Source organism: Mus caroli, unplaced genomic scaffold (assembly GCF_978045245.1).
Source record: "Mus caroli unplaced genomic scaffold, Mus_caroli_1 scaffold_8, whole genome shotgun sequence".
In the NCBI taxonomy this organism is placed as follows: Eukaryota; Metazoa; Chordata; class Mammalia; order Rodentia; family Muridae; genus Mus; species Mus caroli.
In genome coordinates this window covers 121,944,572-122,016,660 of record NW_028227263.1, presented here as the reverse complement: position 1 = coordinate 122,016,660, position 72,089 = coordinate 121,944,572, and the positions used below count along the sequence as shown (strand labels likewise).

The following is a 72,089-nucleotide window of genomic DNA, read 5'->3' as shown; positions in this document are numbered from 1 at the left end:
AGGCCTCTCTTCTAATACTTTCTGGAGTTAGCACCGAACTGCAATCTTCCCAAGTTCCCACTAAAAGGCTGACTTATCTACTTCAAAGTAACTTTGTTTGGCCAGGGACGGGCCTCCCCTTTTCTTTATAAAGCGTGTTTGCTGACATTAAAATTGAACCTTGAGCAGAACCTTGTCTTGGGTCCGTCCTTAACTCGCGCAGCCTAGCCCCCCTTCTCTTCCAGGTTTCCAAAATGCCTTTCCAGGCTAGAACCCAGACCTGCGATCTGCTGGCCAGACACAACACATGCATGTGCAAATTCATTTGTATGTGTTTGCCTACTTTCCATGGAGCAAGGGGCAAGTGGTTAATTCTTAGGTGCTTGTGTCCATTCTGTTATCAATGAACTCCACTTGAAGTCTGCCTTCCAGCATACACCAGAGTTCCCTCTATAGTTATTTGGTCCTCAGCAAGAAGACATCATTTGAATCCTCCCTTTCTAAAAGGTTATTACATTTTTAGTCATGTTTCATATAATACACGCCCAGTCCTATTTATATCCCCAACTTTTCATACATGCCCTTTCCCCTTGTAACATTCCCCCACAATTTAGAAATTAACAAATAAACAAAACATAAAAAGCATTTCATTGTCCCACAGTATACCCTTTTATCCATACAGTTTTACTTGCAAATATTCAGGCCTATGACTTCTGCCACACCATCAATATTGGATTCTTTCTGGGTTTTCTCTCAGATATCCTTTGTTGTAGAAATCCTGCTGCTTTTGATCTGAAAGACTAGCATCATCATATGCTCTAACAGTCATAGATTAGGTAGATGTTGGGATGGGCCAACTTAGTGCTCTAAATCTGTGCCTGGGTTATAGATACATTGGTCAGTTCAACAGCTCTTCCCCATGCAGAATGAGCTCTGCAGCACTGCCACAGCTAGCTCTGCAAATGCTTCAACTGGTAAGAGGAAGGGCCAGCTCTCCCCTTCTCATGGCCTTGGGGCAAGCTCTCCCAACTGCTACAGGGGATATAATAACTGCTCTAGTAGATATAAGCATTTGCTTTCTTATTGAAGTCCTAAATACTGATCCCAGCACCTGTATAGCACCACATAGCTATCTGTGACTCCAGTTACATAAGATCCAGAAACCTCTTCTGATTGTTCCTGGAACCCACCTTACACATCATAAACACATACATTGTTTGAACAATCATTTCTAAACATAGAATAAAAATAATCCTTTACAAATCATACTGATATAAGTGACTTCCTGGGCTCTAAATATAGACACTTGAAAGTCTATACTGGTATAAACAGATGAAATAAATGGGGTGATCTTCCAAGGTCAATGAGGTCCTATTGGAATGAAGATCATTTCACAAAATGCACTGTATTATTGAAAATCACCTATCCTCTAATTCTGGGAGGTCATGTAGACCCAATAGGATAACCGGTTATCAGTGTTTAATCTAAAAAGATGACATTCAAGATAGAGGAAACTTTTCTTCCATGTTAATCAATAATGCCAGGGACCAACATAGTCTTTGACCTATTCTCACATAGATGGATAATATGGTAGATGAAAAGATAAAGGATGCAGTGGTTCCTGCCATTCCAAGTAACCTTGAGTACAAGATCTTAAAGTGGCTTTGGCCTTAAACAAGTAAAGATTTAAGTTTGTCCACCGTGTGCCTTAATTGCCCAAGAGAAGGGTTGATCGAAAGTCTATCATAGTTGTCTTCTTAACACTAACAAGATTGTTCTGGAGCTTCCACTTGAGTACATTGTTAAATCACATTATTAACAAAACAAAAGACTCCAAAGGGGGAACCCAATTGAAATCTGATAACTATGAACAAACCCAAAGTCAGTCTGGTATAAATGTAACATGTGTTTATACACACAAATACACATCCACACAAACACAACTATATAGGTAAAAATAGTATTTTCAATCTGACAATCAGACAGAGTATACTGAAGACCTCTGAGCTTTGTCCTAAGCTTTGTTCTCACTAACAGATAGTGTTGGACACTGACACTCTGTCATGATAGTGAGTGACAGAGTTTGCTAAACAAGGAATATGGGAAAAAACAAAAAACAAAACAACAACAACAAAACTGCTACAGACATCACATTTTGCTTAACATCTTTCCCTGTTATTCTTTGCTAGTTTAATTGTAGATATTAAGACATAACACATGTATTCAGAGAGCTGCTATCTAGTGGTCCCCTGTTTATTTGCTGTGTATTCTAGAAAACTGTGAATGCCTGGAATCTACCACTATAGAACGTCTTGTAATTGTGCCTTGAGTCAAATTTTCCCATCATTAATCTCAAGAACTCTCTCTGACTGCAGTTTCTTGGCAGACTCTTATCTCTAATGATGTGGCATTTTGTATAAAATGTCTGTAAATAAGTATCAGACACTTAAACTCATGCTTACCAGGTATGGTTGCTTGAAAGGATTAAGAATTATGGCTTTCACAAGTGAGATGGCTTGATACTCACGTAGAAGAGAGAATAAAATAGTCATAAAAAGGAAGATGGATGGATTGAATTGAGTGAAAGAGGGGATGGGGAAAGAAATGGGAAGGTTAAGGATCAGATGTTGGGAAGGATAGGCAAGATGGTCAAATGGTCATGAGAATGAATAAAAAAATCTGCAACTAATGGAGATAGAAAGGCAGAGGCATCTCCAAGACAAGACAGACGTCTGGGATAAAGAATGTACTCAAGAATCAGTGGGGAGGACCTCCACTGTGAAACACAGCATTGGTGATATGGATCCTGACTAGACTACCACCTGTGTCTAGGCAGGAACTACAGTGAAGCAAAATGGACACCAACCCAGTCACAAAATATTCCACACAAAATTTATCATGTCTAAATAAGATTCAGAGACTGTGGATGGAACAGAACTAGGAGAATGGCCAAACAACAAGAGGCCCAACTTGACACCCATTCCATGGGGAATCACCAATCCCTGATAAAATTAATGATACTCTCTTATTCTTGCAGACAGATGTCCAGCATGGCTGTTCTCTGAGAACCTCCACCAAGCAGCTGACTCAAATGGATGCAGACATCCAGAGCCAAACTGTGGATGGATCTTGGGGACTCTTAGGGAAGAGTAGGGGGAAGGATTTTGTACCCCAAAGGAGACAGGAACACCACAGGAAGACCAACAGAGACAACTAACCTGTACCTGTTGGCTTTAAGAATCTGAACCACCAACTAAAGAGCATACATGAACAGGACCTAGGCCTCACTACCCATATGCAACAGATATACAGCTTGGATTTGATGTGGGTCCCCAACAAATGGAATGGAGGCTATCCCAAAAGATGCTGCAGGCATGAGGGGTATGTTTTTCTCAATGGGCTGCATTGTCTGGCCTCAGTGAGAGAGGATGAGCCTATTCCCATAGAGACTTTATGTGCCAGGATGGGAGGATACCCAAGCATGGCTACACCCTCTCAGAGGAGAAGGGGAATGGTGCAGTAGGAAAATTGTAGGAGGGGTTGACCAGGAGGATGGCAGTTATTGGGATGTAAAATGATAGAAGAAAAGAAAGATTTATGGCCTTGTTGCTGGAAATGAATCTTTAAACCGAGGGTTAAAATTTAAATGCCTTCCACTATCTCTAGTTCTCCTGTTTCTGCTTGGGGATAAAGATGTGAGCTCTAAACTCATTCTGTCACCATGTTTTCACTCCACCATCATGGACGCAAATCTTCTGAAATCTTAAGGCCAATTAGCAGCTTTCATATACTATTTATCATGGTCATAGAATTTTGTCACACAAAGACACATGTTTTTCATAGTAAAATCTCATAATTTTTAATTACACTGAATATGTGGGCATACTCATGTGCACTTATGCAATGTTGTGTGCATGTGAATTCAGAAGACAACAATATGAGACAAAATGTATAATATGTGTTCTCAAGTTTTAGACCATCTGAGTTCTATTTTCAGTTTTTAAAGAAATTCCTTCTATGTGTTTCCCGGATTCTGATTATGCTGTCAAAGGAAAATCCTACTTGGCTAGGGAAAGCACACCCTTTGACCTCATAAACAAGGTATACATAGTCATTGATGCTTGGAGACTTGATTCACATGGCCTCTGACTTGGGAAAATGGGAGAAGTAGTGATGTGGTAGAAGATTATGTTATCTATAATGTCACATGAACTGGTTAGAATTCCCACATATCACAACAGAAGTGATGACATACTGAATGTGTCATGGATCTTTGACCTACTGGATCAGGCAGACTCCCTGTCAGTTTGGCAGGACTTGGAGAAAATAATTGGAAATATTGCACTGATCTTTGTCTTCAGACTTTATCAGTTACAGTCCCTGTATGTCTTAGCAAGTGTATGATGATGGCATGACTCGTGCCAAGTGATTGATACTGTCATCTATAATTTGAACATACCAGGCAATATGTAGCTACCAACGCAATAATAGCAAGACTATCAAAGAGGATGACCTAGCACTCTTTTGAATACATTAAACAGATGATCCACAGGAAAGAGATTATGGCCAGTACTTTAAACACTGTCAAAATCCATTGTTGAAAAACATAAGGCTGAGAGTATAATATTTTGATGTTGATTTAGAAAACTTTAGTAGTGTTGAAGCGCCTCCTAAATATTGTTTTCATCAATCTGTGCTACTCTCCATCTTTTCAGAGACTCTTGTATTACAGCACGTGGTGTGGTTAATGCAGAGATCTGTAAGTGCTCAAATCCTGAGTAAGTTACTGTGAATGTTAACGTTTAAATGGGACATTTACACCAAGCCCTCAACCCAAGGCTTGAAATATAGTAATGAAGAGAAAGTTCTTCATGACTTTCTAAGCCTGCTTTCTTGTGCTACCCAGACCACAAGCCTTAGTGGCCTGGGACCTCCCACATCAATTATTACTAAGGAAATGGCATACCTATTTAGCTAAAGTCAATCTTATGGAGATATTTTATCAATTAAGATTCCTTTTCACAGATGAGCCTAGCTTCATTCAAGTTGGTAAAACATTAGGAGATTTATATTAGAGCTTACACAGGTCTTCTGCTTTCTGTCACAAATACTGTCAGTTCGTATGTGCAACCCCCCGTTTCTTTTTTTTTTTTTTTTTTTTTTTTTTTTTTAGATTTTTAGATTTTCAAATAGAATGTGTTACAGGTTGTCACATTCGTTTTTTTTAATCATTTCCAAATTTTTAATTAGGCATTTTCTTCATTTACATTTCAAATGCTATCCCAAAAGTCCCCCATACCCTCCCCCCACTCCCACTTCTTGACCCTGGCATTCCTCTGTACTGAGGCATATAAAGTTTGCAAGACCAAGGGTCTCTCTTCCCAGTGATGACTGACTAGGCCATCTTCTGATACATATGCAGCTAGAGACACGAGCTCCAGGGGTACTGGTTAGTTCATATTGTTGTTCCACCTATAGGGTTGCAGACCCCTTCAGCTCCTTGGATACTTTCTCTAGCTCCTCCACTGGGGGCCCTGTGTTTCATCCAATAGCTGACTGTGAGCACCCACTTCTGTGTTTGCCAGGCACTGGCATAGCCTCACAAGAGACAACAGAGGAATGGAAACAGAAAATATGGTACATTTTCACAATGGAGTACTACTCATCTATTTAAAAGAATGAATTTATGAAATTCCTAGGCAAATGGATGGACCTGGAGGGTATCATCCTGAGTGAGGTGACCCAGTCACAAAAGAACTCACATGATATGTACTCACTGATAAGTGGATATTAGCCCGTAAACTTAGAATACCCAAGGTACAAGATACAAGTTGCAAAACACATGAGACTCAAGAAGAACAAAAACCAAAGTGTGGACACTTTGACCCTTCTTAGAATTGGGAACAAAACACCCATGGAAGGAGTTACAGAGACAAAATTTGGAGCTGAGATGAAAGGATGGACCATCTAGAGACTGCCACACCTGGGGTTCCATCCCATAATCTGCCTCCAAATGCTGACACCATTGCATACTCTATCTCTGCTTCTTAAAGGTCTACCCAACCCATATTCCTTGGTGGAAGAGGTATGATATGTACTCAAAATTCCAGTATTTAATTATCTGCTGTGTCCCCTTGAGAATTTCTCTATTAATTGACACTTGGTTCAAGAAGTTTCTCTCGTGAGGACTAAGGCATGCAGAGATTTACAGGTATGTCAATAGATCAATAAAAATGTTTTAGTAATATGATCACTTAGCAATATTTAACTATTGAACTTTCCCTGAGTGCCTTTTAGCAATTCCAGGTATGAGTTCTATTACATGTACTTGGACATAGATAAAATCAGAAGGTGATTGACTTCCTAAAATTTTCATGCCACTAAGGAACCAATGGGCATATTTCATCATGCCAGTCACTGTTATTGCCTGTAGGATTCAGAATTACGTAGTAAGTTGATCTGATGCTCCTTGTATTCTAATGCTAATATTAGAGACCAAGATTTGTTACCCCAAAAATGAGAGAATCCACATGTAGTGACACTGTCCCCAAGTTGTTTCTGATTGGTAAATTTAAAAATCATCACTAGTCAATACCTGGAAAAAAGAGACATTGTTCTGGTTTAGGTTTCATGAGCTTTGGATTAAAATGAGGAGAATAGGTGTAGAAGCATGAAGGAGAAGATGCCCTGAGTTAGGTAAGCAATAAAATTATGACCACGAGGACTAGCCCATTGGAGTAAAGAGAAGTCCAGATTAAATATACTAAATATTAAGTAATAATGTGGGATAATCGACAGGAAAGTAGATACTGATAGCGTGGAGGGTAGGTATTCACTCAGTTCTTGTAATGTTTAAAGCTTATTGTAAACATAAAGACTGTGTTTGTCTATTATATGGGAACTAATGCATCAGAGGCAGGGTAGAAACCTTAGGCAAGGATTATATAATTTCTTCAACAGAAGTGGGTGACATTTGGAACTACATTCTGCATCTAGTACTATACATAGCACCTTTTACCACCAGGACACTTTGCTTATCCCACATGACTTGTTCAGTCTGCTTTCTTATACCACACATACACACCTAGATGGCATAAGAATATTCATATAACAGTATGATTTCTCCGTATTATATGAGTTCTGTTTGTGGTGTTTTCAACCAAGAGAATTTACAGCTCTATTTGCAATAGTTTGTAATGTTCAGGGATCTATAGAATTGCTTAAAAAGAAGTAACCCATTCTGGGAATTGGAGGATTTCTTTTGATAGCCAGAGGTCGAACATTCCCTGTAATGTAGTTTAACTCCATTAGAACTATTTTAGCATGTTATTAACATATAGTGAGAAGCTCCTCTTCTATGGTGTTTTTGTATGTTTTTTCAAAAGACATTTAGTGATAATGACCCCTCTTCATATTCCCTTCTCTACTTTTCAATCATATACCCACCCATATTTGACCCCCATGTGTCATTATTTTCCTATAATTTTATAACACTATTCAATTCCCTCTCTCTTGAACCCCCATTACTCTTAATAAATTCTTGACTACTAAAGTAATTAAACATAAATAACACGTATCTAAATATTCAAATCTAATATCAAACATGAGAGAAAATGTGAAAATTCTCTTTTTACTTCTCCATATCTCACACAGCATAATTATTTCTAGTTCTATCCATTTACTTGTGGATTTTACATTTTTTTCTTGACATCAGAAGAATTTTCCATTATGTGAATATACCATATATTTATTATACATTCATTAGTTTCTCAGTGTCTCAGGGTTTCATTGCTACATATAGACGCCATGACCACAGCAACTCTTAGAAAATAAAACATTTAATTGGAGCTGGCTCAAAGTTTCAGAGGTTTTATCCAACATCATCATGGCACAGAGCATGGCAAAGTGCAGGCAGGCATTTTGTTGTAGAAGGATCTGGAAGTTATACATCTGGGTCTGAAGATAGCAAAAGGAAACTCTATTGCTTGATGTAGCTTGAGCACTGGAGACCTCAAAGCCCACACTCATAATCACATACTTCCTCCAAGAGGTCCATAGCTATTCCAACAAGACCACACCTACTAATAGTGCTACTCCCTGTGGCAAAGCATTCAAACACATGAGTCTATAGGGCCATACCTATTCAATCCACCACATTGGACATCTGGTATATTTGTATTTCTTGTTTATTGTGACTAGAGCAGTAACAAATGTGGATAGTTCTATTCATTTCTTTCTTAATAAGGCAACATTTTATTTCAATTATGATAACAAGAAATAAGAGGTAGGTATTAGGTGGTCCTTAGTATTAACTTCTGATGACAGACTTTAATTGTCTCATAATTTTTAAAAAAATGCAAAAATACATATTTATTTTCTAGATAATATCTGTAATTTTTTCCTAATGTAAAAAGTAAAGAAAAAACTGGCAAGAATTGGACATTTTATTATTTAAGAGTTAATGGAATGTTATTACAAAAAGCAAACAGAACCAAAGTTTAGCTGGAACTGCACTTATTTATAAGTGACAGAGATTAAGTTTGGTATTCAAGCCTTCTTGGATATAGTGGGGTCATGAGAAGTCTCCTTTGTAAAAAGTCTTTTTAAAAATGACATTTACATCAATGTAAATGTACCAAATCTTGTAATTCCATTTTTATGGACCAGATACATTAATCAAGTGAGAGAACTTGTAAAAGAGCCTCTTGCCAGAGCAGGCACCAGGCAGTGATGCCTCATGATCTAACAATGAAAATAGGGCACAGGTGTACAGTCATGTGGAGGCAGAAATACAGTGTGTCTATATCCTGGCTTTTACCTTGGAACAGTGTTTGTGAATGGATAAACTACAGTTGCTCTTTCTTGTGACCTGAACTGCTGATATCCTGACAATGAAGATAGGTATTGCCCCAAATAACTATTTCTATACAGGTCTACATGCCACTTTTGCCCTATTAATCTTTTTGTTGCACTATCTCTGGTGGGTGATAGGTTAGAAGGGATGGTAAAGCATCTGAGAACCCTTATTAAAGTAGGTTGAGAAAAATCTAAGCCTGTATTTGCCTCCCAAAATCATGATGCCTTTTTATAGCTGAATAGTATTCCATTGTATAGATGAATGATATTTTCTGAATCCATCTTAAGTTAAAGGATCTTGGTTGTTTCCAGTTAATGGCTATTTTGAATAAAGCTTCTGTGAACATAGAGGAGCATATGTACTTGTGATATGGTGGGGTATATGCCAAAGACCAGTATAGCTGGGTTGTCAGGTAGAACTATTCCAAATATTCTGAGAAACTGTTAGATAGATTTCCAGACTGACCATGCAATGTGTACAACCCTATCATTAATAGAGGAGTGTTCCCCCTCCTGTAAGCCCTCACCAGCATCTGTTGTCACTTGAGATTTTGATCTTAGCCATTCTGATTGGAGTAAGGTAGAATCTCAAGATCATTTTAATAACCTTGTGTAATTGTCAATTAGCAGATATAAAATTTACAGTTGAAAAAATATATGTGCTTGTGATAGACCAGCATACGCTACCTGGACAATAAATGATTTGTTATCCTCCTTTTTATATCTCACTTTCATATAAGTTTTGCCTAAATGCTAGCATGTTAACTTTGAAAAATACTCTTCATAGATAGATTGCTTCTTATATATCCAGGGAATTTTCCTTTCACTTCGCCTAAGTTAATTTTGGTATAGATTCAGATATCAGTAAAACTGTAGCCTTTTCATTTTATGCATGTAACACATAAGTTTATACTTTTCATCATTTAAAATTAAAACTACTTCGCTAGTTTTTATTGGACCTACTTGTCTTTCACTGTTGAATCTGCCTTTCTCTTAGTGGTATTTTATATCTTAATATTTTGGCACATATTAGTATTTTTAATATTATAGCATATAATTGATGGTGGATTTTTCCCCATGGGTGCTTACTGTGAACCACAAAACAGTAATGTTCTAGTTAGAATAACTAGAACACTTCATGGAATTTTAAGAATAAAAGGATAACTCCATATGACCTGCAGCATGCCATGCCTTGTTGTTTGATCCTCTCAACAGCAGGAACTGTGAACAGATAAAGAAAAGTATGTCTTCATACCTAAATCTGAGCACTGTGTGCATGTGTGCACTGTGTGCTGAGGGTAAATGTCTGATTTATTTGGAGATTCAGTTGTGTTATGTGATGTTTTGCTGGAAGATGTCTTATGAGAGGATGTTTTGCTGATGCAGAGATCTGAGAGGGTGTTTTGGTGAAGCATAAAAGTGAGTGGGTTTTTACCAAGGCAGACATGACAGGATGTTTTTCTGACTCAGACACTTGAGAGGATACTTGAAATATGTAAAGAGTATAATACAACAGACAGTAAATGACACTCTTACATTTGTTTGCCTTTCAACAGTTTCTTGGTCTTCTCTGATCTTCACCTATCATGACTTCATAGAAAGAAAAACATCAAGGAATTCCTCATGGTATTCTACCTGCTTCCTGCCACTTTCGTGGACTCATGCCAACTCAGCATTGCTTTGTTGTTTCTTCACAATGGATTCACTACTAGTGATTCATGTTTGGTGTTTGCCAATTGGACTGGACTGCTTCTACTGATTTGTGTTTGATGTTTTGGAATGGATTTCTGATATTCTGACAACACACATTGGAATAGCCCCATAGAACTACTTCTAAACAGGACCACATCCTCTGTTCCTATTAACCATCTTTCTCTCCTACCCTTGGTCAGTGGGCTAGAAAGGAGATTGAAGTGTTTAAGAACCCTTATTAAAGGAGGTTTTGAAAAATCCAAGCCTATAATATGGTGTCAGTTTTTCTCTTAGCTACATAATGATTATTCATACATACATACATACATACATACATACATACATACATACATATATACATATATACCCTTTTATGTGTATATGAGTGTGCATACATATGTACATGTATGCATATATGCATATAATATATAAACCTAATTTTGATAAACCTTGAAGAAATTAGGTAATTCTCTGGTGCTTGGTTCCAGACTGTAAATACTAGACTCAGCATTGCTTCCCAACATACACAACTAGCTTCCTTCTATAATCTCTGATAATCTTGGAAAATTCATCATTTACAGTTGGCATTTCACAGAGAAGCTATCTAAAGCGTTTTCTGATGAACAGCTAAGGGTTAGGTAAAGTGTTTCCAAACTCTGTAGTAGAAAATACTTCTGGAATAATGGGTTCATTATTTTAAAATCTTCACCCATTACTTTAAGATTAGGATTTTGGGAGTGCTTTTCTTTTTTCTATTAGATGTTATAAACATCAGTTGGATGATATTTTTGCTATGCATGGGACATCATTTCTGGTCTATACAAGGCACAAAAGATTGTTGAAAGAATAGTGTTTTCTGTGGGTTTTGCTTTAGGAACATACAAAGCTTCACAAGTTATACAATGTGTACACAGGTAATATTATTTTATAACATTATGCTGTACAAAAGTAGATTGGGATCAACTTTTTGCTTCACATAAATTTGTTAGTGTTACTGAGTCTAATGATATGAAGACAGTAAAGAAAGTGGTAAAAAGCAACAGTAAGTTTTAAAAAAAGAAATTGTTTTTTTCTTAAATGTATGAATGTAAACAATTTTAGAAAAAAAAAGAATTTTTATAAAATGGCAAGGTGGTTGTTTTCTAACAAGGAAAGGCTTCCAGTGGAGAGATTAGTACATCAACCTAGCCCCAATGTCTTCAACATACAATCTGTCATGCCCACAAGATGTGCTTGGGTAAAGGTGAAACAGAACTTGTGGGAGTCACCAACCATATAACTAGACAAGTTGAGACCCATGCCATGAGAAGGAGCCTGCCATAGTCATTGTCCGAGAGGCTACATCCAGCAACTGACAGAAACAGATACAAAGATTCACAGGCAAACATTAGGCAGAGGTCAGAAAATCCTAAAGAAGGGGGAGGGAGGATTGTAGGAGAGAGGACCTTCAATAATACCACAAGAAAACACATAGAATCAACAAACCAGGCCTCATAGAATCTCACACAGACTGAAGTGATAATCAGGTACTCTGCAAAGGACTGACACAGGCCCTCTAAAGATGTATTATAATTATGCAGCCTAGTCTTCTTATGGGACCCCTAACAATGATAATTGGGCTGTCTCTAACTCTTGCCTGATTAGGGAACCATTTTCCTCCTACTGGGTTGCATCATCTACTCTTAATATAAAGGGAGGTGCCTAATCTTATTGAAACTTGATATGCCATGTTTAATTGGGGGGTCTGCCTGTTTTTAAGTGGAAAATGAGGAGTGGACCTGGGGAAGACTGGACATTGTGGGGTGGAACTGGAGGAAAAGAGGGAGAGAAAACTGTGTTCAGAATGTAACAAATGAGAAGAGAATTTTTAAAAGTGAAGAGGTCTTAATGTGGTTCTAGATTTGGAAAGAAAGCATGTGGGCCTTACCAAGTTATGGAAATCTGAGTGAGTTATAAAAGGAATGTAAATGGTGAGATGAAATTATGACATCTGTGATCTTTAAATTTGTAAGGTCAAGTGTCATACACTAAAACCATTGGAGTTCTGTCAAAGTCTTGATCTGCCCTTGACAATATCAAGAAGTGGTTCTGCCAGTACCTGACAACTATAGAAGTGGATGTCCACATCCATCCATTGGACGGAGCACAGGGTCTCCAATGAAGGAGCTAGAGAAAGTACCTAAGGAGATGAAGAGGTTTGCAGCCTCATAGGAGGAGCAACAATATGAACTAACCAGTACTCCCAGAGCTCCCTGGGACTAAACCACCCACCAAAGAAAACACTTGGTGGGTCTCATGGCTATAGCTACATATGTAGCAGAGGTTGGCCTAGTTAGTCATCAATGGGAGAAGAGGCCCTTGGTCCTGTGAAGGTTCTATGCCCCAGTATAGTGAAATGTCAAGGCCAAGAAACAGGAGTGGGTGGGTTAGTGAGCAGGGGGAGGGGGGAGGATAGGGGGTTTTCAGAATGGATACCAGGAATGGGGATAACACTTGAAATGTAAAAGAAAATATCTAAGGAAAAAAAAGTCAAGAAGTGACATGAAAGAACACAATATTTGTCTGATCAGGGTATATTTAAACACGTTTGACTTGCCCCAGTTCAAAATACCAGAGTTGGCTGTAGAGATGGCTCAGCAGTCAGAAGCTCTGCTTTTAGGTTGGAGAGATGGCTCAATGGATAAGAGCACTGTCTGCTCATCCAGAGGACCTAGGTTCAATTTCCAGCACACACATGGCAGGTCACTGGAACTTCAGTTCCAGGGGATCTGACACCCCATGCAATGTACATGCAGACAAAACACAAATAGATAGAAAATAAAAATAATTGCATCATTTCAAACAAGGAATTAACATAAAAACAAAATTTCTCTTTTCAAAAAGGCATTGAGGCTCAGAACAATAGTTGGTTTCTGTTCCAGAGGATCCAATGTCATCCTTTGAACTCTGAGGGTAGCACACATGATTTTAGTGCACATACCTACATTCATGGAAATATCCATACAAGAACTCATAGATTTGTTGTTGATAAGAGAAGGTCTGAATATGATCAAACAGTGTAAGATAACAGAATGAGCAAGGGAGAGACAAAGGATGAACTGACATTACCTGAACACAAAGAGAGGGAGGGCCATTTTCTTCATGTTATGAGTGAAACTCTGCCTATGATCTAGTGTCTGACTTGGTACCCAAAACCTATGGGGAGCACTCATGGAGTTAAAGGGTAATTTTTCAAAAGGAGACATGAAATTAGAAACAGAGTCTGAGGGAACAGACAAAGGACCTAAATATGTATACATTAGGCCCTCTATGTCTATACCATGACTTCCACAAATTTTGGGGATTTGTGAATGTGTAAACAAGTGAGTCTCCCATTCTAATCCCTTGTCTTGGACCTCTTTCCTTTGTCAGTCTTGTCAAACTTTGATGTGTTACTTTTTTTAATCTTATATTTTGATTATTTTAATTGATTTTATTAAGAAAAAAATCTAATTCTAATAAAAATAAAAGATCCTATGAAGTGCAAGGTGATATATGTTGGGGAGAGTAGAGAAAAGGCAGGAAATAAGTGGAGCATGTGTGATTTAGATTTATTGTTTATGTATGTATGCTTTTCTAAGAATAGGAAACAAAATCTGTATATTACTTCTCAACTTTATGAAGAAGAACCTTGCTGTGCCACAGTGCCTGGAATCATAACACTTACTTAGAAAGGGCTGTCTTCAAGCATATGATGACCTTTCACTATATCTTTTACATGCTAGGATCACAGGCATGTGACATTGCCCAATTTTCTATACTTCTTAATATTATTAACTTGGTGAAGTTCATTCAATTTTTGGGTCATACTCAGCTCACTCATCAAACTCTTTGCACATCTGCTCTCTCAGTCCCACCCACCCAACTATAGATTGTCTTCTGTTTCCATCAAATCCATTCTTCTTTAGAGTATGACCTTCTTCACAATGTGACTAACCTGCCAGGGATCAAGTTATTTAAAAACTATATCTCTTTATCATCGATTATCACTTACAATAGTGCCCTGATGAGAGGTATGATATATACATTCTAATGCTGAGTGAGCACACCAAAGTCTTATCACTGCACAATGACCAGTTGAGAGTTCCTGAGATAATTAACATCCAAGATGCTTCTCTGATGAGGGCTGAGAAGTACACTGATATACAACTATATCAATAACTCAACAATAAATGTTTCAATTCTCAGTCCATTATGCAGAATATTAGTATTGGGTTTCCTGCTAGGACCTATCTGCCCACAGACAATATAAACAATGCAATTTATGAGTTCTACCTCATGGACAGGGACTTCGGTCTAATAATAAAGTATATGGTTTCTCCCAAACATTTATGTCACTCTTGAATCAATGGTCATATCTCGTATAGCCAGTAATTGCTGTACCTGTCAGGATTCATAGAAGCATGGTATTTCTAACTACTTTTCTCCTCCAGTACTGTGTGAGGCAACTTTTAAGAAAGCAAAAACTGGGTTTTCCATGTGACTTTTAAGCCTCCTTTCTTATACTACCTATGGACAGGTAGATGCTGTATAAACTTCCAAGGCCAGTTTGATTTCCGCATGTCTGTGTGTCCAGAATATGCTGCATTCATCCAACAAGTATTGGAGAGTTACCAGCACTATTATTCTGTGATGCTTGGGAATGGATTGGATTGTGCTTTGGGAGTCAATAGTCAAGCAGCTAGGAAAAAAGTCCTTTGAAATATGCATGCTAACATATTACAGGATGCCCAAATAGCAGTATGTGTCTGTACAGTTTTTCAAAAGACTATTTTCCATATCTCCCAGTCTACTTTCCCTCAAACATACACTGAAATTTAACACTTTTTGTAATATTATCACCCTTTAGTCCTTTATAACACTATATTCTGTCTCATATTTTTCAACATGACATGAATCTTACAAATTCCTGACATTTAAAGTTATTCCAAGAAGCTAATACCCCATATGTAATTGTCAATTGGCCAGCATAAATATCACAGTTGAAATTATGGATGTGTTCTTTTCCTAGAAAAACATAAGATTTCTGAGCAATAAATGACAAGTTATTCTTTCTTTTTTATCTTATTTCCACATATATGCCTTTTAAATGTGAGTATAGTCATTAGTAAAACTATTGGGCAATAATAGCTTGTTTCTCATACACCCAAGTATATGTTATTTGACTGTGCCTCAGATAACCTTGTTGCAGGTTTGAATATCAATAAAGGTTTAGAATATACAATTCTTAGATTTATAACCTGAGTTTTTACTTTTCATCCTTGAAAATCAAAACTAAGTCTCTAGCTTTCATTTATACCCGGAGCAGAAATGAATGTAGATGGGTCATTTTTTCTTAATTTTTTTCTTAATGATTGCTCTATCCATATCTAAGCTTATTGTATGTCAAGGATTCCTTCTTTACAAAGCAGATTCATAGATATTAATAGATGATATTAGGTCTCTGATAAGGATTCATGAGTATATCAGAAAACAAGTAACAATCTACCTGAAAACAAATGGATATTGGAATAACCTGAGGATTCAGGTGTGAAAGACCAGCTTCAGTTAATAAATTTGTCATTTATGAATGTCCTAGGTCAAACATGGGAAAAGTTGGAATGAAGCAACTTCCTGGAAAGTTACAGATTCCAACTGACACATTGCCAGTTTTCTGGGAGGACTTGGTGTCAGCATAATTTTGCAAGAGTGAAATAGTAAGGAGGAAAGTACTATGTAGAAACTCACATAATGAGTCCCTTGTTCTACCCTGGAGTGCACCAATTCACATCTGACTACAAGATCAATTCAGAACTTAGATTCTCCCAAAGGAAACATGAAAACTTTTTCATAACTTCTGCTCAGGTACTCATTAAAATCTCACAAACTCCTAGACATTATCATTAAGCATCAGAAAATAAAAATGAAGATTTTCTCTGGGGATAAATTATTGTTCCTTCATTGGAGATGTCCTAGAATCTCCATGAAGACAAAGGCACCAAGACCACAGATGGCACAATAATAAACTCTCTGAAGTTTATTGTCACGTCCAGGTACATGTTATGTTATGAGACAGAAATCCTGAACTCTTTTGGGTTACCGTCACAAAACTGCATGGAGAATAAGAAACTGAGGAAGTGGCTCTTCAATTCTTCATGCTTTGCCAGTTTGGGGTTGGAACTATGGCCAATGTCTTTCTGTTTGTCCATAATTTCTTTCCAATCTTGACTGGTTCTCAACAGAGTCCCAGACAAGTTATTTTAAGCCACATGGCTGTGGCCAATGCCTTGATTCTCTTTCTCACTATATTTCCAAACAACATAATGGCTTTTGCTCCAAGAAATCCTCCAACTGACCTCAAATATAAATTAGAATTCTTCAGTCACATGGTGGCAAAAGAAGCATAAAATTGTGTTCCACCTGTATCCTGAGTATCCATCAGTTTGTCATTCTTGTTCCTATTAATAGAGGTAAAGTTATACTCAGAGCAAGTGTCCAAAATTTGGGGAGTTATTCTTGTTACAGTTGTTGGTTCTTAAGTGTCTTAAATAACATTTACTTTCCAATTAAGTTCACTGAATACAGATAACAGACAATAACACTGATTCTAAAAACAAATTGTTTTGTTCTGCTTCTGGATTTAGTGTAGACATTTTCTTCTTGAGGTTTGCCCATGATGCCACATTTGTCAGTATCATGATCTGGACCAGTGATTCCATGGTACTTCTTCATGGACATCACCGGCGAATGCAGCACATGCTTGCCCCCAATCAAGACCACAGAGGCCAAGCTGAGACCAGAGTGACCCATACGGTCCTGATGCTGGTGGTCATATTTGTTAGCTTTTATCTTTTAAATTTTATTTGTATCATCTTTCAAACCTTTTTAAAAATAGTTTCTCATCTCTTCATGAGGCATTTTTGTGAAGTTTTGGCTGCAAGCTTCCCCACTCTCTCCCCCTTACTGTTGGTCTTCAGAGATCCTAAGGATCCTTGTTCTGTGATCTTCAACTGTTGAAAGTCAGAGTTGCTAAAAATGCTAAACACTGAAGACTGCTTTACTAATACCATCAATTACTTTATTATATAAATGTGTGTTTAACATCTTTTCTGTGAACAAGGCATGGTGCTCACTGCTATAATTTTAAAAGAGTAAGGCTATAATCGCTTGTTGATGTGAAAAGACTTTTGGTTGGAATCTGACTGACACAGTAAGAGAATTATTCACTACACTCTGTTCTCTTGTATATAACTGCACTCTGCTGCAGGCTCATCTAAAATGGTTGAAAACTGTTTTCTTAAACAGTTTCATGTGTTATATGATCCAGATCAAATAGTTATACTCTGCTCCTTTCAACTTAATACATTAAGCCTCAGATAAAACTAGAATTCCTCTCTGTATTTACCCATCTGATCAAAGAAGAATATACTGTAATGACTAAATGTTTTCAAAGAGGATATTTTTATTATTTTATATATTGCATGTTATTCCATCTTAGTAGATGTACACTTTGCTATCTTGGACACAACTCAGGTGTGAGTCAAGTATTGCACAACATCAATTCCTGCTCTATCAAGCACTGCAGGCTTCTCATTACATCAGGAGTAAAGAGGAAAAGAGGCAAAAGAAGTTCTTGATCAGGAGACTTAAGAGATTTAATGACTCAGATCCATGGAGGATACCAGGATCAAAACTGTACATCTTCTCCTTAAAGACATTGGCAAATTTTTCACTCTACTCCACGGTGAAATATTTTCCAATCATCAGAAACACCTGCCAATCAGACAGGAGACAAGTGGTATCAGAACAATGGCAGTTATCACTCTGTCAGTGGCTTCTTCAGTCACAAAATTATTTTCTCAGAAGATTAAAATCAAGCAGCTAACCTTCTATGCTATCAGAGAATATCCAAAGATACCAGAACCTACAAGCTAAGTATCTGTAGTGGTTATTGTTGTCATTCTGATGAAACTCAAAATCTAACTTGTCCTAATTACTTCTGTGAATTCAAAAAATTGGTTAATGTTCATATTTTTAATATGTATAGGATGTGTATGTCTTTAAGGAGACCCTCTCTCCTTAAGGAGAATAGGTGTTACAGATTGAGAAAAAACATTACTAATCCCACATTTGATAGAGGACTAATATCCAAAATATATAAAGACCTCAAGAGGGCCAGCACCAGGGTAGTTAGGGTGCAGAGTCGGCTTACACCCGCCAGCTACCCACAAGACCCGCCACAGGATCTTAAGACCTCTGGTGAGTGGAACACAGCTGCTGCTCCAATCCAATCACACTGGGCCTGAGACTGCATTAATTAGGGAAGCAGAAAACCCGGCCTGATCAGGGGCAAAAGTCCCTTCCAGTCCATGCCAGCACAGGGGGTACTTTGAGCATGTAGTCTGTGGACACCCGTAAGGTTTACACAGGACCCTCCATGGGATCTTAAGCCCACTGTGAGTGGATCACAACTTCTGCCAGGAGGCAGGTTCGAACACCAGATATCTGGGCACCTTCCCTGCAAGAGGAGAGCCTACCTGCAGAGAGTACTCTGAACACTGAAATTCAGGAGAGAGCTAGTCTCCAAGGTCTGCTGATAGAGGCTAACATAAATGCCTGAGGAACAAGATCTAACCAGAGACAACTACAAAAACTAACTCCAGAGATTACCAGATGGCAAAAGGCAAATGTAAAAATCTTACTAACAGAAACCAAGACCACTCACCACCATCAGAACGCAGCACTCCCAACCCACACAGTCCTGGGCACCACAACACACCCCAAAAACTAGACCCGGATTTAAAAGCATATCTCATGATGATGGTAGAGGACATAAAGAAGGACTTTAATAACTCACTTAAAGAAATACAGGAGAACACTGCTAAACAGGTAGACGACCTTAAAGAGGAAGCACAAAAATCCCTTAAAGTATTGCAAGAAAACAGGACCAAACAGGTGATGGAATTGAATAAAACCATCCAAGACCTAAAAAGGGAAGTAGACACAATAAAGAAAACCCAAAGTGAGGCAACGCTGGAGATAGAAACCTTAGGAAAGAAATCTGGAACTATAGATGCAAGCATCAGCAACAGAATACAAGAGATGGAAGAGAGAATCTCAGGTGCAGAAGATTCCATAGAGAACATTGCCTCAACAATCAAAGATATATAAAAAGCAAAAAGATTCTAACTCAAAACATCCAGGATATCCAGGACACAATGAGAAGACCAAACTTATGGATAATAGGAGTAGATGAGAATGAAGATTTTCAAGTTAAAGGGCCAGCAAATATCTTCAACAAAATTATAGAAGAAAACTTCTCAAACCTAAAGAAAAAGATGCCCATGAACATACAAGAAGCCTACAGAACTCCAAATAGACTGGACCAGAAAAGAAATTCCTCCCGACACATAATAATCAGAACAACAAATACACTAAATGAAGATAAAATATTAAAAGCAGTAAGGAAAAAAGGTCAAGTAGCATATGAAGGCAGGCCTATCAGAATTACACCAGATTTCCACCAGAGACTATGAAAGCCAGAAGATCCTGGACAGATGTTATACAGACACTAAGAGAACACAAATGCCAGCCTAGGCTACTATACCCAGCCAAACTTTAAACTACCGTAGATGAGTAAAACAAAGTATTCCATGACAAAACCAAATTCACACATTATCTTTCCACAAATCCCACCCTTCAAGGGATAATAACAGAAAAAACAATACAAAGATGGAAACCACGTCCTAGAAAAAGCAAGAAAGTAGTCCTTCAACAAACCTAAAAGAAGACAGCCACAAGAACAGAATGCCAACTCTAACAACAAAAATAATAGGAAGCAACAATTACTTTTCCTTAATATCTCTTAATGTCAATGTACTCGATTCCCAAATAGAAAGACATAGATTAACAGAGTGGTTACACCAACAAGACCCAACATTTTGCTGCTTACAGGAAACCGATCTCAGGGAAAAAGATAGACACTACCTCAGAATGAAAGGCCGGAAAAAATTTACCAAGCAGATGGTATGAAGAAAAAAGCTGGAATAGCCATTGTAATATCGAATAAAATTGACTTCCAACCCAAAGTTATCAAAAAAGACAAGGAGAGACAACTCAAACTCATCAAAGGTAAAATCCTCCAAGAGAAACTCTCAATTCTGAATATCTATGCTCCAAATGCAAGGGCAGCCACATTCATTCAAGAAATTATAATAAAGCTCAAAGCACACATTGCACCTCACACAATAATAGTGGGAGACTTCAACACACCACTTTCACCAATGGACAGATCCTGGAAACAGAAAGTAAACAAGGACACAGTGAAACTAACAGAAGTTATGAAACAAATGGATTTAACAAATATCTAAAGAACATTTTATCCTAAAACAAAATGATATACCTTCTTCTCAGCACCTCACGGGACCTTCTCCAAAATTGACAATATAATTGGTCACAAAACAGGACTCAACAGATACAAAAATATTGAAATTGCCCCAGGCATCCTATCAGATCACAATGGACAAAGGCTGATCTTCAATAACAACATAAATAATAGAAAGCCAACATTCACATGGAAAATGAACAACACCCTTCTCAATGATACCTTGGTCAAAGAAGGAATAAAAAAAGAAATTAAAGACTTTTTAGAGTTTAATGAAAATGAAGCCATACATACCCAAACCTATGGGACACAATAAAAGCATTTCTAAGAGGAAAACTCATAGCTCTGAGTGCCTCCAAAAAGAAACTAGAGAGAGCACACACTAGCAGATTGACAACACACCTAAAAGCTCTAGAACAAAAGGAAGCAAATTTACCCAATATGTTTAGACTGCAGGAAATAATCAAACTCAGGGGCAAAATCAACCACGTGGAAACAAGAAGAACTGTTTAAAAAATCAATCAAACGAGGAGCTGGTTCTTTGAGAAAATCGACAAGATAGATAAACCCTTAGCCAGTCTCACTAGAGGGCACAGGGACAGCATCCTAATTTACAAAATCAGAAATAATAAGGGAGACATAACAACAGATCTGGAAGAAATCCAAAACACCATCAGATCCTTCTACAAAAGGCTATACTCAACAAAACTGGAACACCTGAATGAAATGGACAAATTTCTAGACAGATACCAGGTACCAAACTTAAATCAGGATCACGTTAATGATCTAAACAGTCCTATATCACCTAAAGAAATAGAAGCAGTCATTAATAGTCTCCCAACCAAAAAAAGCCCAGGACCAGATGGGTTTAGTGCAGAGTTCTATCAGACCTTCAAAGAAGATCTAATCCCAGTTCTTCACAAAGTATTCCACAAAATAGAAGCAGAAGGTACTCTACCGAACTCATTCTATGAAGCCAAAATTACTCTGATACATAAAACACAGAAAGACCCAACAAAGATAGAGAACGTCAGACCAATTTCCCTTTTGAATATTGATGCAAAAATACTCAATAAAATTCTCACTAATCGAATCCAAGAACACATCAAAACAATCATCCATCCTGACCAAGTAGGTTTCATTCCATGGATGCAGGGATGGTTTAATATACGGAAATCCATCAGCATAGCCCACTATATAAACAAACTCAAAGGACAAAACCACATGATCATCCCATTAGATGCTGAGAAAGTATTTGACAAGATCCAACACCCATTCATGATAAAAGTCTTGGACAGATCATGAATTCAAAGCCCATACATAAACATGATAAAAAGCAATCTACAGCAAACCAGCAGCCAACATCAAAGTAAATGGTGAGAAGCTGGAAGCATTCCCACTAAAATCAGGGACTAGACAAGACTGCCCACTTTCTCCCTACCTATTCAACGTTGTACTTGAAGTCCTAGCTAGAGAAATTTGACAACATAAGGAGAATAAGGGAATACAAATTGAAAGGAAGAAGTCAAAATATCACTTTTTGCAGATGATATGATAGTATATATATAAGTGACCCTAAAAATTCCACCAGAGAACTCCTAAACCTGATAAACAGCTTCAGTGAAGTAGCTGGATATAAAATTAACTCAAACAAGTCAATGGCCTTTTCTACACAAAGGATCAATAGGCTGAGACAAAAATTAGGGAAACAACACCCTTCTCAATAGTCACAAATAATATAAAATACCTTAGCATGACTCTAACTAAGGAAGTAAAGATCTGTATGATAAGAACTTCAAGTCTCTGAATAAGGAAATTAAAGAAGATCTCAGAAGATGGAAAGAACTCCTATGCTCATTTATTTGAGTAATCAACCACTTTTTGTTTGTAGTTAAAACCCACAACACAAGTTAGGATATTGGGAAAAAGAGGAACATCTATTCAGTGTAATTAGTAATAATTAGAACTAGTACACCCACTATGAAAATAAGTTTGGAGATTTTCAAAAGCTAAATATGAAAGTACTACATGGCCTAGAATGTGCCCCAAAGACCGGATATCCTAGATGTTTACAATTTATAATATCTAGATATGGGTACAGGGGGGAAATTCCTGAATAGAACAGCAATGGCTTGTGCTGGAAGATTGGGAATTGACAAATGGGACCTCATGTAACTTCAAAGCTTCTGTAAGGCAAAAGTCACCATCAATAAGACAAAAAGGCCACCAACAGATTGGGAAAGGATCTTTACCTATCCTAAATCAGATAGGGGACTAATGTTCAATATATATATAAAGAACTCAAGAAGGTGGACTCCAGAAAACCAAATGACCCCATTAAAAAACGGGGCTCAGAGCTAAACAAAGAATTCTCACCTGAGGAATACTAAATGGCTGAGAAGCACCGGAAAAAAAATGTTCAGCATCTTTAATCATTAGGGAAATACAAATCAAAACAACCCTGAGATTCCACCTCACACCAGTCAGAATGGCTAAGATCAAAAATTCAGGTGACAGCAGATGATGGGGAGGATGTGGAGAAAGAGGAACACTCCTCCATTGTTGGTGGGATTGCAAGCTTGTACAACCACTCTGGAAATCAGTCTGGGGGCTCCTCAGAAAATTGGACATAGTACTACCGGAGGATCCTGCAATACCTCTCCTGGGCATATATCCAGAAGATGTTCCAACTAGTAAGAAAGACACATGCTCCGCTATGTTCATAGCAGCCTTATTTATAATAGCCAGAAGCTGGAAAGAACCCAGATGCCCCTCAACAGAGGAATGGATACAAAAAAATGTGGTACATTTACACAATGGAGTACTATTCAGGTATTAAAAAGAATGAATTTATGAAATTCCTAGGCAAATGAATGGACATGGAGGGCATCATCCTGAGTGAGGTAACCCAATCACAAAAGAACTCAAATGATATGTACTCACTGATAAGTGGATATTAGCCCAGATACTTAGAATACCCAAGATATAAGATACAATTTGCAAAACACATGAAACTGAAGAAGAACAAAAACCAAAGTGTGGACACTGTGCCCCTTCTTAGAATTGGGAACAAAACACCCATGGAAGGAGTTACAGAGACAAAGTTTGGAGCTGAAACAAAAGGATGGACCCTCTAGAGACTGCCATATCCAGGGATCCATCCCATAATCACCCTCCAAACGCTGACACCATTGCATACACTAGCAAAATTTTGCTGAAAGGACCCAGATATAGCTGTCTCTTGTGAGACTATGCCAGGGCCTAGAAAACACAGAAGTGGATGCTCACAGTCAGCTATTGGATGGATCACAGGGCCCCCAATGGAGGAGCTAGAGAAAGTACCCAAGGAACTAATGGGATCTGCAACCCTATAGGTGGAACAATATTATGAACTAACCAGTACCCCGGAGCTCTTGACTCTAGCTGCAAATGTATCAAAAGATGGCCTAGTCGGCCATCACTGGAAAGAGAGGACCATTGGACATGCAAACTTTATATGCCCATGTACAGGGGAATGCCAGGGCCAAAAAAGTGGGAGTGGGGGGGTAGGGGAGTGGGGGGAGGGTATGGGGGACTTTTGGGATAGGATTCAAAATGTAAATGAAGAAAATACATAATAATATATATAAAGATTATTCATATATATACATTTATGAATATGTAATTGTCAATTCACCAACTGAAATTTTTCAGTTGAAATCATGGCTGTATGCTTGTTCCAGGCAAACATATGGTATGTTAGCAATAAAAGACAAGTTATTTCCAAATATATCCCTTCTAAATGCTGTAGTTTTCACTAGTAAAAGTATCGTGCGGTAATATCTTTTTCTCATACATCCCAATATATGTACATTGACTGCACCTGAGACAATCTTGCTGCAGATATGAATATTGATCGATAAATGATTACAACATACAATTATTATATTTATAACCTGAGATTTTACTTTTCATCATTGATAATCAAAAATAAGTCCCTATTTTCTATTATACATAGAACAGTAATAAGTGTGGTTGGATCTATTTATCTCGTTTTTTTGATTTTTAATATTTTTATTACATATTTTCCTCAATTACATTTCCAATGCTATCCCAAAAGTCCCCCATAGCGCCCCCCACTTCCCTACCCACCCATTCCCATTCTTTTGGCCCTGGCATTCCCCTATATTGGGGCATATAAAGTTTGCAAGTCCAATGGGCCTCTCTTTCCATTGATGGCCGACTAGGCCATCTTTCGATACATATGCAGCTAGAGACAAGAGCTCCGGGGTTCTGGTTAGTACATCCTGTTGTTCCAACAATAGGGTTGCAGATCCCTTTAGCTCCTTGGGTACTTTCTCTAGCTTCTCCATTGGGAGCCCTGTGATACATCCAATAGCTGACTGTGAACATCCACTCCTGTGTTTGCTAGGCCCCGGCATCGTCTCACAAGAGACAGCTATATTTGGGTCCTTTCAGCAAAATCTTGCTAGTGTATGCAATGGTGTCAGCGTTTAGAAGCTGATTATGGGATGGATCCCTGGATACGGCAGTCTCAAAATGGTCCATCCTTTCATCACAGCTACGAACTTTGTCTCTGTAACTCCTTCCCTGGGTGTTTTGTTCCCAATTCTAATTCTGAGTAGTACTCCATTGTGTAAATGTACCATAATTTCTGTATCCATTACTCTGTTGAGGGACATCTGGGTTCTTTCCAGCTTCTGGCTATTATAAATATGAGCCCTGGAACAAACATGGGAAAAGTTGGAAAGCAGCAACTTTCTGGGCAATTACAGAATCTGAAGGACATGTTGCCAGTTTTCTTGAAGGATTTGGTGTCAGTATAATTTTGCAAGGATAAAATAGTAGGAGGGAAGTATTCCATAGAAATGAACATAATGTGCCCTTTGTTTTACCCTTGTGTGTTCGAATTCACATATGACTACAAAATTAATTCAGAACTTAGATCCCCCCAAAGGAAACATGAAAACTCTTTCCTAACTTCTGCTAAGGTACTCATTAATATCTAAGGAACTACTAGACATCATCACTAAACATCAGAAAGTAAACATGGAGACTTGCTCTGGGGATCAATGATTTTTCCTTTATAGGAAATATCCTTAAGAGACAAATGCACTGACATCACAAATAACAAAACAATTAACTCTCTGGAAGACGTCATGTCCAGATACCTTGTTATTTTATGAGAGTGGTAACCTGAACTCTTTTGGGTTACCTTCACAGTATTGCATGAAGAATAAGAAGCCATTCATAATTTTCTTTCTTTCTTTCTCAGACTAAGAGTGACAAAGAAAAGTTCCTCAGTGGAATAGGCACTATGACATATGCTTCTATAGGAGCTGTTGTCTGTAACTGGTCTTCAGACTGTGAGCACCATCATCCTGAATATGGATCAGAAGGTGGGAATCTTCCAACCAGAGACTTATGCTTAAAATTATCTTCTCCCTTCTTCAGTGTAAATTGGCTTCTGAAGCCAACATGAATCACTACTTCTTTTTGAAGACAGAAGTTTAAATCAAATAGGTTAATATTTTTCTTTCATCTCAAAGGAATGAGTATTTTCTAGATTAGCACTCAGAAAAAAACAGCATTCAGTGTAAAAATCTGTATATGAGATGTTGAATTTTATCTGGTGGATGGAGGCCCTCGTGTTCCTTTTGAAACATATAAAAAAGTAAAATGCAGACTAAGCAGCAGCTTGTGAAGAGAATAATAGTAATTTTGTTAATAATTTTTGAGGAAATGTAGAGATGATGCAGGTAAGACTCTGGAACCTGACTTTTTAGAACAAATATTAACATCAGGAAAACTATGAATAAATTAAACTTTTTAGCAAGTGGTTGTTATTCAAATGGAAGATGCATATGTTAACCCATGTTCAACTGTGTTACTGGTACACAGGTGACTTTATCAGAAATATTTGGGTTTTTCTGTTGTTGTTGTTGTTGTTGTTGTTGTGTGGATAAGTAGTATAAAAATTTTCTCAAATCTAACAACTTAATTTTCTATAACTGAATTCAGATACACAACCTTCTTGGTTACTATGTTGTAACCCTACATATTATTAATATACACATCGTTTTTAATATGTTATTGAAACATACGGTAATTGTATTCTTTTCATGTGGCATTTGTATTTTCTTTTAGTTTTTTTTATTAAGTGATTTTATTAAGTTACATCCCATTTGCAGCCTTTCCTCCCTCCAAATTATTTTGAATTCTGTTGACAGAATCACATACTCATACTAGTCACTTTTATGTCTTTATTAATATGCAAAGGCCATGGTGTGTTAAAATGTGTGTTATTATGTACGTTATTGACCAATGTGACCATAAAGATGTAGTTGCAATACAAATTTTATCTTCAGGAAAGAGTAATTCAGTAAGTATCAAATTTTATTCTGAGTTAGTTCATGCATTGTTCTCCATGCAAAGTTCCTGTATTGTGATAGAATAATTATTCACTGATCAATAGAAGAAATTATTCCAAATCAATTGTTAAGCTTGGCCAGTATTGGAGTCCTGAGAACAGCAATGTCCTATCTAATCATCACTCCAGTGTCTGTGAAAGCCCTCCCTATGTGTACACTTGATAAGTACCTGAAAACCACTGAGGAAGTGGCTCTTCAGATCTTCTTGCTTTGCCAGTTTGGGGCTGGAACTGTAGCCAATGTCTTTCTGTTTGTCCATAATTTCTATCCAGTCTTGACTGGTTCTCAACAGAGTCCCAGACAGGTGATTTTAAGCCACATGGCTGTGGCTAATGTCTTGATTCTCTTCATCACTATATTTCCAACAAATGTGATGACTTTTGCTCCAAGAAATCCTCCAACTGACCTCAAATGTAAATTAGAATTCTTCATTCGCCTAGTGGCAAGAAGCACAAACTTGTGTTCCACCTGTGTCCTGAGTATTTATCAGTTTGTCACTCTTGTTCCTGTTCATAGAGGTAAACTCATACTCAGAGCAAGTGTCCCAAGTTTGGCAAGGTATTCTTGTTACAGTTGTTGGTTCTTCAGTGTCTTAAATAACATCTACATTCCAATTAAGCTCACTGGTCCACAGATAACAGACAATATCACTGACTGTAGAAGCAAGTTGTTCTGCTTCACTTCTGGATACAGTAGAGTCATTTTCTTCTTGAGGATTGCCTATGATGCCACATTCATGAGCATCATGGTCTGGACTAGTGTCTCCATGGTACTTCTCCTCCATAAACATCACCAGAAAATGCAGCATGTCTTTACTACCAATCGACACTATAGAGGCCAAGCTGAGACCAGAGCAACCTGTACTATCCTGATGCTGGTGGTCACATTTGTTAGCTTTTATCTTCTAAATTTTACTTGTATCATCCTTCAAGCCCTTGTTTCAGATTCTCATGCATTTGTGAGGCATTGGAGTGAAGCTTTGGCCACAGGCTTTCCCACTATCTCTCCCTTACTGTTGATCTTCAGAAAATCTAAGGATCCTTGTTCTGTGTTCTTCCAATTGTTGAAATCCTGAGTCTCTAAAAATGCCAAACACAGAAGATAGCTTTACTAATACTATTAAATACTTTATTCCATAAATATGTTTTCAACGTCTTGGATTAACAAGGCATGGTGCTCACTTCTGTAATTTTAAAAGAATAAGGTTATAATCATTTGTTGATGTGAAAACATTTCTGGTTGGAATCTGACTGACACAGTAAGTGAGTTGTTCACCACTTTCTGTTCTGTTATATATAACTGCACTCTGCTCCAGGCAGATCAAAAACAGATGAATCCCATTTTCCCCTAAACAGGTTAATATGTTATACAATCCTGACAAAACTTACTCTCTGCTCCTTCTAACTTAATTCTTTAAACATTGCATAAGAACAGAATGCCTATATATTTCCCTATCTGAATAAATGAGAAAGTGTTGTGATAATTAATGTTTTAAAAGATGAAATTTTTATTAATTGTACATATATTGCATGCCATTCAATTTTAATTAGTAAATGTATGCTTTGCTATCTTGGACTCTACCCAGGTGAGAGTTGATCATTGAAAAACATCACTTCCTACTCTCTGGAGCAGTGCCAACAGCTCATTACATCAAAAGTAAAGAGTAAAATAGGCAAAAGCAACTTATACTCAGGAGTCTTAAGAATTTGAATGTCTCAGGCCAGGGAGGATACCAGGATCCACACTGTACATCTTCTCCTGAAAGACCTTGGTAGTCTTCACTCTGGGCCTTGGTGAAATTGTCTTTCCAATCATCACAAACACCTGCCAATCAGACAGGAGACAAGAGGTTTCATGTGGAGGCAAAGTTGTCACTCTGGCTGTCAGTAGCTTCCTCAGTCACAAACTTATTTTCTTAAAAGATTAAAATCAACCATCTAACCTGTTTTGTTGCCAGAGAATGCACAAAGGCAGCAGAGCCATAAGTATCTAGAATGGTTATAGTAGTTGGTGTGATGAAACTCAAAATCTGACTTTTGCTAATTACATCTGTGAACAAAGAAATATTTTAGCACTTATTTTTATGCATATTGAATGTGTATGTATTTATGGGGATTCCCTCCCCTTATGGAGAATAGATGTCACAGATTGGGAAAAATCTTCACTAACCCCACATCTGATAGAGAGCTAATATGCAAAATATATAAAGAACTCAAGAAGCTAACTTCCAAAAACCCAAGCAATCCAATAAAAAAAAAATGGTATAGGACTAAACAGAATTTGCAACAGATGAACCTCAAAAGTCTGAGAAGGACTTAAAGAAATTCTCAAAATCCTTAGTGATCAGAGAAAGGCATATCAAAATCCCCAAGATTCTGCCTTACATCAATCAGGAAGGTTAAGATCAAAATCCCAGGAGACAGTACATAATAGCAAGGATGTGGAGAAATAAAAACACTTCTCCATTGCTGGTGGGATTGCAAACTGGTGCAACCATTCTAGAAATCAATCCGGAGATGATTCCGAGCATTGGAAATAGGTCTACCTGAAGACCCAGCAATACTACTCTTGGGCATATACCCTAAAGATTCTCCACCAAGCCCCATGGGCATGTGCTCCACTATGTTCATAGCAGTCTTGTCTGTAATAGCCAGAAGCTGTAAACAACCCAGATGTCCCACAACAGAAGAATGAACACAGAAAACATGGTTCATTTACACAATGGAATAGTATTCAGCTATTAAGAATGAGTAAATCATGATTTTTGAAGGCAAATGGATGGACCTAAAATTATCATCCTGAGTGCGGTAACTCAGACCCAAAAGGACTTACATAGTAATTGTATGTACTCATTAATAAGTGGATATTAGCCAAAAATATATAGTATACACAAGAGACAATTAGCCAAAAATATACTGTATACACAGAATACAATACACCAAACACAAAATGTTTAATAAGATGAAGATCACAAATGAGGATGCTTCACCCCACTTGTGAGAGAGAAAGAAGCAATCACTGGAGGCAGAGGGAGGGAGGGACGTGGAAGGGAGATGGGGAATGGAAAAGGGGAACATGATCAGGTATTTAAGGGTGAGGGGACAGTAGAGAAGTCCTGAGGGCCTGCAAAAATGAATGAAAATATGCAACCTTAGTGAATGGGAGGTGGCTCGACCCTCTAGAAGGTACCAGAGACTTGGAGTTGAGAGACATTCTGGACTAAAAGGGAGGGACCATAGATGAAATTCCGAAGAGTGGAGATAGCCATCTTCTAGAGTCCAACTCCAGTACAAAGAAAAGGCATCAAGTGGAGTGATGGGGTTGCAAAATCACAGGAAAAAAAAAAAAAAAAAAAAAAAAAAAAAAAAAAACCTCGGACCCAAATTTGTTCCTGTCAAGTAGATCTGCAGGGGAAAATGTGGATAAAAGACTGAAGGAAAGGAGGTACAGTGGCCTGCCCAACTTGGGATCCATCTCAAAGCGAGGCTCCAAGGCCTGACAATATTATTGATGCTATGGTGTACTTACAGACAGAAGCCTAGCATTGCTGTCCTCTGAAAGGCTCAAAAAGTAGTTGACTGAGACTCATGCAGATGACTATATTCAACCAATGGACTGAAATCAAGGACCCCTGTTGTTGAATTAGGGAAAGACTTGAAGAAGCTGAGAAGGAGGGTGATTCCATAGGAAGACAAGCAGTCTCAACTAAAACAGACCCCTGATATCTCTCAGACACTGAGCCACAAACCAGGCAGCCTACCCCAGCTGGACTGTTCCTGTCTTTAAAAAAAAACTGCACAGACAAAACTGGGAAGAGACTGAAGACAGGAGTCTATCATGGCTGTCCTCTGAGAGGCTCTAGCAGCACCTGACTGATACTGATGCAGATACTTACACCCAATCATTGCACTAAAGTCATTGACTCCTGTGGTTAAATTTGGGGAAGGGATAAAGAAGATGAAGTAGAAGGTGATCTTGTAGAAAAACCAGGAGTCTCAACGAACCTGGAGCCCAGGAAATTTCCTGAGACTACCCATCATTCAGGCAGCACTCAGAGGCTGATTAGACAGCCCCAGCATGCATATAACAGAGGTCTACTTGTTCTGAACTGAGTGGGAGATGTGCCTAATCCTTGAGAGATTTGTGGCCCCAGGTAAGGAGGATGCCTGTTGTGGGGAGCACCCTCTAGGAGTGGGGTGAGGAACAGTGACATAGGGGATTGGGAAGTGAGGCAATGGCTTGAATGTACATAAATAAAAAATAATAATAAAGAAGAAGAATGGAAGTCATATCCATAAAGCTGGAGTTAAAAACACAGGTAAGCCTACAAATACAGAAATTCAGTATGAAATTAGAAAGTTCCAAGAACTGAAAACTCTCAAAACAAACAAAGAAAACCATACAAATGCCAAATAAATACCTTAATAACACCAATAAAGCTTTTAGAGAGTTATGGAATGCTAGTAATCATTTTTTAAAGTGTTTTATATAATTTACTATTACAGAAATGCCAATTAAAACTACTTTGCTGTTCCATATCTTCATAGTAAGAATAGATATCCAAACCATGAATTGGCTTCAGTAATAACTAGGAAGTTAAAATGGGAACAAGGTTTGATCTGTGTTAGGCTTATGGGTATTCAGGTTGATCAATATTTCTATAGCACCAGGGTGAGAAACAGTCCTAAAATGTGATAAGACCTATGGGAACTTGGGGAGTTCTACATTCACAGGGGCTTTGGGAGAAGCTGTGGAACAGGGATGGGGAACATAACTAACTCTTGGAAAGGTCCACAGGCATGTAGCAAGTTCTAGAACTCATAGTGAAAGTTTCAGACACAACAGGAAGCCTGGGCTGAAATAGGACAGTGTCTGACCCACCGAAAATGACTTATTTAAATAGGAGTTCCCATAGAACAAGAAGCTTAAAGTAATTATGGAATTGAAAGATTCTAAGGAAACAGAGATGGACCATGGATGGTATCAAGGAGTAAAGGGGAATAATGAAACAGGAATGAAGAAATGGGATGGAGGGTGAGAGAGCACAGTAGAGAAGGAATTATAAGAAATAATAGTAAAGGACTTTGAAAATGCCATATGGAATCCTACTTCTACAAAAGGTTTCTAAGGTGTGTGTGTGTGTGTCTGTGTGTGTGTGTGTGTGTGTGTGTAATAAGTAATGGGTGAATATGAGATATAAACAAGGATGGGGTTGGGACATGGAGTAAAGGTAGGGTTTGTGGTGGTGTCAATGAAACCTAAAATTGTATTAAAGGCTATTGAAGTGGAAATTTCTGGTTTTGTTGGACACCCAGCTTTATAATTTCATGTTTTTCTTGAAACTATCTTGAAGGATAATGTTTTGCTGTTGCAGACACCTGAGAGCATGTTTTGCTGAAAACACATGGTGATTTTTGGAAAGCTGCCTGGTTAAGGGGCATTTGGGCTTTTCTGTAGCAGATGCATGAGTGGACACATAAAGTTTGCAAACATTATAACTATTACCCAATAGTGAATGATGCATTGGGATTAGTTCCCCTTGCTTCTCCTTGTTGGACTTCTCCTTGCTGGTCCATGCTGATGAGGCTCTGGCATTGATGCACCTTGCTGGTCTTCATGGGGCTTTGGTAATGCTTGTCTTCACTAATGATAGTCTGACATTGTTTCACCTGGTGTTTTTCTCTGATCTTTACATGTTGTAATGTTGTACAGAGAAAAGCAACAAAGAACTTCTGGTGATGTTCTGGCTGCTTTTTGGCACTTTGGTGGACTCATACCAGTCAGTGAAGCTTCATTGTTTCTTTGGGATTGAGCTGTTATTAGTGATTCAACTTGGTATTTTGCTAGTGGATCGGTCTGTAGACAATGAAGATTGGAATTGCCTACAGGAAACTACTTCTAAACAGAACTTCTTCTCCCTGTCTGTTAGCCATCTTCCTCCAACACCTTTAGTTGCTGGGTTGTAAGAATGTTGAAGCATTTAAGAAATCTTATTAAAGTTGGCTTTTAAAAATATAAACCAACAGATTATATTAAAACCCATGATTTATAAGCTAAATTTTAAAGGGTTTGACAAAATTGTAAATGTTTTAAAACATAAGTGGATATTGTTTATCTAAGAAGCCATATATGACTACATAAAAATCTCAATGACAACCTCCATATGAAATGTTGGACTGGGTACCCTCGGAAACTTCCAGTGCAAACACTATTACCAGAGGTCTTTGTCACCAACTGAAGCAAATGATAAACACTTACTGCTGAAGACAGCATATACTGTGGTTGGTTGACAGGCAGTCAAATCATCAAAAGGTCAAACACTACGTGGAGATGACTAATGAAAGTGACATTTATACAGTTTCCTGTTTATTGTGCAAGCAGATCAACCAGCATACATCTTTCCCATTAAAATGTTTACTCTGTCCATAAACTTGGGAAGGAACATTTGAAAGTTTTTTTAAAGCTCTAGGGCTCTAAAGTTTCATAAGCTTCCAGAGTTTTGAAAGTCCCATTACTTTCCCATGTCTTAGGAGGACCTGTTACCTCTCCATTGATAAATATTACAATCTGATGAATATAATTACACAAGTGGCATACAAAGTCAATGAACAAAGACATTTCTTTATGCATGTATTAACTGTGTTGGGGATGAAGTAAAGAAAAATCCCCTTTCATAATATCTTCCAAACTTCACAGAGGAACTAAAAAGATGGTTTGATGGTTAAGACTGCTTACTACTCTATCAGAGGACTTATATTCAGATCCAAGCACTTACATCATGCAGGTTACAAACATCTGTTACTTCAGCTTCAATGGATCCACTGAGTGCTTCAGGCCACATGTGCTTCTGCATGTATATGGATATAGATATTCCTGTGAACAAACACAAATAAAAAGAAATCTTTTTCAATGTCTATAAATACATAAAAAGGGAGATTAAATAATTCTAAAATAAAAAATTTTTTAAAATATTGGCAAAGTAAATTGAGAAGGACCCTAGATGGGAAGTTTATCTTCCTATATGGGAAGATAAACTATAGTATTGTGTAGACATAATCTTTTTTAAAAGATTTATTTATTTATTTTATTTATATGAGTACACTGTCACTCCCTTCAGGCACACAAGAAGAGGGCATAGGATCACATTACAGATGGTTGTGAGCCATCAAGTGGTTACAGGGAATTGAACTCAGGACTTCTGGAAGACCAGTCAGTACTCTTAACCACTGAGCCATCTCTCTAGCCTAAGTGGGCATAATTAAAGTTATGAAAGTCAGTAAAATTTCAAAGAAGACTCCCTCAAACTCCAATGAAATGTCACATAAATAATTTTTAAATTTCATATTTCTTCAAGTCAGAAGTTAAAAAAAATATGCCCAATTTCAATTCAAGACAGGAGGCAAAGAAACCACATTAGAAATTATGCAATACCTAATTTCAAAAAACACTACAACATGGTACTCTCACCAAAAATTCAGACACCAAGGTTGAAGAAGGAGAACCCAGTAACTATAAATACAGCTAGATGTAACCATCTAGCTCATTCCTAAATGTATGTATTAACTTTTATGTATGTATTTTCTCTATATCTCTGTATGTGTAACACATGGAGGCATGGTGCCTATAGATGAAAGAAGAAGGTATCTGATGCACTGTAATGAGAGTTACATATGTTTGTGGATCACTATGTAGGTACTTGTTAAACCTGGACCCTCTTCAAGAACAATAAATACTCTTAAGCATAGAGCTGTCTACCTCCTTGTTGTCTGCCTTTTGACAATGATTACCGAAACCATTTGTTTAAAGAAAGGGAGAATCTTCAACAAAAATGACAAGGAAACTGGAAATCCGTGAGTAGGAGACTGAAACTAGATTCCCATTTCTCATTCTGTGCAAAAATCAATTCAAAACCGAACTAATTACTCACTGCAACTTCTAAATTGTAGAAATTAGTAACCCTAAGCCATAGAGGCACAGAGAGAAATACACAGGGCATTTGTGTACTCAGAATGTAAAAGTTAGTGCCCTAATGGACCCAACAGCACCCAGTACACTACTTCAATAAAACCACACTGAGTGTACATCCATTGAGGGAGACAAAAACACAGAAGGTAGCCCACTCCACTTTAACACTACTACATACGCCAAAGCCCTGGTTTCATTGTATTGGAAACTCTGAGAGATGCATAACTTCAGGAAACCTACTCACAACTGAAGGCAGAGTTTTATAACATTGCTGACACTCATACATATCCCCAGCCTCTGCAAAACCATATGGAAAACTCAAACATGAATCAGGTCAGGACCTAGCACCTATGATGACCCTAGCACATACCAACACATCACAATCCACAAATAATATTTCTATGACCTAAGGTCAGAGGCAATACTCTAGTAAACCTCAGAACCTAATCTTCCAACAGCTGTATATCCAGGACAAATATCTACATACTATTGAGGTAAAAGGCTATCAACTCCTTGAAATCAACAAACCTTCTAGTGCCAAAAAACTACAGAGTACCCACTCCACAGATCACAGTATTGTGATTCTAATGAGGCATCCCTCTTTTGTTGCAAAAAGATGCAAAGCATACGCACAGTTCTGAGATCTTGAGTCTAGCATGTGTGTGTGTGTGTGTGTGTGTGTGTGTGTGTGTGTGTGTGTAACACAAAACACTGAGTACCACAAAAACAAATAACTGAAATAAAAACTGGGGCATGACCTAAACACAGGGTTCTGAAATAATGAAATATAAATTTTTTCAATGTTCAATACTCTTCCTTTTCAAAAAAATAAAAGAAAAAGTAACTTTGAACATGCATTGTCCCAAAGTCAGAGTTTTGAAGAGTATTAAAATGAATGGCAGTAAATACTAGTACAAATTAGTACTGCCACTATGGAAAGCAGAATGGAGATATCTCTCAAAAACCTGAAAATAGATCTACCATAAGATCTAGCTATAGCATATGGACACTTACCCAAAAAACTAAATCGTACTACAGAGACACTTGCTACCCATTGCAGATCTACAAATCTAGAAATTGGAAACAGCCTAGATATCTATTTATAGATGAGTAGACAATGAAAATATGATACATTTACACACTATATTGTTATTCAACTGCTGAGAAAAATGAAATTTAGAGGCATATGGATAGATCTAGAAAAACTTATCCTGAGTTTGGCAACCCAGAAGAATCAAGAAGAAAAATATTGCATGTTTTCTCTTAATATGAATGTTTTTTATGCTTTATGTCTGTGTGTTTCATTTTGAATACTGAAATAAGATAGGTAGAAGGGAACATGGGAAGAGAGTGATCATCTAAGGAAGGATAAACTAAAAATCACGTTACAAAGGGATAAATAGGATAGGAGGATTAAATGGAAAGAGTGAAAGGAGGACAGGATAACTGAGAGAATGTGGGGAGAGACAAGTAACACTGAAGGTCTTCTGTAAATTTATGTGGAAGCCTATTTCTCTTGAAGCTTCTTACAACATATATGTTTACAAAAGGAATTTAAGTAACATTGCCAAATTGAGGGATTGCAAAACCCCAATGAGACATCATAGGCTACCACATAAAACCATAGCACCAACAAATGGCTTACATCTTTTGGGTTGTTTGCCAGCAGGGTTTTGAGTACACACACACACACACACACACACACACACACAAATACTATAGCCAATACATGGGATAACCTACACAATGTGATAGCAAGATCTTATTGCTAAAGATACCTGTGGTGGTTTGAATGAGAATGGCCCCTGTGTTGTGGTAAACTTGAATGCTTAAGAAGTGGCACTATTTGCAAGAATTAGGAGGTGTGGAATTGTTGGAGTAGATGCGGCCTTGTTGGTGGAAGTTTATAACTTAGAATGGGCTTTGGGATTTCTAAATCCCATCCCAAGATTAGTGTTTCACACTTCCTCCTGCCTGCGGATCCATATGTAGAACAGGACTCTCAGCTACTCCTCTAGCACCATATCTCCCTGTATGCTGCCATGCCCAATGCCATGATGACAATGGACTAAATACTGAAACCGTAATCATCCATCAATTAAATGTATTCTTTTACAGGATTTACCATGATCATGTGTCCCTTCCTCAAAATGGAATAGTGACCAAGACAGTAGCACATAATTATATCATAAAACATGAAGATATATAGTTGGTACTCCATCAGAAGTTTCACCTCACTGTCTAGCTTTCTTAGTAGTGGAATGTCCTATACATACTAGCAGAGGAAGAAATTAATCATCAGTCTTACCCAGATACAAAGCTTGTGAGCTATAGTAAGACATGCCCAATGATGCAATAGTGGCATGGGTGTTATGGGAGCACCTTGTATTATTAGATTTAAGCCCTTCTCCACAAGATAGCATAGACAAGTCTGGCATGTCTAATGAGACTAAAAATCTGAGGATAAATATTTCATGGCCCTAGAAGAGAAACTCCTAGTACTATTCTGCCAATAAAAAAAAAAACATTAAAATTACTTTTAAGGATTTATTTCCACACAAATAGATTACAGTATCAGTCACCTCTTGCCAAAGAATGTTCACTTCATACTCAATAGAACTTAAGACATAAATCAACAACTGGACAGTGTGCATGAATTAAGAGACTTTGAAATCCTCAAACTTAAATGGGATACCTACATCACTCCTCTCCCCTTAAAGGCTCATGTATATATGCAGAAGGAAATTGGAACTATTGTAAAAAAATAAAGGTAATTGAAGACTTCAAGGAAATAGCATTTTCCAAATACAATAGATGAGCTGCTCATGAGAACTCACAAAGATGATGGCAAGCAAAAGGCCTTCACACATGCAAATCAGACAAAAATTTCAGCCTGGAGGAGAGAAGTAAGCATGAAGTCCCATCCTCAAGCAAGAAGTTGTATATAACTGAAAGCTGCTGGGTGAGAATAATTCAATTTTCTTCATGAAGTTATGCTTGTCATATCAACCAAATTGCGGGGGACTGGTTGGCTAAGTGCTTGCTGCAAAAGTATTAGGACCTGAGTTCAAAAATAGATAGATGGCTTCCTATTAAGTGTTTTAGCTATTTTTGTAGAGAACTGGGGTTTGATTCCCAGTACCAACCTAGCAGCTGATAATCATTTGTGATGCCAGTTACAGGGCATATGATGCCAATTTAGACATTTAGAGAAACTTCCAACACACACACACACACACACACACACACACACACACACACACACACACACATAGACCCTGTCACTTTTTAACAAGCTTTGTCACATTTCCTTGCATGTCTGGAAAATTCCTCCTGCTTGATCATGGAATTGTGAAGCCTTTCAAATTTTAATGGTTTTTAGGTCAGCAAAATCATGGAACTCAAGGACTGGAAGAACACTTGGTAATATTTGAATATCCTCTAGCCTTACTCCTCTCCCTCAAATTTGATCTCTCTTGTGCTTTGAGACAGTCTCTTGTAGCACAAGCTGGCCTATGACTTGCTCTTTAGCCAGAGCAGACTTTGATGTCCTGCTCCCAACTATCAAGTGCTCTAACATGCCCAGTTTTAGCTCCTTGAGCATCTCTGTGGAGAGGTTTGCTATCTTTCCAAACAGACTTTTCTACTTTTGAAAACCTGCTTGAACATACTTCTGGAGAATGAAATGAAAACTAGACTGGCCCCTGCTTGTCTTCAGGCTCTGGGGTGCAGGTGGCTTCTCACTTTATCCTTGATATCTGAGGCAGCTTCCATAGAGTTAACATAGCTCTGGGCCCTTCTTGAACTGGCTCCCCTCCTGGTAGTAGTTTACACCTGATCACTGCTATTTGAAGGAGCCCAGGCAGAGATCACAGCAGGTGACCTACATGGTAGAACAAGAAATATCATGGATGTGTCTATAAGGCAGGTAGTAGATAATATGTAAGCTTTTCTAAGAATAAGAGACACAATTTGTAAATTGCCTCTCAAATTTACTAGGAAGGACCTTGCTGTGCAAATGTGCCTGGAATCAGGACACTCACTTAGAAGGGGCTAGCTTCAAATGAGATGACCTTTCACCATTCCATTCACATACTAGGAATACAGGCATATGGTAGTGCATGATTTTCTATACTTCTTGTTAACTTGGTGAATTTCATTCAACTTTTGGGTAATATTCAAGTCATTTATCAAACTCTTTTCTCATCTACTCTTTCAGCACTACCCACCCAACTTTGTATTGTCTTCTGTTTCCATCAAATCCATTCCTCTTCAGAGTATCACCTTCTCCACAATGTGGGTAACCTGCCAGTTATCAAATCATTTATTAACTGAATCTCTCTATCCTCAATTATCACTTAAAATAGCACCCCAGTGAGTAGTCTGTTTGTGTCTGCCTTAGTCTCAACATGTTTGGATATTGTTAGTGTCTTAGTTCATTTCATTTGTTGCAAAAAGCACCATAAATAAAGCAACCAAGGAAGAAAGGGTTCACTTTTTTTACAGGTTACATCAATCATCAGTGGACACCAAGGCAGGAACCCAGGACAGGAACCTGAACTCAGCAACTGAAACAGGAGGAGAAGCTCGGTTTACTGGATTGTTCCATGACTTCCTCAGCCTATTTTCAAAAGCTACCAAGACAATCTTCCAGGCAGAGCACTTCCCCATTGACATAGTGTCTACCATATCAACTATTATGAAAAAAAAAATGCATGAGAGACCAGTCTGCCCAGTAGAGCACACAGGCTGCAGAAGCAACAGAGCTTCTTGGACAGAATCCCGTCGGGCCTTCATCCTCAGCAAGGAGGTGGAGCTGATCCTCAGACCTCTGTGCACCTTCCCTGCCAGAGGAGAGTTGGCCTACAGAGAGGGCTGTGACCCTGGGACTCAGGCGAGATCGGCATCTTCTATCCCAGGTCTCTCAGAGACCATTCTGCACAGGAGAGCATTCAGAATGCAGAAGCAACAGAGTTTCTTGGACAGGGTCCCTTCTGGACTTCATTGTGACAAAGGAGGCAGAGCTGATCTGCATTCATCTGTGCACCTTCCCTGCCAGAGGAGAGCTTGCATGCAGCGAGTGCTCTGGACCCTGGGACACAGGAGAGAGTTGGACTCACAGAAGTGCTGAGAGAGGGTAACAAAATCACAGGAGGAAAAAGCTCCAGCCAGAGACATCTAGAACATCTAACACCAGAGATTACCAGATGGTGAAAGGCAAACGAAAGAATCTTACTAACAGAAACCAAGACCACTCGGCATCATCAGAACCTAGTACTCCCAACACAGTGAGTCCTGGATACCCCAACACACCCAAAAATCAATATTAAGATTTAAAATTATATCTCCTGATGCTAGTAGAGGATTTTAGGAAGGACATTAATAACTCACTTAAAGGAATATAGGAAAACATTGCTAAAGAGGTAGAAGTCCTTAAAGAGGAAACAAAAATATCCTTTAAGAGTTACAGGAAAACACTGATAAACATGTAGAAGTCCTTAAAGAGGAACACAAAAATCCCTCAGAAAATTACAGAAAAACACAAGCAAACAGGTGAAGGAATTAAACAAAACCATTCAAGATCTAAAACTGTAAGTAGAAACAATAAAGAAAACAAAAAAGGAGACAACTCTGGAGACAGAAATCCTAGGAAAGAAAACAGGAGCCATAGATGGGAGTATCACCAACAAAATACAAAAGATGGAATAGAGAATCTCAGGTGCAGAAGATTCCATAGAAAACATGGACACAACAATCAAGGAAATTAAAAATGAAAAAGATCCTAACTCAACACATCCAGGAAATCCAGGACACAATGAGAAGACCAAACCTAAGAATTATAGGTGTAGATGAGAATGGTTTTCAGCTTAAAGGGTCAGTAAATATCTTCAAAAATATTATAGAAGAAAACTTCCCTAACCTAAAGAAAGAGATGCCCATGAACATACAAGAAGCCTGAAAAACTGCAAATAGACAGGACCAGAAAAGAAATTCCTCCCGACACAAAATAATCAGAACAACAAATGCACTAATAAAGATAGAATATTAAAGGCAGTAAGGGAATAAGGTCAAGTAGCATATAAAGGCAGACCTATTAAAATTATACCAGACTTCTCACCAGAGACTATGAAAGCCAGAAGATCCTGGATAGAGGTTATACAGCCCCTAAAAGAACACAAATGCCTGCCCAGGATAGTATACCCAGCAAAACTCTCAATTACCATAGATCGAGAAACCAAAGTATTCCATGACAAAATCAAATTCACACAATATCTTCCCATTAATCCAGCCCTTCAAAGGATAATAAATGGAAAACTTCAACACAAGGAGGGAAACTATGCCCTAGAAATAGCAAGAAAGTAATCCTTCAACTAACCTAAAAAAAAGATTGCCACAAGAACAGAAACCCAACTCTAACAACAAAAATAACAGGAAGCAACAATTACTTTTCCTTAATATCTCTTAAAATCAATGGAATCAATTTCCCAATAAAAAGACATAGACTAACAGACTGGCTACATAAACAGGAGCCAACATTTTGCTGCATACAGGAAGCCCACCTCAGGGATAAAGACAGACACTACCTCAGACTAAAAGGCTTGAAAGTAATTTTCCAACAAAATGGTCCCAAGAAACAATCTGCAATATCCATTCTAGTATGAAATAAAATCGGCTTTCAACCCAAAGTAATCATAAAAGACAAAGAGGAGCACTTCATACACATAAAAGGTAAAATCTATCAAGTTGAACTCTCAATTCTGAACATCTATGCTCCAAATGCAAGGGCAGCCACATTCACTAAAGAAACTTTAGTAAAGCTCAAAGTACACATTGCACTTCACACAATAATAGTGGGAGACTTCAACACACCACTCTCATTAATGAACAGGACCTGGAAACAGAACCTAAACAGAGACACACTTAAACTAACAGAATTTATGAACCAAATGGATTAACAGATATCTACAAAACATTTTATCCTTAAAAAAAGGATATACCTTCTTCTCAGAAGCTTATGGAACCTTCTCCAAAATTGACTATATAATTGGTCACAAAACAGGCCTCAAAAGATACAAAAATAGATCTTTCAGGTTTGTTGAAGGATTACTTTCTTGCTTTTTCTAGGCAGTAGTTTCCGTTCTTGTGTTGGAGTTTTCCCTTTATTATCCTTAAAAGGGCTGGATTCATGAAAAGATATTGTGTGAATTTGATTTTGTCATGGAATACATGCATCCTATCAAATCACTTTGGACTTATGCTGATCATCAATAACAATATAAATACTAGAAAGTCAACATTCATGTGTAAGCTAAACAACACTCTACTCACTGATAACTTAGTCAAGGAAGAAATGAAGAAAGAAATTAAAGACTTTTTAGAGTTTATTGAAAATGAAGCCACAACATACCCAAACTTATGGGACACAATGAAAGCAGTCCTAAGAGGAAAACTCATAGCTCTGAGTGCCTCTAAAAAAAAAAAATGGAGAGAGCATACAATAGCAGCTTGACAGCACACCTAAAAGATCTAGAACAAAAGGAAGCAAATTCACCCAAGAGGAGTAGACAGCAGGAAATAATCAAACTCGGGGCTGAGATGAACCAAGTGAAAACAAAAAGAACTATACAAATAATCAACCAAACCAGGAGCTGTTTTTTTGAGAAAATCAACAAGATAGATAAACCCTTAGCCAGACTCACTAGAGGGCACAGGGACAGTATCCTAATTAAGAAAATCAGAAATCAAAAGGGAGACATAACAAAAGAACCTGAGGAAATCCAAAACTTCATCAGATCCTACTAAAAAAAGGGGCTATATTCAACAAAACTGGAAAACCTGGATGAAACGGACAAATTTCTAGACAGATACCAGGTACCAAAGTTAAATCAGGATCAGATTAATGACTGAAACAGTCTCATATCCCCTAAAGAAATAGAAGCAGTCATTAATAGTCCCCCAACCAAAAAAAGCCCAGGACCAGATGGGTTTAGTGCAGAGTTCTATCAGACCTTCAAAGAAGATCTAATTCCAGTTCTTCTCAAACTATTCCACAAAATAGAAACAGAAGATACTCTACCCAATTCAATCTATGAAGCCACAATTACTCTGATACCTAAATGACATAAAGACCCAGCAAAGATAGAGAACTTCAGACCAATTTCCCTTATTAATATTGATGCAAAAATAGTCAATAAAATTCTCTCTGACCAAATCCAAGAACACATCAAAACAATCATCCATCATGATCAAGTAGGCTTTATGCCAGGGTTGCAGGGATGGTTTAGTATAATAAAAATCCTTCAAAATAATCCACTGTATAAACAAACTCAAAGACAAAAACCACATGATCATCTCATTAGATGCTGAGAAAGCATTTGACAAAATCCAACACCCCTTCATGATAAAAGTCTTAGAAAGATCAGGAATCCAAGACCCATACCTAAACATAATAAAAGCAATATAAAGCAAACAGGTAGCCAAACAAACTAAATGGAGAGAAGCTGGAAGCAATCCACTAAAATCAGGGACTAGACAAGGCTGCCCACTTTCTCCCTACATATTCAATATAATACTTGAAGTCCTAGCCAGATCAATTAGACAACAAAAGGAGATCAAAGTGGATACAAATTGGAAAGGAAGAAGTCAAAATATCATTATCTGCAGATAATATGACAGTATATATAGGTGACCCTAAAAATTCCACAAGAGAACCCCTAAACCTGATAAACAGCTTCAGTGAAGTAGCTGGATATAAAATTAACTCAAACAAGTCAATGGCCTTTCTGTACCCAAAGGATAAACAGGCTGAGAAAGAAATTAGGGAAACAACACCCTTCACAATAGTCAAAAATAATATAAAATACCTTGGTGTGACTATAACTAAGGAAGTGAAAGATCTGTATGATAAAAACTTCAAGTCTTTGAAGAAAGAAATTAAAGATCTCAGAAGATGGAAAGATCTCCCATGCTCATGGATTGGCAGGATCAATATAGTAAAATGGCTATCTTGCCATAAGCAATCTTCAGATTCAACACAATCCCCATCAAAATTCCAACTCAATTCTTCAACAAATTAGATAGGGCAATTTGCAAATTCATCTGGAATAACAAAAAACCGAGGAGAGCAAAAACTCTTTTCAATGATAAAAGAACCTCTGGTGTAATCACCATGCCTGACCTAAAGCTTTACTACAGAGCAATTGTAATAAAAACTGCATGGTACGGGTATAGCGACAGACAGGTAGACCAATGGAATAGAATTGAAGACCCAGAAATGAACCCACACACCTATGGTCACTTGATCTTTGACAAGAAAGCTAAAACCATCCAGTAGAAAAAAAAAGACAGCATTTTTAACAACTGGTGCTGACACGACTGGCAGTTATCATGTAGAAGAATGTGAATTCATCCATTCTTATCTCTTTGTACTAAGATCACGTCTAAGTGGATCAAGGAACTCTGCATAAAACCAGAGACACTGAAACTTATAGAGGAGAAACTGGGGGAAAGCCTGGAAGATATGGTCAAAGGAGGAAAAATCCTGAACATCAATGGCTTGTGCTGTAAGATCGAGAATTAACAAATGGAACCTCATAAAAATGAAAATCTTCTGTAAGGCAAATGACACTGTCATTAAGACAAAAAGGCCACCAAGAAAGGATCGTTACCAATCCTAAATCAGATAGGGAACTAATATCCAATATATTTAAATAACTCAAGAAGATGAACTCCGAAAAATCAAATAACCCTATTTAAAATGGGGTACAGAGATAAACAAAGAATTCTCAACTGAGGAATACCGAAGAGCTGAGAAGCACCTGAAAAAATGCTCAACATCCTTAATCATCAGGGAAATGCAAATCAAAACAACCCTGAGATTCCACCTTACACCAGTCAGAATGGCCAAGATCAAAAGTTCAGGTGACAGCAGATGCTGGCGAGGATGTGGAGAAAGAGGAACACTCCTCCATTTTTGGTGGTATTGCAGACTATTTCAACCACTCTGGAAATCAGTTTGGTGGTTCCTCAGAAAATTACACAGTACTACTGGAAGATCCAGCAATTCCTCTCTTGGGCATATACCCAGAAGATGTTCCAACTCGTAATAAGGACACATGCTCCACTATGTTCATAGCAGCCTTATTTATAATAACCAGAAGGTGGAAAGAACCCAGATGTCCCTCAAAAGAGGAATGGATACAGAAAATGTGGTACATTTACACAATGCAGTACTACTCAGCTACTAAAAACAATGAATTCATGAAATTCTTAGGCAAATGGATGCATCTGGAGGATATCATCCTGAGTGAGGTAACCCAATCACAAAAGAACACACCAGACATGCACTCACTGATAAGCGGATATTATCCCAGAAACTTAGACTACGCAAGATACAATTTGCAAAACACATAAAACTCAAGAAGAAGGAAGACCAAAGTGCAGATACTTCAGTCCTTCTTATAATGGGGAGCAAAATACCCATGGAAGGTGTTACAGAGACAAATTTCAGAGCTGAGATGGAAGGAAATACCATACAGAGACTGCTCCACTCGGGGATCCATATCATAATCAGCCACCAAATGTAGACACTATTGCATATGCCAAAAAGATTTTTCTGACAGGACCCTGATATAGCTCTCTCTTGTGAGGCCATGCCAATGCATTGCAAATACAGAAGTGGATGCTCACAGTCATCTATTGAATGGGCCCCTAATGAAGGAGCTAGAGAAAGTACCCAAGGAGCTAAAGGGGTCTGCAACCCTATAGGAGGAACAACAATATGAACTAACCAGTACCCTCCAGAGCTCGTGTCTCAAGCTGCATGTGTAGCAGAGGATGGCCTAGTCGGCCATCAATGGGAGGAGAGGCCCTTGGTCTTTCGGAGATTATACGCCCCAGTACAGGGGAATGCCAGGGCCAGGAAACGGGAGTGGATAGGTTGGGGAGCAGTGTCCGGGGGAGGGTATAGGGGACTTTCAGAGAGGAAACTAGGAAAGGGGATAGCATTTGAAATGCAAATGAAGAAAATATCTAATAAAAAAAAGAAATGCACTACAGACTTGACTACAGGTAAATTGAGGAAAGCATTTTCCCAATTCAGGTTAGTCTTCCCAGAAAAGTCTATCTTCTATCCTTTCGACAAAGAGCTAACAATAATAGTTGGGCTTAATCTTGCACAGGTCTTGTGAATTTGGCTGCAATCCCTGTGGGTTCATATTTCTGTTCCTCCCCTGTTGTATCCAGAAAACATTGTTTCATTGACATTATCAACTACCTCGGGCTCTCCACAAATTCTATGGAGAATTAATCTGTGCTGGGAGAGGTATGATATGCACATTCTAGTGCTTAGTGGGCATACAAAACTCATATCACTGCACAGTGACCAGCTGAGAGTTCCTGTGTTAATGAACATACAAGAAGCTTCTATGATGAGGGGTAAGAGATGCACTGATCTACAGGTGTAGGAATAACTCATCAAGAAATGTTTCAATTCTCTGTCCATTAAGAAGAGTGTTAGTATTGGATTAGTATTGGATTCCCTGCTAGGAGCTGTCTGCCCAAAAACAATATAAACAGTGCCATTTATGAGTTCGAGCTCAATGGCAGAACCTTAGGATGAATAAGAAAGTAGCTGGTTTTCCCCCATAACATCTATGTCACTCTTGAATCCATGGACCAGTAATTGCTGTACCTTGCAAGTTTCACAGGAGCATGGTATCATGGTATCGCTGACTACTTTTCTCCTCCAGTACTGTATGTGTCACCTTTTAAGAAAGTTTTCCATGTGACTTTTTCAACCTCCTTTCTTATGTCACATGGGTAGCATACACATCTTCAAAGTAAGTTCCACTTTGATTTCTGCATGTTCTGTGTGTCTAGTACATGACATGGTGTCTTCATCCACCTAGGTTTAGAGAATTACCAGCACTATTGGTAAAAGCCTGTGATGTTTGGGGGTGGGGTTGATAGTGCTTTGGGAGTTGATTGCCAAGCAGCTATAAAAAGAAGTCACCATAACTGGAATAGAGTTTTACATTATCCAACATGAGATATCTACTTGGAGAACTGTCCAACTAGTATAGTGCTGATTTATTAAAGCTCCTTTGAAATATGCAAGTGAATGTATTACAGGATGCCTCAATATCAGTATGTTTCTGTACAGTTTTTCAAAATACACTTAGTGTTAGTTATTCCTCTTCATATTTTCTCATCTACTTTCCATCCTGCACATACACATAAATTTAATTCTTGATTTTCCCTTATCACATTTTAATCCTTTATAACTCTGTATTGTCTCCTATTTTTTCAACATGCCATGTCTCTTACAAATTCCTGACTTTTAAGGCTATTCATATATATATATATATATATATATATATATATATATATATATATATATATAGACTAATAACCCATATTTACTTGTCAATTGGACAACATAAATTTCACTGTAGAAATCATGGATGTATGCTTGTCCCAGACAACATATGGTATCTGAGCAATAAATGACAAGTTATTTCCACATATATCCCTTCTAAATGTGGATATTTTCATTGGTAAAAATGTTGTGTAATGATATCTTGTTCTCATACATTCTAGTATATGTACATTGACTGTGCCTAAGACGATCTTGCTGCAGGTGTAGATATCAATAAAGGAAGAGAACATACAATTCTTATATTTATAACCTCAGTTTTTACTTTTCATCATTGACAATCAAAATTAAGTCCCTATTTCCTATTATGCCTAGAGCATAAATGAGTGTGGTTGAATCTTTTTATTTCTTAAGGATTGCTCAATCCATAGCTTGCTTGTTTATCCATGATTCCTTCCTTACAAAGCAGATTCTCTTGATACTAGCAAAGTATATTAGGTTTCTAATAGGGATTCATGAGTATATCAGAAAACAAGTCATGATCTACCTGCAAACAAGTGGATATGGGAATAAACACAGGATTCAGGTGGGAAAGACCAGGTTCAGTTAATAAATTTGTCAGAACTATGTGTCCTGGGACAAATTAGGAAAAGTTGGAATGAAGCAACTTCCTGAGAAATTACAGAATCTGACTGACACATTGCCAGTTTTCTGGAAGGACTTGGTGTCAGCATAATTTTCCAAGGGAGAAATAGTAAGGAAGAAAGTACTCTATAGAAACTCACATAATGAGTCCCTTGTTCTACCTTGGAGTGCCCCAATTCACATCTGACTACAGGATAACTTCGGAACTTAAATTCTCCCAAAGGAAACATAAAAACTCATTTATAACTTCTGTTCAGGTACACATTAACATCTAACAAACTCCTATACATCATCAGTAAGTATTAGAGAGTAAAAGTAGAGATTTGCTCTGGGGATAAATTATTTTCCTTCATTGGAGGTGTCCCAAAGTCTCCAGAGAGAAAAATGCACTGACACCACAGATAATGAAATAATAAACTCTCTGAAGGATGTCATGTCCAAGTACCCTACTATTTTATAAGATTAGAAATCTGAACTTTGTTGGGTTATCGTCACAGCATCAAATGGAGAATAAGAAATCATTCAGATTTTCTTTGCATTCTTTCTCAAGCAAGGTGTCACACAGAGAACTTCCTCAATGTAACAGGTACTACAATATATGCTTCTATAGGAGTTGTGTTCCTAAGCTGGCCTTCAGATGAGCATCTTCATCCTGACTCTGGCTCAGAGGTTGGATTTTTGCAACCATAGACTTCTTAAAATTCTCCTCTCCCTTCTTCAGTGTACATTGTATTCTAAAGCTAAAATGAATCATTATTTCCATTTGAAGACTGCAGCTTAACTCAAATGGGTTGATATTTTGCTTTCATCTCACAGATATGTCTGTTTTCTGAATTTGTACTCAGCAGAAAACAGCATTCAACATAACATCTGTATGTGGCACTTTGAATTTTATATGGTAGATGGACATCCCATGTTCTTTTAGAAACATATAAATATTGTTGATTCCCTTATAGGGTTGCAGACCCCTTTAGCTCCTTGGTTACTTTCTCTAGCTCCTTCATTAGAGGCCCTGTGTTCCATATAATAGGTACCCCCAGAACCATGTCTCTAGTTGCATATGTAGAGAGGATGGCCTAGTTGTCCATCAATGGGAGGAGAGGCCCTTGGTCTTGCAAAGATCATATATCCCAGTACAGGGGAATTCTGGGGCCAGAAAGCAGGAGTGGGTGGGTTGGGGAGCAGGGCAGGGGGAGGGTATAGGAGACTTTCAGGATAGCATTTGAAATGTAAATGAAGACAATATCTAATAAAGAAAAGAAACCTATAAATAAGTAAAAGGCAGACTAAGCAGTGGCTTGCAAATGGAATAATAGTGATTGTGTTAATAATTTTTGAGGGAAGGTAGAGATGATGCAGCTAAGACTCTGGAACCTGACTTTGTAAAAGAAAACTTAAGATTGGGAAAATATGAATAAATGAATCTTGTTAGCAAGTGGGTTTTTTATATGGGAGATGTATATGTTAACCTATATTCACCTGCCTGATCAAAACATAGGTGGATATATTAAAAATATTTGGTATTTTATTGTGTGGATGAGTAGTATAAAAATTCCTCAAAAGCCAACAACTTAATTTTCTACATCTGAATTAAGCTACAAACGTTATTGATTATTATATATAATCATATGTCTTATTAACATATTCATTGTTTTTAAAATGTTACTATAACATGAGGAAAGTGTATTCTTTTTATGGTGTATTGCTCTTTTCTTTTCTTTTTATTGATTAAGTTATTTTATTGATTAAGATGCATTCCATTTGAAGCATCTTCTCCCTCCTAACTATATTGAATTCTGATGACAAAACCTAATGATGGAATCTCTAGCTTGTTACTGATTAAGTGATTTTATTGATTAAGATGCCTTTGCAGTCTTCCCTCCCTCCCAATTGTATTGAATTCTGATGATGGAATCACATAATTATACTAGCCTCTTTTCTGTCTGTATTCATTTGCAAAGTCTGTGCTGAGTTAAAATGTGTGTTATTGTGTAGGTTATTGACCAGTGTGACCATGAAGATGTAGCATCACTACAATATCTATCTCAAGGCAGGAGTAATTCAATAAATATAACATTTTATTCTGCTTTACTGTCCATGCATTGTATTCCAGACAATTCCCCTATAGTGTGATAGAGTAGTGTCTCACTGATCAAGAAAAGAAATTGTCACAAATTAATTAGTAAGCTTGGACAATAGAACAGAATCGTGAAGATTCTGTTCAACCTTATCATTACTCCAGGGTCAGGTAAAGCTCTCTCAATGTCTGCTCATGAAAAATTCCTGAAAAACACTGAAGAAGTGGCTCTTCAGATCCTCTTGCTCTGTCAGTTTGGTGTTGGGACTGTGGCCAATGTCTTTCTGTTTGTCCATAATTTCTATCCAGTCTTGACTGGTTCTCAAAAGAGTCCCAGACAGGTGATATTAAGCCACATAGCTGTGGCCAATGTCCTGATTCTCTTCATCACTACATTTCAAAACAACATGATGGCTTTTGCTCCAAAAAATCCTCCAACTGACCTCAAATGTAAATTGGAATTCTTTATTCGCCTAGTTGCAAGAAGCACAAACTTGTGTTCCACCTGTGTCCTGAGTATCCATCAGTTTGTCACTCTTGTTCCTGTTAATAGAGGTAAACTCATACTCAGAGCAAGTGTCCCAAATTTGGCAAGGTATTCTTGTTACAGTTGTTGGCTCTTCAGTGTCTTAAATAATATCTACATTCCAATTAAGCTCACTGGTCCACAGATAACAGACAATAATAATGACTCTAAAAGCAAGTTGTTCTGTTCCACTTCTGGATTCAGTGTAGGCATAATCTTTTTGAGATTTGCCCATGATGCCACGTTCATGAGCATCATGGTCTGCACCAGTGTCTCCATGGTACTTCTCCTCCATAGACATCACCAGCGAATGCAGCACATCCTCACTCCCAATCAGGACCCCAGAGGCCAAGCTGAGACCAAAGCAACCCATACTATCCTGATGCTGGTGATCACATTTGTTAGCTTTTATCTTCTAAATTTTATTTGTACCATCTTTCACATGTTTTTTGTAGATTCTTATCTCTTTGTGAGGCATTGCAGTGAAGTTTTTGTTGCAGGCTTCCCCACAATATCTCCTTTACTGTTGATCTTCAGAGACCCTAAGAATCCTTGTTCTGTGCTCTTCAACTGTTAAAAGCCAGAGTTGCTAAAAATTCCAAACTCAAAAGACAGCTTTACTAATACCATTAATTACTTCATTTAATAAATATGTATTTAACATCTTTTATGAATCAGGTGTGGTTCTCACTGTTGTAATTTTTAAAAAGTAAGGTTATAATCATTTGTTGATGTGAAATGATTTCTGGTTGGAATATGACTGACAGTAAGTGAGTTATTTGCCACCCTCTGTTCTGTTGTACATAACTGCACTCTGCTGCAGGCTGCTCTAAAACAGATGAAACCCACTTTCCCTGAACAGGTTAATGTGTTATAAAGACCTAATCAAAGTGTTAATCTCTGTTTCTTCTAATGTAACACTTTAAGCCTCAGCTAAGAACAGAATCTCTCTCTCTATTTCTCTATCTAAACAAATGAGAATGTATTGTTAGGACTAAATGTTTTCAAAGAAGAAATGTTTGTTAATTTTTCACATATTGCACGTCATTCCATTTTAGTTAGGAAACATGTGCTTTGCTATCTTGGACTCCACTCAGATGATAGTCAATCATTGAACATCACTTCATGCTCTCTCAAGAAGTGTGAGCTGCTCACTACATCAAGAATAAAGAGGAAAAAGCAGCTCACGCTCAGGAGCCTTAGGAGGTTTAAAGTCTCAGGACCACGGAGGATACCAGGATCCACACTGGACATCTTCTCCTGAAAGGTCTTGACAATGTCTTCACTCTAGGAAGTGGTAAAATTGTGTTTACCGTCATCAGAAACACCTGCCAGTAAGACAGGAGACAAGAGGTATCAGAACAATGTGGAGGCAAAGTTGTCACTCTGGCTGTCAGTGGCTTCCTCAGTCACAAAACTATTTTCTGAGAAGATAAAAGTCAAGCATTTAACACTTTTTGCTGCCAGAAAATTCCAAAGGCAGCAGAGCACACAGATAAGTATCTGGAGAGGTTATACCTGTCAGTGTGATGAAACTCAAAATCACACTTGTGCTAATTACTTCTGTGAACAACGAAATATTTTAGAATTTTTTTATGTGTATTGTCTGTGTATGTATTTATGGGGATTTCCTCCCCCTTTTTTTATTAGATGTTTTCTTCATTTACATTTCAAAGAATTCTCAACTGAGGAAAACTGAATGGCTGAGAAGCACCTGAAAAAATGTTCAACATCCTTAATCATCAGGGAATTGCAAATCAAAACAACCCTGAGATTCCACCTCACACCAGTCAGAATGGAAAAAAAAAAAAACCCTCAGGTAGCAGCAAATGCAGAGGACTGGATACAGAAAATGTGGTACATTCACACAATGGAGTACTACTCAGATATTAAAATCAATGAAGTTGGGAAAAGATTAGGCAAATGGATGGAACTATAAAATATCCTCCTGAGTGAGGTAACCCAATCACGAAAGAACATACATGGTATGCACTCACTGATAAGTGGATATTAGCCCAGAAGCTTGCAGTACCCAAGATACAATCCACAAACCACATGAAGTGAAACTCAAGAAGAAAGAAAGAAGACCAACGTGTGGATTCTTGGATCTTTCTTAGAAGGGGGAACAAAATACCCATGGAAGGAGTTACAGAGACAAAGTGTGGAGCAGAGACTGAAGGAATGACCATCCAGAGACTGCCCCACCTGAAGACCCATTACATATGCAGTCACCAAACTCAGAACTTTTGTGGATGCCAACAAGTACTTGCTGACAGAATCCTGTTTTAGCTGTCTCCAAAGAGACTCCACCAGTGCCTGACAAATGCAGAGGTGGATCCTCATAGCCTACCATTGGACTGAGCACAGGGTCCCCAATGAAAGATTTAGAGACCTGAACGGGTTTGCATCCCCATAGGAGGAACAACAATATGAACTAATCAGTATTCCCAGAGCTCCCAGGAACTACATCACCAACCAAAGAGTACACATGGAGGGACTCATAACTCCAGCCACTTATGTAGCAGAGGATGGCCTAGTTGGTTATCAATGGGACGAGAGGCCCTTGGTCCTGTAAAGGCTCTATGCCCCAGTGTAAGGGAACACCAGGGCCAGGAAGTGGTTGTGGGTAGAATGGTGAGCAGGGGGAGAGGGGAAGGGAGGCTTGAGAGGGAAACAAGGAAAGGGGATAATATTTAAATGTAAATAAATATCTAATAAGAAAAAGACAAAAAAGAGTTTTGTCATGTTAGTTGTATGGAATTCTGGGGCTTTGATATAAATCTTACCTTGTATTGTGAATTCCATTTAGATGAATTATACTGAAACTGGTTAAATAAATTTTCCTTTTAAAAACTGGAAAAAATAAAGACATACCTTCATACCTGTATTAATTGTGTTGAATTTGAAGTCAAGAGAAAAAAATCCTTTTCAAAATACTTTCCAAAATGCCCAGAGGAAGTAAAAAGATGGTTTGGCCCTCAGAGATTACTCTGCGTAGCTGGATCATCCGGTAGTACAATTTGTCCAATTTTCTGAGGAACTGCCAGACTGATTTCCAGAGTGGTTGTACAAGCTTGCAATCCAACGAACAATGGAGGATTGTTCCTCTTTCTCCACATCCTTGCCAGCATCTGCTGTCACCTGAATTTTTCATCTTAGCCATTCTGAGTGGTGTGAGGTGGAATCTAAGGGTTGTTTTGATTTGTATTTCCCTGATAATTAAGGATGTTGAACATTTTTTCAGGTGATTCTCTGCCATTTGGTATTCCTCAGGTGAGAATTCTTTGTTCAGTTTTTGTCTTTGAGTTTGTTTATATAATGGATTACGTTGATGGATTTCCGTATATTAAACCATCCCTACATCCCTGGAATAAAACCTACTTGGTCAGGATGGATGATTGCTTTAATGTGTTCTTGGATTCGATTGGCGAGAATTTTATTGAGGATTTTTGCATCTAAATTCATAAGGGAAATTGGTCTGAAGTTCTCTATCTTTGTTGGATCTTTCTGTGGTTTAGGTATCAGAGTAATTGTGGCTTCATAGAATGAGTTGGGTAGAGTTCTTTCTACTTCTATTTTGTGGAATAGTTTGTGCAGAACTGGAATTAGATCTTCTTTGAAGGTCTGGTAGAACTCTGCACTAAACCTGAGATGGGTTTTCTTTCAGCAGCAAAATGTTGGGTTCTGTTTGTGTAGCCAGTCTGTTAGTCTATGTCTTTTTATTGGGGAATTGAGTCCATTGCTATTAAGAAATATCAAGGAAAAGTAGTTGTTGCTTCCTATTTTTTTGTTGTTGTTAGAGTTGGCATTCTGATCTTGTGGCTGTCTTCTTCTAGGTTTGTTGAAGGATTACTTTCTTGATTTTTCTAGGGCGTTGTTTCCGTCCTTGTATTGGATTTTTTCTGTTACTATCCTTTGAAGGGGTGGATTCGTGGAAAGATAATGTGTGAATTTGGTTTTGTCATGGAATAATTTGGTTTCTCCATCTATGGTAATTGAGAGTTTTCCTGGGTTTAGTCGCCTGGGCTGTCATTTGTCTTCTCTTAGTGTCTTTATTACCTCTGTCCAGGATCTTCTGGCTTTCATATTCTCTGGTGAGAAGTCTGGAGTAATTCTAATAGGCCTGCCTTTATATGTTACTTGATCTTTTTCCCTTACTGCTTTTAATATTCTACTTTTATTTAGTGCATTTGTTGTTCTGATTATTTTGTTTTGGGAGGAATTTCTTTTCTGGTCCTGTCTATTTGGAGTTTTGTAGGCTTCTTGTATGTTCATGGGCATGTCTTTCTTTAGGTTTGGGAAGTTTTCTTCTATAATTTTGATTGTTGAAGATATTTGCTGGCCCTTTAAGTTGAAAATCTTCATTCTCGGGTTCCGGGACTCTGCCGAAAAGTAGTCTGCACAGGTGAGAGTGTGCACACAGAAGCTGACAGCTTCTGGGACAGGCAGGAGCCACAGAGCTTCTGAGGCAGCGCCCTTTTTGGGGCTCCAGACATCCGCCCACCTCTCCGGCCAGAGGAGAGGTGTCCACCCGGCCCAGAAGTCTTTTGCCTCAGGAACGGCGGGAGCCATCTTGGTCCTGGGACTCTGCCAATCTAGTCTGCACAGGTGAGAGTGTGCACACAGAAGCTGATAGCTTCTGGGACAGGTGGGAGCCACAGAGCTTCTGAGGCAGCGCCCTTTTCAGGCTCCAGACATCTGACCACCTTCCAGTCCACTGCAGCTCGTTTTCATGGCCCATGGAGTCTCCGGACACCCGCAAGGACCCACACATGATCCCCCATGGGATCCTAAGACCTCTGGTGAGTGGAACACAGCGTCTGCTCCAATCCAATTGTTCGGGACCTGAGACTGCATTAACTAGGGAAGCAGATAACCAGGCCTGATTTGGGGCACAAGTCCCTTCTTGTCCACTCCAGCACCAGTCTTCCCTTGTGCGCTGAGTTTCTGGACACCCCCAAGTTCCTCACAGGACCCTCCACGGGATCTGAACACCTCTGGTGAGGGGAACACAACTTCTTCCAGGAGGCAGGTTCGAACACCAGATATTTGGGCACCTTCCCTGCAAGAGGAGAGCTTGCCTGCAGAGAGTACCTCTGGTGGAATCACCATGCCTGACCTAAAGCTTTCCTACAGAACAATTGTGATAAAAACTGCATGGTACTGGTATAGTGACAGACAAGTAGACCAATGGAATAGAATTGAAGACCCAGAAATGAACCCACACACCTACGGTCACTTGATCTTCGACAAGGAGCTAAAACCATTCAGTCGAAGAAAGACAGAATTTTCAACAAATGGTGCTGGCACAACTGGTTGTTATCATGTAGAAGAATGCAAATCGATCCATTCCTATCTCCTTGTACTAAGGTCAAATCTAAGTGGATCAAGGAACTTCACATAAAACCAGAGACACTGAAACTTATAGAGGAGAAAGTGGGGAAAAGCCTCGAAGATATGGGCACAGGGGAAAAATTCCTGAATAGAACAACAATGGCTTGTGCTGTGAGATCGAGGATTGACAAATGGGACCTCATGAAACTTGAAAGCTTCTGCATGGCAAAAGACACCATCAATAAGACAAAAAGGCCACCAACAGATTGGGAAAGGATCTTTACCTATCTTAAATCATATAGGGGACTAATATCCAATATATATAAAGAACTCAAGAAGGTGGACTCCAGAAAATCAAATAACACCATTAAAAATGGGGCTCAGATCTAAACAAAGAATTCTCACCTGAGGAATACCAAATGGCTGAGAAACACCTGAAAAAATGTTCAACATCCTTAATCATTAGAGAAATGCAAATCAAAACAACCCTGAGCTTCCATCTCACACCAGTCAGAATGGCTAAGATCAAAAATTCAGGTGACAGCAGATGCTGGCAACGATGTGGAGAAAGAGGAACACTGCTCCATTGTTGGTGGGATTGCAAGCTTGCACAACCACTCTGGAAATTAGTCTGGCAGTTCCTCAGAAAATTGGACAAATCGTACTACCGGAGGATCCAGCAATACCTCTCCTGGGCATATATCCAGAAGATGTCCCAACTGGTAAGAAGGACACATGCTCCACTATGTTCATAGCAGCATCATTTATAATAGCCCGAAGTTGGAAAGAACACAGATGCCCCTCAACAGAGGAATGGATACAAATATGTAGTACATTTACACAATGGAGTACTACTCAGCTATTAAAAAAATGAATTTATGAAATTCCTAGGAAAATGGTTGGGCCTGGAGAGCATCATCCTGTGTGAGGTAACACAATCACAAAGAATTCAAATGATATGTACTCACTAATAAGTGGATATTAGCCCAGAAACTTAGTATACCCAAGATATAAGAGACAATTTGTAAAACACATGAAACTGAAGAAGAACAAAGACCAAAGTGTGGACACTTTGCCCTTTCTTAGAACCGGAAACAATCACCCATGGAAGGAGTTACAGAGACAAAGTTGGGAGCTCAGACAAAAGGATGGACCATCTAGAGACTGCCATATCCAGGGATCCATCCCATAATTAGCCTCCAAACGATGACACCATTGCATAAACTAGCAAACGTTTGCTGAAAGGACCCTGATATAGCTGTCTCTTGTGAGACTAGGCTGGGGCCTAGCAAACACAGAAGTGGATGTTCACAGTCAGCTATTGGATGGATCACAGGGCCCCCAATGGAGGAGCTAGAGAAAGTATCCAAGGAGCTAAAGAGATCTGCAACCCTGTAGTTGCAGCAACATTATGAACTAACCAGTACCCCGGAGCTCTTGACTCTAGCTGCATATGTATCAAAAGATGGCCTAGTCAACCATCACTAGAAAGAGAGGCCCATTGGATATGCAAAGTTTATATGCCCCAGTACAGGGGAACACCAGGGCCTTAAAATGGGAATGGGTGGGTAGGGAAGTAGTGGGGAGGTTATGGGGGACTTTTGGGATAGCATTGGAAATGTAATTGAGGAAAATCCGTAATAAAAAATATTTAGAAAAAAAAGAAAATCTTCATTCTCATTTACTCCTATTATCCTTAGCTTTGGTCTTCTTATTGTGTCCTGGATATCCTGGATGTTTTGACTTAGGATCTTTTTACATTTTGCATTTTCTTTGGTTGTTGTGCCCATGTTCTCAATGGAATCTTCTGCACCTGAGATTCTCTCTTCCATCTCTTGTATTCTGTTGCTGATGCTCACATCTATATTTCCAGATTTCTTTCCTAGGGTTTCTATCTTCAGCGTTGTCTCACTTTGGGTTTTCTTTTTTGTTTCTTCTTCCCTTTTTAGGTCTTGTATGGTTTTGTTCAATTCTGCAACCCTATAGATGGAACAACATTATGAACATTATGAACTAACAGTACCCCAGAGCTCTTGACTCTAGCTGCATATGTATCAAAAGATAGCCTAGTCGGCCATCACTGGAAAGAGAGGCCCATTGGACACACAAACTTTATATGCCCCAGTACAGGGGAATTCCAGGGCCAAAAAAATGGGAATGGGTGGTTAGGGAAGTGGGAGGGAGAGTATGAGGGACTTTTGGGATAGCATTGGAAATGTATTTGAGGATAATAAAAAATATTAAAAATTTTTTAAAAAGAAAAAAGAAAACCCATCTCAGGGAAAAAGACAGACACTACCTCAGAGTGAAAGGCTGGAAAACAATTTTCCAAGCAAATGGTCTTATGAAACAAGCTGGAGTAACCAGTCTAATATCGAATAAAATAGACTTCCAACCCAAAGTTATTCAAAAAGACAAGGAGGGGCACTTCATACTCATCAAAGGTAAAATCTTCCAAGAGGAACTCTCAATTCTGAATATCTATGCTCCAAATGCAAGGGCAGCCACATTCATTAAAGAAACTTTAGTAAAGCTCAAAGCACACATTGCATCTCACACAATAATAGTGGGAGACTTCAACACACCACTTTCATCAATGGACAGATCCTGGAAACAGAAACTAAACAGGAACACAGTGAAACTAGCAGAAATTATTAAACAAATGGATTTAACAGATATCTGCAGAACATTTTATCCTAAACAAAAGGATATAACCTCTTCTCAGCACCTCATGGTACCTTCTCCAAAATTGACCATATAATTGGTTGCAAAAGAGGCCTCAACAGATACAAAAATATTGAAATTGTCCCATGCATCCTATCAGATCACCATGGACTAAGGCTGATCTTCAATAAGAACATGAATAATAGAAAGCCAACATTCACGTGGAAACTGCACAACACTCTTCTCAATGATACCTTGGTCAAGGAAGAATTAAAGAAAGAAATTAAAGACTTTTTAGAGTTTAATGAAAATGAAGCCACAACATACCCAAACTTATGGGACACAATGAAAGCATTTCTATGAGGAAAACTCATAGCTCCAAGTGCCTCCAAAAAGAAACTAGAGAGTGCACACAGTAGCAGATTGACAACACACCTAAAAGCTCTAGAACAAAAGGAAGCAAATTGACCCAAGAGGAGTACACAGCAGGAAATAATCAAACTCAGGGCTGAAATCAACCAAGTGGAAAGAGAAGAACTATTCAAAGAATCAACCAAATGCTGGTTCTTTGAGAAAATCAAGAAGATAAACTCTTAGCCAGACTCACTAGAGGGCACAGGGACAGTGATAGAACCTAGTGGTGAGATGGCTCAGCGGTTAAGAGCACTGACTGCTCTTCCAATGGTCCCGAGTTCAAATCCCAGCAACCACATGGTGGCTCACAACCATTCGTAACGAGATCTGAAGCCCTCTTATGGTGTGTCTGAAGACAACTACATTGTACTTACATATAATAAATAAATAAATTTTAAAAAAAAGAACCTAGTGGGGAAATCCCCACTCAATTTCCTATTCAGCGTGCACCCAAAAAAAAAAAAAAAAATCACGAAGGACCATCTTGATGTAATTACATGAGGTCGTTTAATGATGGAGCTCCGGACCCACATGCATCCCACACAGGAGATAACAGATGTCAGCCACAAGGCTCAAAAGCTAGGGGTTTTATGGGGTAAGGGGCTTAGGGGTGTGGAATTCAGCATAGCGACACACTATTGGCTTATTCAAACATCAGCAGAAAAATTACATGGACGTGCAGGGTGTCAGAGTTCTGTGAGTTGTTGACTCAGTTCAGGTAGCCCTGTTATGTCCTCACATTCCTCTTTATCTTTAAGGTTAAGCTGTTCCCAGGAATGTTTTAACTATGGGGCATACCCAGGTTTGTTTTTCTTTTTTCTCAGCCCCAGGCAGCCTCTAGGCTCACAAACAACCAGCAATTTCTGAGTACATTATATGACGTACAGGTCTTGAAATTTCATCTTTCTTTCAACAGCATCCTAATTTTACAAAACCAGAAATGAAAAGGGAGACATAACAACAGATCCTGAAGAAATCCAAAACACCATCAGATCCTTCTACAAAAGCCTCTACTCAACAAAACAGGAAAACCTGGATGAAATGGACAAATTTCTAGTCAAATGCCAGGTCCCGAAGTTAAATCAGGATCAGATTAATGACCTAAACAGTCCTATATCCCCTAAAGAAATAGAAGCAGTCATTAATAGTCTCCCAACCAAAAAAAGCCCAGGAACAGATGGGTTTGGTGCAGAGTTCTATCAGTCCTTCAAAGAAGATCTAATTCCAGTTCTGCACAAACTATTACACAAAATAGAAACAGAAGGTACTCTACCCAATTCATTCTATGAAACAACACTTACTCTGATACCTAAACCACATAAAGACCCAATAATGATAGAGAACTTCAGACCATTTTCCCATATGAAAATCGATGCAAAAATCCTCAATAAAATTCTCGCCAACCGAATCCAAGCACACATCAAAACAATCATCCATCCTGACCAAGTAGGTTTCATTCCAGGGATGGTTTAAGATACGGAAATCCATCAACGTAATTCACTATATAAACAAACTCAAAGACAAAAACCACATGATCATCTCCTTAGATGCGGAAAAATCATTGGACAAGATCCAACACCCATTCATGATAAAAGTCTTGGAAAGATCAGGAATTCAAGGCCCATACCTAAACGTGATAAAAGCAATCTACAGCAAACCAGTAGCCAACATCAAAGTAAATGGTGAGAAGCTGGAAGCAATCCCACTAAAATCAGGGACTAGACAAGGCTGCCCACTTTCTCCCTACCTATTCAACATTGTACTTGAAGTCCCAGCCAGAGCAATTCGACAACAAAAGGAGATCAAGGGGATATTATCTCCACTGCCCACTGAGCAACATTAAGCTCTCATAGGACAGAATTTTTCCCCAGCCCCAATCTGAGAAGAGAGGGATGTCTTATTCCACTCTGAGACAGGAAGAGCATCATAGGACCCTATGTTCCTCAAGCCACAATGCACAACTCTTTGAAAGTTCATTTCACGAGTTCTGTGCTGGCCTTAGCTACTGGAACAGGCTGAGCTACTCAGACAAAACCAAGGAGGACATCTCAGAGACTCTGGCCAGACTGGCTTGGAGAGCTGGAATCACATCATCTTTCCTTGGCATCAATTCACTGGAATGTGGAACCCCTGGTGAGTCTGTGTCTCTGTCTCTGCATCTGTCTCTTCTTGTACCTGAACAACTTCCAGGCAGACAGGTCTCAATCTGCTTTCAGAAACTGGACACCAAGGTAATCATATAAAACTGAAGATGGTCTTAAGAGGCAAACACACACACACACACACACACACACACACACACACACACTAACATAACATTTAAAATCACACTTGATGGAAAGTGACACACAAAATTAAAAACCAACAAACAGCCAAGTGTGGTGACGCATGCCTTTAATCCCAGCACTGGAGAGGCAGAGGCAGGCGGATTTCTGAGTTTGAGGCCAGCCTGGTCTACAGAGTGAGTTCCAGGACAGCCAGGGCTATACAGAGAAACCCTGTCTCAAAAAAACAAGAAAAGAGAGAGAGAGAGAGAGAGAGAGAGACAGAGAGACAGAGAGAGACAGAGAGACAGAGAGAGACAGAGAGAGAGAGAGAGAGAGAGAGAGAGAGAGAGAGAGAGAGAGAGAAGGAAGGAAGGAAGGAAGGAAGGAAGGAAGGAAGGAAGGAAGGAAGGAAGGAAGGAAAGAAAGAAAGAAAGAAAGAAAGAAAGAAAGAAAGAAAGAAAGAAAGAAAGAAAGAAAGAAAGAAAGAAAGACCAACAAACGACCCTAACAAGAACAACAAAAATCCTTGAATGTGTTGCTTTTAGTAACAGACTCACAGAAGTATGCAAAGGGAACATACTCCACCTACGACAAGACAGAAATTGGTTTTTATTCCCTGAAATATGTACTCCGATGTCTGAAGCACACTTCCATTTTTATTCAGATTCGTGGTTCTTTCTACTTTTGTTGGTAGGAATAATATTGCTATGGTGGTTTTAGAGTTTACATTGTCTTGTGTGTAAATCAGATGGAATGGAACTCAGAGCAGAACCCATACTGTCTTTTACTTCCTGTAGATCATGCTGCCTCAGTTCATCCTTAGGTGCACTTTAATGCTGTTAGCATTTGTGGTTTACTCTGGGTCTCATATGTCTCAACAGGACACCTTTTACCAAAGATGACCTTGAGCAAGATCCTCACCTTCCTGTCTTGACATCAACAATGCAGAAATATCATTTTAGAGCCACTCTGCTCTGTCAAGTATCAAAAGTTCAAGTCCACTGTAGGGAAGAGTAAGTTCCATGCTGAGTGGTATCCTATATTTAAAAAGACATGCACATTTTAAATATGTGCATGGAATTTCAGATTTATGGCCTGTGTCTGGGGAGGTATGTGTTGGGTACAGTGTCACAGTGCAACAAAAGGACTCTGTGAAAAAAAGGCAGTGTTTTTGTGTCCCCTTAGGCCTGGTAGTCAAAAGAGGCAGATGTGGGAGTTTGCTGGTCTGATATCACTGACATACCCTGCCTCAAATATTAAGGTGGAAAAGCATTTGAATAATATTCCTGGTCTACATATTTGAGGACAAACAGACACATACAAGAAGAAACACACATATATACCTCACACTGTGGTCATGTATGTATGCATCATGAACAAATGAAGTCCTTATTTATAGCAGTATCTATAGTTTTCCAACTTGGTTATTATATTTTCCTCCTCAGTACAGACTAGCTAAACTTCATATTCATGTCATTTTTTTCTTTGCCAGTGATCATGGATTTATTTTCCCTGGTGACACAATATCAGGTCTTTCGTTTTATGAAGAAATATTTATTTATTTTATTTATATGAGGACACTCATATAAATTTTCTTCATAAAATGAAAGACCTGATATTTTGTCACCATAGGAATTGAATCCATAGGATGTGAGTCACCATGTGGATGCTAGGTATTGAACTCAGGACCTCTGGAAGAGCAGTCAGTGCTCTAAGCTGCTGAGCCATCTCTTGAGGACCCTATCAGGTCCTTCTACTGAGGAACCCTTTCTTTTTTTTCTCTCCCCTTGTTTTTACCCCAGGTTTCTGTATGCAGTCCAGGTAGCCAAGGACTGGTGATCCTCCTGCCCTCTGCCAGCTGAGGTAGGAGATGGGGCTTTGCATGTCTTAACTGTTAGTTAGTTTGTTTGTTTATGTATGGAACTGCAAATGGCCTTGAGTTTTGAATTCTGTGTCTCCCCTAACAAATGTAGGGATTACAGAATTTCCTTCAAATCCTAGTTTATCTGGTTCTGGGGAAGAAACTCAAGGCTTCCTGCATGCTGAGCAAGTGCAGTTTGACCTGAGGAGTCACTCTGTAGATCAGGCTAACCTGGGACTCACTGTGTAGCTGGGGAGGACCTCGAATTCTTAATCCTCCTTCCTCCACAGTCCTTTTGCTGATTTACATGCCTATACCAATGACACTGTTTTCTTGTTCTCTCTCTCTCTCTCTCTCTCTCTCTCTCTCTCTCTCTCTCTCTCTCTCTCTCTCTCTCTCTCTCTCTCTCTCTCCTCCCCTCCCGTCCCCTCTCCTCTCCTCTCCTCTCCTCTCCTCTCCTCTCCTGTCCTCTCCTCTCCTCTCCCTTTCTTTCTCCCTCCCTTCCTTCCTTCCTTCCTTCCTTCCTTCCTTCCTTCCTTCCTTCCTTCCTTCCTTCCTTCCTTCCTTCCTTCCTTCTTTCCTGGATGACTTCTTTTTCCTACTGAGAATATTTGCAAGTACTACCAACATGAGCTGTACCTGGACTTCCCTCCTCTGAAGCTGGTAAGCTGTAAGATGGTTGGGGGGTGGGGAAGGAGGCTGTCCCAGTCCCATGACATCTTAACCAAGCTCAGATCACCATGCAGCAGTTTTCAATCTCTGTGTAGCCAGTTGGCTTTGCACATGTCTCTGACTAGCAGTCCTTGAGCTGACCTCATTTAACTTCTCTGTGCATCAGGGTGGACAGAACAGGAGGTACAAGCCACTACAAGCCTGAGCCAAAACATGCAGCTGAGGAAAATTGTCAGATGGAGCTTCATGCCCACTATTTAAAGGTTTAATCCCCTCACCCCTTGGGCAATAACACCTGACTCACATTTAGCCAGTTCTAAGGAGTTTGTTGATTTTAATTAAGACCAGATATCAGAGCTAGAGTGATGGAGTATGCATGTCATTTTAGGACTCTGGATGCTTAGTAGACAAGAGATTAGCCTTAAATTAAAAGCTAGCCTGGAATGTATAGTTAGCAATAATCTAGCTTTTGTGACCATGTGAATCTTTAAAAACAACAACAACCAGATTAGTGCTATAGCTCAGTGTGCCTAGCATGCAGGAGTTCCTGCATTTTTGGCCAGCATCAAATCAAATGAGGTGGTTTATGGCCAGGAACACATGATTAAGGGGTAGAAACATGTAAACCAGGCACTCAAGGTCATCCTCCACACAGAGAGTTTGAGGCCAGTCTAGAAGGCATGACACTCTATTTAAAAATAAATATCATCCCACCCACCCCTCCCCCAAATCTTAATGCCCAAATTTGAGAAAAGTGAATTGGTAGCAAAAACAACCACATATTCCCTGTGAATCAGAACTCTCTTCGGTTACAGATAAGAAAACTGGGCATCCACACGCACAGTAATTGTTTCCTGTAACTTATATCTGGAATTGTCAAAGGATTCAGTACTGTCCCCTGGGCACAGTACTGCAGAGCTGTGAAGTACTTCTGGCTGTCCCTGTGGGAGGCATTGAAGATCAGTGAGTCCAGTGCTCCAGGCTCGCTCCTGTCTGTGTAGCTGAGTCGTCAGTGATCCCTGATAGTTCCTTGGCAGGAAATCAGGAGGACATGGGACCCCAACATTTGCCAATAATTATGGCAGGAAGGCTGCTATCTTTGCAAAACTCACAAACACATGTTTTGCTGCCCATTTGTGGTGACTGTATTCTGCCACCATGTCAGTGCTCCTGATTTGCTGGGGTCCCCGCTTCAAATCACATTGTCAAGCAAGGTGTGGGGGGGAGCTTGAATTGGTACACCAATCTAACATGATTTTGTCCTTCCTTTTTCTCATGCATAACAAAATAAAGGATCAAATTAGCTTTCTTCTGTGGGCTGCCCAAGGAATGTCACCTGAAGAAGTTGCATAGACACACTGCTGTTCTGGGCCCTCCAGTCTATTATGAGAGTTGGCTGTGCTGAAAGCCAAGTATGTGACATCTACAGCCTCCATGAGATTCAGCAGCATAAGACATCAGCTGAGTTGATGATTCTGTCCATACAGGTGACTGCTTCCCATGGGAGAACCAAGTTTATTTTCCAGAATGCAAGGGGAATAGCCATCATGCTAGCTGCAGCGTGCCACCATGCACATTGAGGTGGAGACAGATAAACTTCCTTTTTTTTGAGGCAGGATTTCTCTATTTATCCCTGACTATTCTAGAAATCACTTTGCAGATCCAGCCTTCCTAGAACTCACTGGGCTCCCTCTCTTACTCCTGCTGATTAAAGGCATGTGCAACCATCATCTAGTTAGAGAGGTACATTTATTTAAATCTCCTTGATGGCCCTAGAAAGCCTGTGCCCAAATGTCAAGTTGTTCAGCATGTGTGAATTGACATTTCAGACTGAATTCCCTAGGTATACATACACCATACACATAATGTTGAGCATACAATTTTATGTACACAGAACACACATGTAAATATATACAAGTTAAACATACCATGGGTGTATGTATGTGCACACACTCTAAATATCATGATAAAGAAGTCCACAGTCAACTTTAGCTCCACAAAGCACTTCAGAAGGCCTGACCTCCTTTATTCAGGTGTATACTCATTGGAAAGATGGAGAAGAACCATGCATGGTGATAATGGTTAAAACTCCTGGGTGAATATAGGGGAATGCCAGGGCCAAAAGAATGGGAATGGGTGGGTAGGGAAGTGGGGGGCAGTATGGGGGACTTTTGGGATAGCATTGGAAATGTAATTGAGGAAAACATGTAATAAAAAATATTAAAAATTAAAAAAAAAACTCCTGGGTGTTCTTCAATGGATGCTGGATGGCTGGCAGACCCAAAAAGGCCATGTTTTGGGGGAATTTTATGACTCCTGAGTACATTTCAATTGATTGGCTGACAAAGTGATCCCAGCTTTGTTAGCACTGTGTGTCACCTGGATGCCTCACTTCCATACAGCATAGTCAAAGGCACCTCTCAGAAGTTGAGGCAGATAAATGCCCCCTGCCCCCGCACTGGGAGAAATGAAGGCCACCTGGATCAGTTTTAACATTAACCTCCCTCATCACTTAATCCTTGCAATATGTCTTCTATATTGGAAATAAAATAACATTGTTGAATGGGCTTTTTGCTATATTGTTGTGGAACTTAGTCATATCACGCACCCAATCCTACTCATCTCCTCCTCCCCTAAGGCCGTCTCTTCACCCTGGAAACCTTCCTCTGCAAAAGAGAAATAAAATCCCATGGGAGATGGAGCTCATCAAAATGTGTCTATTTTGTTCACACTTCTTGGCTTTTAAGTGTTCAGTGACATGACTTGTTAGTCTGGTATAAAGCCTTGGACTTCTGCTTCGGGAACCCCACTGAAACTCCTCTTGAATATGCTGCTGTTGCCCTGAGTCATGGAGATCCTGTAGTTTTGTATTTATAGAACCAGCCCCTTCATGCATTCCCATATTTCATTGATGGGGTAGATTTTGGGCTACTTTGAAAATCCTGGATCAGAGACTGAGAGATATAAGAAAGGGTCAGCCTGTGGGCTCCAATGCTCTCATGCCCTTGGGGCCAGCTCACCTGCATCCCACACAAGCAGTGCCAGCTCTACCCTGCAGCCCAGGGAATGTACAGGAACTGCTTTCTCAAGTCCTACATCCAGGTAGGGACATGGCCACATCTCCTGCTCATGAACTTGAGGCCAAATAAGATCATACTTATCTCCATAGATCATAAGGTTGTTAGGAGGGTGTCTCTAATACATGCCTGTGCTCAGTAGACAAGAAACAGGTCTGACTCACCTACAACCCCTATATCCAGGGCAACTGCCACAGTGGTCAGAGGCAATCTGAATGCTGATGCAGCATCAAAGGTCACCATACCTAACCCTATGCTAACACTGGCCCTTAGACTGACAGATCCAGGCAAACCTCTCTACCAGAAGAACCTAAATATTCTAGTGAAGATATTGCTTACATAAAAGCAAACTGGAGATGCCTCACACATCTTGTCATAAGAGACTCACTGAAGATAGTAAATTGATCCTGCCTGAGGAGTTTGCTAAGAAATTGCTCCAACATTTCCACCAGACTATCCATCTGGGAACCAAAAAAAAAAATCATATTCTCATGCAGATTTAAAGATTATACACAGAAATCCTTTAGTAAAATAAATTGCCTCAAATAGCTTTTTCTGCCAATTTACTAATGGGGGTCACCAATACAAAGAGGCTTCAAACAGAGAGGTACCAGACCAGATGCCCATTTTGAAATAAACTTCATTTTGCTGAATCCAGGCACATATGATATAGATATTTATTGGTATTTGTAGATACTTTTTCAGTGCTTTCCCCGTGAAACATGAGAAGGCACAAACTGGTCAAAAAGATAATAGAAGGTTAGTAACCCTTCAGGTACCCAACTCCACCTACAGCCAATCAGGATCCAGATCAGACCTTCAGTAGCTTCAATCCTGACAAGCAGGTACAAGTCACAACCTTGCTTTGCTCCTTATTTCAAGGACACTCTTAAGCTGCTGATAAATTCATCTTGTGACAATATGTTGGGATTACAAGGTTTCTCAAAACCCTTGCATGGTGGGGGTTAGGGGTTAGTTGATTAAGTTTCTGCTATAAAAGCATTAGGACCTGAGTTCAGATCAATTGTAAAGAGTTGAGGGTGGCGGTTGGAGAGATAGATAGTTTCCTGATAAGTACTTTAGCTTTTTTGCAGAGAACTGAAGTTTGATTCCTGGTACCAACATGGCAGCTGACAACCATTTATGACACCAAGTAAAGGGCATATGTTGCCATTTTCTTGTCTCTACAGGTACTACATATATGTGATAGACATTAAGGCAAACTGTCCAACACACACACACACAGAGAGAGAGAGAGAGAGAGAGAGAGAGAGAGAGAGAGAGAGAGAGAGAGAGAGAGAGAGAGAGAGAGAGAGAGAGAGAGAGAGCTAGCTGTCACTTTTTAACAAGATTTGTCATTTTACTTGCATTTCTGGAAAATGCCTCCTGCCTTCTAGTAAAATTGTGAAATTTCCCAAATTTTAATGGTGTTTAGGGTCAGCAAAATCATGGAATTCAAGGACTAGAAGAAGATAACATTTGAGTTGCTAAATTTGGATATGCTCTAGCTTGACTCCTCCCCTGTTCTTTTGCTCTGTCTTGTGCTTTGAGACAGTTTCTTGTAGCCCATTCTGGACTCTGGCTTGCTGTATAGCCAGGGCAGACTTTGATTTCCTGCTCCCAACTCTCAAGTTCTCTACCATGCCCAGTTTTATCTCCTTGACAACCTCTGGGGAGAGCTTGCTATCTTTCCAAACAGACGTTTTACGTTTGTAAACCTGCTTGAACATTCTTCTGGAGAATGAAATTAAAACTAGGATGGCCCCTGCTTGTCTTCAGGCTCAGGGTTCAAGGGGTGGGGAGAGGTCTCACTTCCTTCTTGTTAACTGAGGCAGCTTCCAGAGAGCTAACTTTGCACGGGGCCCTTCTGGAACTTGCTCCCCTCCTGGCTGTCCTTTGCATGTGATCACTGCTATGGGAAGGAGCCTAGGCTGAGATCAGAGCAGGTGACCTGTATGGTGAAACAAGAAATATCATGAATATCTCTATAGGGCAAATGGTAGATAATATGAGGAGACACTGCGTTGATGGATAATTTAGAAGACACTTAAATCCTATTATCCTGCAAAACTGATTATTCAGTGTGTTCTTGTTGTGGGACTCCTAACAATATTAATGGGAGTGTCTCTGACTCTTGACTTTGGGGAACATTTTCCTCCTACTGGTTTGCATCATCCAACCTTAATCTTAAGGGAGATGCATAACCTTATTGAAAAAATACATGCCATGTTTGGTTGTGGGCCTCCCTATTTTTAAATAGAAAATGACAAGTGGACCTGGGAAGGGCAAAGGTTGTAGGGTGGGACTAAGAGGAAACTAGAGAGGAAAATATGGTCATAATGTAAGATATGAGAGGAGAATATTCGAAAAATGAAGAGAGGTGAATATTGCTCTATAATTGGAAATAAAACATACAAGCATACTCTTTCCAAGTTATGAAAATCTGAGTGAGTTATAAAAGGAATGTAAACGGTGAGATGAGGATATGATGTCTGTGATCTTTAAGTCTGTAAGATCAAATGTCAATATATTAAAACCAATGGAGTTCTATCAAAAGATTGATCTGCCCTTGACAATATCAGGAAGTGGCATGAAATAACACAATGTTTGTCTGATCAGTGTTTATTGAAACCTATTTGGCTCACCACAGTCAAAAAATACCAGAGTTGGCTATAGAGACGGCTCAGCAGTCAGAAACTTTGCTTTAGGGTTGGAGCAATGGGTCAATTGAAAAAAGTACTGTCTACTCTTCCATAGAACCTAGGTTCAATTTCCAGCACCCACATGACTGCACACTGGAACTCCAGTTCAAGAGGATCTGACAACACACATGCAGACAAAATTCCAATGCATAGAAAATAAAAACACATACATCATTTCAAATAAGAAATTGAAAGAAAATCTAAAATTTCCTTTTTCAAAAAGGCACTTGATGCTCAGAAACATAGGTTTTTTATTCCCTTCAGTTCCAGAGAATCCAATGCCAACCTCTGACCTCTGAGGGTAGCAGACATGTTTTAGTTCACATAGTTACATTCATGGAAATCTTCATACATGGAATCATAGATTTATTGTTATTAAGAGAAATCCTACATATGATTAAACAATATAAAATACCATAATGAACAAGAGAGGGATGAAGGATGACCTGACATTAGCTGAGGATGGAGAAAGGGAGGGGAGGTTACTTTTCTTTCTGTTATGAGTGACTCTCTGCCCATGGTCTGGTGCATAACAAGGCCCCCATAACTCTATAGAAAGCACTCATGGAGTCACAGGGTAATTTTTCAAAAGAAGACATGAAGTTAGAAACAGAGCCTGAGGGAAAAAACACAGGACCTGCACATGTCTACATCAGACCCTCTGTATCTATATTATAGCTTAGAATTTAGTGTTTAGGGGATTTGTGAATATCTAAACAAGTGGATCTCTCACTCTAGCCCCTTATCTTGGACCCTTTTCTTTTGTTTGTCAGTCTTGTACAATTTTGATGTGTTAGTTTTTATTTTATCTTATTATATTTTATTTTATGATTTTTACTGGTGTTGTTAATGTTTTGAGTTTTACTATTATCCCTTAGAAGCCTGTTTGTTTCCTAATGAAAGGGAGAAAGGGAATAGATCTGGTTAGGAGGTAAAATGTTTAGAAACTAAGAGGAAATGAAGTAGAAGACATTATAGACGCCATATACTGTATGTGGAAAAATCTATTTTTAATAAAAATAGAGGATGTGAAGCATAATGAGAGATATATTGAAGAGAGTAGAGAAATGGCAGAAAATGAGTGGTGTATGTACAATTTATATTCATTGTTATATATGAAAGCTTTTTTTAAGTATAGGAAACAAAACTTGTATATTACTCCTCAACTTTATGAGGAAGAACCTTGCTGTGCAGCAGTGCCTGGAATCATAACATTTACTAAGAACAAGTTTCAAGTTTCAAACATGAGATGACCTTTCACCATACATTTCAAATGCTTGGATTTCAGGCATGTGGTATTTCATGATTTTCTATACTTCTACTCTCTCAGCCCTAACCACACAATGTTTGGTTTTCTTTTGTTCCATCAAATCCATTCCTCTTCAGAATATGACCTTCTCCACAATGTGGCTAACCTGTCAGGCATTAAATCATTTTAAAACTGTATCTCTTTATCATCAATTATCACTAACATCCTGCTCCAAATAGTGATGTGATTGTGCCCACCTTCATCACTCCATGCTGGAATTCTGTTAGTGTCTTACTTCATTTCACTTTCCCCCAAAATCACCATGAATAAAACAACCAAGGAAGAAAGAGTTTACTTGGTTTGCAGGTAACATCAATCACCAGGAGACACCAAGGTATGAAGTCAGGGCAGGAACCTGAATTCAGCAACTGAAGCAGGAAAAGAAGATCAGCTTATTGGTTTGTTCCCCAGGATTTGCTCAGCCTATTATCATAAAAAACACAGAACACCTTTCCAGGCTGAGCACTTCCCCATGGGCATAGGAACTATCATATCAAGTATTATAAAGAAATGCACTACAGACTTGATGACAGGTAAATTGAAGAAAGCATTTCCCCAATTGAGGTTAGTCTACCCAGAAAACTCTATCTTCTATTCTATTGACAAAGAACTAACAATATTGGTTGGGCTTATTTTGTACAAGTCTTCTGAATTCTTTTGCAATCCTCATTGGTGAGTATCTCTGTTCCTCCCCTGTTGTGTCCAGAAAACATTGTTTCATTGATATTATCAACTACTCCTGGCTCTAAAATTTTGCTCACCCCAAATTCTATGAAGATCCTTAAGGCTTGGTGGGAGAGCTATGACATATCCATTCTAGGTCTGAGAGCATACCAAACT

General features: G+C 38.8%; 2 protein-coding genes and 1 pseudogene across 2 annotated transcripts; all 3 read left to right on the top strand.

The window, feature by feature from the left end:
* The first annotated feature begins 14,572 nt into the window (after nt 1-14,572).
* Nucleotides 14,573-17,562, top strand: LOC147003400 (vomeronasal type-1 receptor 4-like; annotated as a pseudogene).
* A 9,749-nt stretch (nt 17,563-27,311) lies between these two features.
* Nucleotides 27,312-28,435, top strand: LOC147003399 (vomeronasal type-1 receptor 4-like). The gene has a single exon (XM_085840982.1). The coding sequence runs from the start codon at nt 27,464-27,466 to the stop codon at nt 28,433-28,435; it is 972 nt and encodes a 323-aa protein (XP_085697108.1). The 5' UTR covers nt 27,312-27,463.
* Nucleotides 28,436-49,543: 21,108 nt separating this feature from the next.
* LOC147003398 (vomeronasal type-1 receptor 4-like) lies at nt 49,544-52,746 on the top strand. Its single transcript, XM_085842055.1, has one exon. It carries the CDS (start codon nt 50,609-50,611, stop codon nt 51,524-51,526), a length of 918 nt encoding a protein of 305 aa, XP_085698181.1. The 5' UTR covers nt 49,544-50,608; the 3' UTR covers nt 51,527-52,746.
* Nucleotides 52,747-72,089: the final 19,343 nt, after the last annotated feature.

Excerpts from the sequence above, each read along its gene's own strand:
- LOC147003399 (XM_085840982.1), top strand. The coding sequence starts at position 27,464 with ATGTCCTATCTAATCATCACTCCAGTGTCTGTGAAAGCCCTCCCTATG.
- LOC147003398 (XM_085842055.1), top strand. The coding sequence starts at position 50,609 with ATGTCTGCTCATGAAAAATTCCTGAAAAACACTGAAGAAGTGGCTCTT.